The sequence below is a fragment of the Helianthus annuus genome, chromosome 3, assembly GCF_002127325.2.
Source record: "Helianthus annuus cultivar XRQ/B chromosome 3, HanXRQr2.0-SUNRISE, whole genome shotgun sequence".
NCBI lineage: Eukaryota > Viridiplantae > Streptophyta > Magnoliopsida > Asterales > Asteraceae > Helianthus > Helianthus annuus.
Window position 1 is genome coordinate 175,314,908 of NC_035435.2, and position 72,089 is coordinate 175,386,996.

The window sequence follows — 72,089 nt, forward strand, 5'->3', positions numbered from 1 at the left end:
CTATTCGGGAAACTCAGATTTCCTGTAGAACTCGAAAAGCTCTTTAAAAATCTTTAAAATGACCGAAAAACCCCTACGGGGCGATATATTAACTAAAACTCGTTACGGGCATCACGGAAGGTATCCTACTGATACCACAACCTCTTTAAGGCATATTGACTTAGGAAATAAACGTAGGACTCTCATGGTTAACCGTTTCGCCTATTGTGCGCACGGTTCGGCTTATGGAACTAGTTTTCATAAATTAGCCGACATGGGTCAAACCATATTATTTTGACCCCAAAATCCAGAGTGTGAACCTTGAACCCATATAAAACAAGTCTCTGAACTTGTTGGGTCGGAATCACACTCCATTCTCGGTTTTCGCCTTTTCGCGCGATTAAACCATATTTATATTTCGGAACCAACCGGTCTAGGCTACGGCCAATATAAAGACCCGTTAGGATTCTAATAGGTTAATTAAAACCTTCGTTCCAGAATAGGAGCCCCAGTAAAAGCTACCTGTGACGTAATCCATTAAGGAATATACTTGCAAAGGTAAATACTTTTAACTTATTTTCCCTTATACGGGCTTGGGATACGGTATATTAATACCGCTTGATTGAGCATCATATCTTCCATCGCTTAGGTGGTTAATTGAATAATGTGATCGGCTCATTTAAACAGTCTTGTTACTTAAAAGCCTTTGGGGGGTTAATGACCGTTGTCCCGGATATCCTTGGCATCATTTTACGAAATGGCCACGACCTCGACATCCCGGTGTAGGCGTACACCCGGTATATTATGTCGACATTATTATTATTAAAAGACGTAGCCGTTGGTTTTTACACTACGGTTTTACACAATGTGGTGTGTCTATTCATCTTTAACCCGGACAGGATCCGGGCTACTGAAAGCATAAAAGGACATGTAATTCGTTCACAAGATTTTAATAATTTTCCCAAGTTATAAAAGAGTTTGTGCCTCGTGCATTCAAATCAATTTTAATAAACATTTTTCAAATGTGTCAGTTGAACGTATTTACCAGTGTAAACTGACGTATTTTCCCCAAAAGATTAAGTGCAGGTACTACACGAAATTTGGCTGGTAATAGCTTCCTAGCATCACGAATAGTCTCGCAAACTTGATGATGTATCTGACTGAACAATACTTTATTTTATTTATGATCCCCTGTTGATACAATTCAACTTTTGTAATACACTTGATATTACATTCAAAAGGTTGAATTATATTTATCTTTATGCTTCCGCTGTGCATTCATATAATTGTGTGGTTTGACTATATTGTTGCCAACTACGTCACGGTAATCCCCCACCGGGCCCACCGGTGATACACGTGGAAATCGGGGTGTGACAGTTTACACTGGTAAATACAATTTAACTGACTCATTTTGAAAAGAGTTTAAGAAAATTAATTTGAATGCACTTAGGCAAAAATATCTTTTATAACTTGGGACAATTATTTAAAAATAATCTTGTATACAGATTTACTTGTTTGTCGTCCGTTAGGGCCGGTTTGTAGGGCCGGACAAGATTAACTGACACGCCACAGGTATAATGCCCACAAGGTTGATTCCTTTAAGTGGATTACCAGTTTTTTTTACATAATGCAACTGTCAGGTGTACGCCTACATCCCGTGCTTAGGTCGTGGCCATTTCTTTGAATGATGTCAAGGATATCCGGAACATGGTCATTTAACCCCCAAAGTCCATACACCAAATAATACAGATTAAAACAGGTTATGTAAATACATCAATCACAATACGATTTAAATGACTACATACCCGACCAAGCGGTATTATTATAATACCGTATCCCAAGCCTGTATAGGGAAAATAAGTTAAAAGTATTTACCTGAGCAAGTAATATTCAAAATCAGCAAGTGCACGTAGCTTTTACTGGTGCTCCTAATCTGGAACGAAGGTTTTTAATAACCTATTTTGTTGGTTTCAGATTCGGTGGTGTTGATTTCATAAAAAATAAGCCTGTTTTTCACTTTTCTTTTTTATTTAATACAATAGTTTGTGTTGAAATGATTTGCCAGATTACCAAAACTACAATCAAGAGCATACGAATCAAGATTTGGAGTACTTTGTGTTGAAATGATTTAATACAGTAGTTTGTGTTAAAGCAAAAGAATTACCCTCTCTCTATATCTGTCTAGTTCTACACCAAATATGAAAACATCAACTGTAGATTTAAAATAACTATCAATCAATCAAGTAATTAATTAAGATGGAGTGTATGAGAAAGAGACTTATCTTGATTTGGGTTTTTGATTTTGTGTGTGGTTTTGTTTAGATATGAATTGGCTGAGGAGTGTGTAGATAATGATGAAATCGAGATCTGCGTTCAGAGAGAGAGAGATCTGAATTTTTTATAATTTTTTTTGGTATTTAGGGTAAAATGACCAATATACCCTCATGTGAGATTCATTTGGTCAGATTTAACCACAAAAATTAACTGAGTTAAGGCTAAAGGACATAACATGCTAGAGTTTGCAAACATCGAGTACGTTTTCTGTAATTATTAAAGACAAAGGACACAGTTTGCAATAAATGACATACATAAAGGACGATTTTTGTAATTTACTCTTAACTTTAATAAGATTAAACTTTAAAATCGTTAAAATTATATTTCTTATGTAGCATATTATGTTTGTCAAGGTGCGGTGCTTTTGTGGTTGCATCTCAACAACATTTGGTTAATAAAGTGAAAAAAACTGTTCAAACCCGATTATACCATGTGTAGTGGAAGGGGAAAATAATGTCTCCAAGTGTGGGCATTTTACGCCATGTGGCGGTCCAGTCAGCAAAGGGGCATTATTGGGCGTTTTCTAAAATGGGTGTAGTGGGGATGGGGCATTATTGGGGCATTAAATAAAAAAAAGAAAAAAAGAAGAAAAAATCTTATTGGATAGGAGAAGGGGAGATGAAATCTGATTGGACAAAGACAAAGGGTGTTGGGCGTGGTTTATAACACGCCAAAGGGGCTTTTTTTGATTTTTTGCTTAAAAAAACGCCCTATGTAATGATGCATGGGCGTTTTTCGGGCGTTTTTTTGATTTTTTTTTTAAAAAACGCCCCACTACACATGATCTTATTACTAGCGTGGACGATGGTAGATTGGTAGAGTAGAGGTGACACTTTGAAAGGGACCATGTGGTGGTGGTTCACTCTCGTTGGCTAAATTTGGTTCACTCTTTCTTTGTCTCTCTAAGACACGTTCTCCGATATTATTCTATTTATATTGTAAGTACAATATTTTATTGAATACAATATAATAACTATTAAGCCCCTGCGTTGTAGCGGTTATGATAAAACTGTGTTAAGTAGTAGCAATACTATACCATTGTCAACGACCAACAACCCCGGATAAGTTCGTAAAAACAAAATAAATAAAAACGGGTAAAAAATAACGTCGAGCGAAAAGCAGACGTAAAATCTCTGGATCACGCACGCTCGTTGCTGAGAAATTAAACCGAAATGTAAAACATAGAAAAAAATAACTAAGTCCATCCAGGACCCGCGTGTTGTACGAACTTGTCAAATGCAGAAAAATAGATGTGACGCGACGGGCCAGTCAAACAGAAAAAAATATACGAAAAAATGTTGAACCCCACACACACATTGCAGTGCGTTAACTCACAAAATTTAGAACGAAACGAAAAACTTGGGAAAGATGAAAAGTAAGGTGGACCAAAATTGAAAATAAAAAAGGGTTGGGATTAAATTGCAAAAGATGAAAAACTTTGGGTTAAAAGTAAAAAAACAAATGGTCTAAATTGCAAAATTGAAGTTATTTATTAATTTTTGATAAAGATAAGAATAGAAATAAGAGATATTTATATATTGGTAACTAGAATTACCACCCGCCGCAATGCGGCGGGGGATTCATTAGTTATATATCATGTTAGATGAAAGGCAAATGTTTCTCACATAACCACGAGCCGATGTGTAAAACCGAGAAAAAAATAATTAATCGCACGTTGCGACAGACCTATGAAACGGGAAAAATAGACGCGCTGCGACGGACATGTCAAACAGGAAAAAAATAGATGAAAAGCGTTGAACCCCGCACGCACGTTGCGGCATGTTAACTCGGAAATTTAGAATGACACGTTAAACGGAGAACTTATGAAAGATGAAAAGTATATAAGAGATTAAAGTTGAAAGTAAAAGAAGTGTTGAGATTAAACTGCAAAAGATGAAAAGCTTTAGGTTGAAAGTAAAAAAAAATTAAAGGGGTTAAATTGCAAAAGATGAAAACTTTTGAATTAGAAGTGAAAAATTAAATTAATCAAAGGGGTTAAAATACCAAAGATTGAAAATTTAGACTTAAATTGCCAAAGATTAAAACTTTAGAGTTAAAAAAGAAATCAATTTATGATTATGAAAATAAAAGAGATAAATAGATTTAGTTAAATTGATATTTAATATTATTATTATTATTATTTAATAACAGAGATAAATAAAAAAATAAGGGTGAGAAATTACTAGAGAATGACACGTGTCAAAAAAAGATTTTTATTTATTAGTATTGAAAGATTAATTAATATTAATATTAAAAAAAATTAAATAAATATAAATAAAATTTATGAGCTAGGAGAAAATGCCATGTGACATTATTTGGAATCTTTTATTAGATGTTAGATTAGATGTTCAAACACATAAAATTAAGATGTAGCTGTACAATTACATCGAAGCGTGAACATATGGTTTTAGAATAATACATATAGTTAAATTCAAGTCCTTTTATTATTTTGTTTACTTGTTTTGTTAATATATATACAGGAGTTAGATCAAATACAAACCAAATTATGCATACAAACGGTAAGAACCAAATTTTACAACCAATTATAAAGAAACGATAAAATAATATTCTAAATAATATAAATTATATTGAATTTTCTATAAATATGCTAAGAAACAATTAATTATTTCTTTAGATTTTCCTTTTGTTTTGAATGTGCTGATTAAGAAAAGTGCTAAATATGTGCTAAAATCAATTATCTTGATTAATTTTTTTGTGCTAATATAATTCAAAATTACTACTTTTATGTATGTATTGTTTTGGTATGTGCTAATTTAACTTTTTTTAAGTGCTAGGGTCTGTTCTTACGGTTTATAGGATAAATATGGTTTGTACTGGAACCAACCTCATATATATACCATGCTTAAATTTATTTCGTGGACTTTAATAATTATAAGTTATTTCCACCTTCTATTGACTTTATTCGTTGATTTTCAGCCGAAAAACTTCTCATAGCCTCCAGCTTGCTGTATATGCTAATTTACGTTTAAAGTGTCACCAAAGATTGGCAAAAATCAAGTTTTACGGAAAGATAAAACCTTAAGGTAGCAATTCTACCTTAAATTTCCTTTTTTTTTTCCTAAAGAGATTTCATTAGAACAATTTTTTTGTTTTCGGACAAACTAATTTTTTTTTTAATTTAAAAGGTTAAAATTGAAAAAATAAATAAAAACTGAAGATATAAATAGGGATGAGCATTTAGTACCGATACCGTATCGTACTAATCATTTTCAATACCAATACTAGTACCAATTTGTTTCATTTTCGGGACCGGTACCCCTATTTTAGTTGATCTATCAGTAAATGCCGGTACATGAATCCATTGTTGCCGATTTTAAATTAATGTCGTAAGGTCGGTCAAAAATATATTGAAAAATGTCTTATTCACTTTTACATGTAAAGAGCAAGTAGGGTGTCGAAGTTATGGGTAACTAGTGCGAAAGTTCATTGTTTTCATTACTTATCTAATTCTAAAACTATTCGTTTTTTTTTTTTTTTTTTTTTTTTTTTTTTTTTGCTGATTGAGATGGTTGTTTTTAAAACGAGTTTGCTTATTGTAGTTGTAAACAATTGTGAGAAAATGACCAATCTCTAGGTTTTCAGGTTGTGAAGAAAATCAGGCAACCTAAATATTACCACTTGGAAATCAAATAGAGTTGCATTTGTCTGATAACATGGTCAATTAGAGACGTGAGATTAAGGTTAATGTCTTTTAAGGGAATTACATTTGTGTCTTAACTTTGTCTTTAGGGGTTTAGATTCTTCTACGATTTATGTGAAATTTGAATGTAATTATCTCTCTGTATTTATATCTATATGTTGCGTTACATGTTTGTTTACCTTACCTGCCACTCTATCAACACTTCTTTTGTTGTTTTCTATTTCCATATTGGTAGTGTTGTTACATGTTTGTTTGCCTTACCTGCAATGTGTTTTTGAGTCACGAGTCTTTCTAAAAACAATCTCTTTATCTCTAAGAAGAGAAGTAATGTTTGTGTACATCCTACCCTCATAGATTCCTTAACAATAGGTTTGTTCTCTTATAGAATTTGTTGGAAATGGTTGTCTTATATATAACTAATAAACCAATTTAAATAATACGTGTAATTATTATTATCTTTAATTGTAAATTTATAAAGTTGAGACCGGTTGTGTAGAAAGATCTATATCCAAACGTGTCCCAAAAGTTCTAACAACGTTGAAATATGAAGCGGTTCCAAGGGTTGAGGAGCGGGTCATCTTATATTTGGAGGCCCAAGATTGTGTGACAAAAGGAGCTTCACTAAAATGACTCTAACTTGGGCTACGGAGGTCCGTTTTGGGTGTGCGACTAGGCGAAACGATCGTGAGGACGAGCTCTATCTTGCTGCAAACGCCTATGGTGGTTTGGGTCATCCTTCGGGCCTAAAAACGCCTATTTCTATCAGTTATTTATCTTTTTATGTTTTTTTCGGTATTTTGTGCATTTTGTTTTTTGTGCTTGTGTTTGCCCCATGGCCTTTTTGTGGCCCATTTCGAATTTCTGTCTTTATTTATATGTTTTTCTTGTAAGTTTGATGGTCAGAAATCAGTTTGGAATTTACTCATTTTTCACTTCAAGTTCTCTGCCATTTGGGTTGAATTTTGAGGGTTTAGAGAAGATTATTACGGGTATTCGTAGAATCAATGTGATTTATTCTTCGTTATCATAACACACGCTACATCAAAATACCTTGTATATGCTAACGTTCTAACTCAAGAAGTTTTATAAAGGTAGTTTTTAGAAAACATATTAATTATGTAATTAATAGGTAAAGGTAGTTTTTAGAAAATATATTATGTAATTAAAAGGTTGAAATACCTTCATCTTAATTCTCATGCATGTTGCGCACGTGTTAAGGGCCCTTCCTTTATTTGCTCCATATAATACAATTAGAATATTGTAATTTATATACACACACCACGTACAAACTTATGATTGTGGTCGGATGCGAATCTAGACAAATCTAGCTACTCATATTTAGATACTCCTCCCGTATCTTTCCGTGGTGGTGCCAAAATTAATACTCGTATCTTGGACATGTGTCACATATATAGATGTTGTCATGTTGAATTTCTTAAGAAGTATTAATTTGGAAAAGAAAGAAAAAGCAAAAAAAAAAAAAAAACAAATTACAATTATTGAACTTTTATTTAGTTCAATTAAAAAAAGCTAAAAAATATTAAATTACAATTATTGAATTTTTATTTTTATTTAGTTCAATTAATTTTTGGAAAAGAAAAAAAGCAAAAAAATATAATAAATTAAAATTATTGAATTTTTATTTTGTTCAAGTATTTTTTTTAAGTTTTTATGCACTTTTTATTTTCTTTATAGAGTTGTACCATAAAATTGAATATTTTATATTCTTTTTAATGTATATCAATTTAATAAGTTACATAAATTGTCCCTTAGGTAAGAATGTAAGATGACTGAAATGTTATTTCATTTAACAACACAACATATTTTAGAAATATGATTTAGTTTTTTTTAATGATGAATGTTTTTTTTTAATGATGAATGTTACTCTATTTTTTTCTTAAATTACGTAAAATTTATCATAATCCACCACATGGCTAGAATCGAACCATGGTCTCCTTCAAGAGACAAAAGCTTCTACCACTCGGTCAAAATTGGAACGACAACTATGATTACCCGTAGACATACAACTATACAAGGATGCAGTAACGTTCTTAAATGATTGGAACTTGTAACGTTCTAAAAACTACAAATCCAAATATCATCAGATTCCCAACTTATCCATAAATATCCAAGCTTATTCAGGCTTTTTTCCGGATCGTATTCGAATATAAAACCGATAATAATAAATAATATGTGGTCCTTTTTTTCATTTCTGACATTGTTCTTATCATTTACATATGTCACAATAATAATAATAATAATAAATGCACTTGTGAATGAATTTGTTCCGGAATATGAAATGTGACCCCAGGTAGCCCTAGTCCATATGTGTAAACACCAACAGCCAAAAAAGCCAGCTGTTTGCTTGTGTTTCACCACATATTTTGATCAATCACGACTTTTTTGATTCTGACTTCGAAGCTAGAATGAGTCAGCGTGTACCGAGTTGGGACGTTGAAGATGATCATTATAACTCCAATACTGATCGCCCTCTGAAACCTTTCTTCCCTGCTCCTACTTCTAACTCCATGTCTTCCAATCTTGATGTTCCTATGTACGTTGCGCTCTCTCTCTCTCTCTCTCTCTCTCACACACACACACATACGCACACACTGGTCCTTCTGTATTATGTGAATATTCATGTGTTATGATGACGGATAAAATGAGCTGCAAATATATATATGCAAGTACATGTGAAAAAAAATCATTTTACCGTCATCATAACACATTAACACATAAGTGTTCATTCACATAATACATCAGAAATTTGATATTATGATATCAAATAATATCAAATTTCTAATGGTTTTTTTTTTTTTTTGGATGTTTCAAATTATTTATAAAAACATCTAGGTGGTTTGAGCCATTTTAGGTATGACCTTTAATTATGAATTTGTTTTTGTGTGTTAGTAATATCCAACTTAATTTAATAAGAAATTTCATGTATTTTGAACAAATTGTTGATTTTTTTAATAATGTTTTATTTAGTATATTATTATTGTTTTAATGATTATTACAATGATTTTGTTGCAGACTAGATTACGAAGTGGCGGAATTAACATGGAAAAACGGACAACTAGCCATGCATGGCTTAGGTCCACGGCGCGTGGCTTACAAACCCCATGCCTGGGACAAGCCACGCGCCGCCGAAACCCTGGAGACCATAGTCAACCAAGCCACCTTCCAACCCCACCGCAAACCACAAACTGATCTCTACGCCGACGACCTGGTTCCATGGCTGAACCACCATAACTCCGCCGTTGTAGCCGGTAGCGTTAGCGCGTCTGCCACCATGACGATGGACGCGCTAGTGCCAAGCTCAGGCACTCAGCTGCTCTCTGTGACCAACTGCTCCACGCGCGTGGGGTCATGCAGTAGTGACCGGTCCGGGGTTGGGGACCACGTGGTGGCTCATGGTGGTGGTTTGGCGGCGCGTGAGTGGAGTAGTTGTCGGGAGCAGAGTGCGAGTGGGAGTGAGAGTAGCCGACAGTTGACCGTTGAAACGGGGAAGCGGGAATTGGGTACTTCCATGGGGTCGCCGGACGATACTGTCTCCGGTAAACGTTCTACGAAATCAACGTCTCCGGATGAACACGACTCGGTTTGTCACAGCAGGCCTCAGGTATACATAACCGTTGTAAACGGTATCATATAACTGTCGTGATGTTCATGCGAATGGTTACCCGACCCATAACTAATACCTAATTATTTGTCTAACATAATACTAATACAACATAATATTCGAATAATAAAGTTTCCATTATTTACCAACAATTTTCCGTTGGAAATGCGTAGAAAACAATGTTTTCGGATAGAATTCGGTTGTAATAGAATCACTAGCGATGCCGAAAAATTGGGTCGGGATGAGATGTGGTAAAATAAAAATATGCTTATGTTTTTTTACCATTAACTTCATTAAAAACAACCAACCCGAATTTTTTTTATCTTGTAGCATTGTGATGGGCCACAAGTTGAGATTTTATTTTGAGGTATTTTATAGAAAAAAATAATAGATGAAAGTTATTATAAATAATTTTTTTCTTAACTATTTTTAATAAGTCTATAAATCTGTGTAAACAATAGTCTAAATAAAATTCAGCCTACATTGAGAATTTCTTAAAGACAAAATATATACGGTATTATGATTTTTACGGTCGCATATGAAAATTGTAATAGTGATATATGAAAACTAGTTTTGTCACTCGATTGGTGTAGGTTTGTAATTATATAATCTCTTTGTTTGTGGCGGCCGTTCGGTTTTCGGGTTTGGCGTGTTTTAATGAAATATACGTTTTAAAAAAAAAAGGTTTTGTCACTCAAATTTAGTTTCATTCCAACCTCTTTGATATTTCCACTGTACATGTTTTTTTATATCAATCTACGAAAGAGATGTATCTAGAAAATATAGTTACAATTTACCAAAAAAAAAAGGAGAACCAATTTCTTAATATACAAAAATGTTAAAACTATAGTTCATCACTTGTGGTATTCAGTCAGATATGTCTTCCTCATTCGTACACCTACTTACAGTTATAGTAATTATTTACTACCAAATTTTATATTTGAAATTATGGCCACATAATATATATTGAGGCCATATAACATATATGGATTTCTAAACAAGAAGGGATGCAAACATGCATGAGCTTTTTAATGTTGTGGAGAAAATTATTTATTAAAATAGGTGTTTTATAAAATATTTACTAAAATGTGTATTTAAGGTTAAAATACATTTGTTCTTTTATTTATAATCAATAGATAAACCTTAAGTATAAAAGACTCCAACTTTAAATAACCTATAAAATTCTACTTCCTTATTTATGTGCTCACTTTTTTGGTGGACAAATAGAATCTGCAAAAAGTTTGAGGTTCCTTTGCTTACATTTTTTTTTTTGAAGAAAAAATGATTGTTCATTGATGCCAATAAACCGGATTGAAGTTTTTTCACTTTTTTTATGTTCTATGAGAGACCATGTGTATTTCTATCATATGCCTATTTATAGTTATTCATTTTCGAGATAATTGTAACTTCATATTTAACCCGTCAAAATAATTGTTACCCAAAAGGATTGATAGCAGAGTTTGTTGCTCGTTTGTCTTCTATTTCGATTTAATTTCCCTTTAGAATGTTTTATATAAAAAGTTTATAGAATAATGCGAGCATTAAATTAGCATACGATTAAAGTTTATAGTTTTTTTTTGTGATATTATCTAATACTATTATTTTGGTTATAAGAGCGAACCGGAAGAGAAGAAGAAAGGTAAAGGGAAATCTTCAATTTCGACTAAAAGAAGTAGAGCGGCTGCGATTCATAATCTGTCTGAGCGGGTAACATCAAGTTTTTCTTAGTTTCAGTTTTGATAATAAAAGTGTTTTTGTTAGAACTATTTTTTTACGATTATATATCAATGTGTGACGAGGTTGATAAATTATTCATTTTAGAGACGAAGAGACAAGATCAATCAGAAAATGAAGACACTACAGAAACTTGTTCCGAATGCTAATAAGGTATTTAATCTATTTTGTAATCAATTTCCACAGTTACTTAAACAGTTAAACAATGACTGTTGAATTTTGAGACCATTTTTTTTGAACGGACAATGTTTCCTTACACCAATAATACTAAATTATTCCCGTTTCCCAGGTTTAAACCTGGGACCCCACATTGGCTTTGAGACCATTTTCTATGATTTTTTTTTTTTGCGATCTAATTGACTGAAATTTACATCTCAAAACTTGCGACTAAATCTGGGACCGTACATGTTTGCGACCAATTTTGTGACTGAATCTTTTGTTGACTTGTTTCGACCATTTTCCAACGAACTATTTATTAGTTTTTTTTAGATCAAGAAGTGTTTCTCTGACAAATTTTTTAACGTCGCTAATATTTGACCATTTTGTTGCGGTCGCTAATTTTGTGACTATTTTTATAGGGTTGCTTCGGTCATTTTACCCTTTTTGGTAGTGTTGATGATTTTATTTATTTTTATTGTTTTAGACGGATAAAGCGTCAATGCTCGATGAAGTAATCGAATATCTAAAACAATTACAAGCTCAAATCCATGTGATGAGTAGAATGAGCATGTCGCCTATGATGATGCCATTAGCGATGCAACAACAACAACTACAAATGGCCATGATGAACCCCATGGGAATGGGAATGGGCATGGGAATGGGAATAGGAATGCCAGGAGTGATGGACTTAAACACCATCGGTAGCGGCCGCCCCAACATCCCCGGAATGCCACCCGTCTTCCACCCTTCCACCTTCGTGCCGCCGATGATGGGTTCGTGGGATATGCACGCGGCCATCGGAGATCGTGTTCCGAAGCAAAATGAACCAATGGCTGCCTTCCTTGCATGCCAATCACAGGTAGTTAAGTTAACCAAATACTTTACTTGCATGGCAAGTATTATTTTTCAAAAACAATAATATGTTAAAAATACTAATTACTCGCATATTACCGATGGCTTTTACATCGGTAATCAGTCGGTAAAAAGTCAAACTTTGGCTAGAGAAATTAAAATTTGACCAAAGAAGAAGTGTCAGTAATCTGTCGGTTCAAGCCCAAAAATTTAGGGGTATCTTTTTTTTTTTGGATCAGGAGTATCCTTTGTATAAAACCAAAACAATAAAATAAAAATGAGACACTACATAGACGGAGTTGAGAGATATTTTTACACTGCACAGACGGAGTTGAGGGGTAACCTGTGCTACCCTCTAAACTACCTCCACCACCACGGGCTACCCCTCCTTCTAAACTACTTCCGCCCCTATTTCAATGAAAAATATATCACTCACTGCTAATATACCGGCGGAGCATCATCTACAGATTTTTGTAAGTGATGCCGCGTTTTCTAGTAGTGATATTTAACTGAATTATACATGATGGTTGCAGCCAATGACAATGGAAGGCTACAGTAGAATGGTTACCTTGTTTCAGCAGATGCAGAATCAGCCTTGCTACCCTGGTCTCAAGAATTAAAACTTTTAAGGGTTTTATTTCGTTATATCATTGTAATGTAATTAAATTATGACATAAAATTAAATATATAAGTTAATTTTAGGTTAATGTAGCGTGTGTATGTATTGTTAGGTTTTACATGTGTTATTCAAATGTAATGTATCCTATGAGGTTTATCGGATTATTATCAAGGATAATTATTGTTTGTGTATTTAGTTAAAAACGTGTATATACGCCCAACCAACTAAACCTATTTATTAATTGGATTTCTGAATTTATAATTTTATATACTGAATCTAATCTAATCTAATCTAATCTAATCTAATCTAATCTAATCTAATCTAAATATTAATAAAAGACTACAATTAATGCCACGTGGCAATTTCTCCTTCAACTTCACAATTATATTTTTATTTAAAAATATTTTATTATCCTTATTATTATTATTATTATTATTATTATCTATAAATCTCTTAATTTCAATTTTAATCTACACTATATAATAAAAGAAACCAATAAAAGGACACTTGTCATTATTCTAGATCATCTACTATTACTTAATTGTAGATAATTATTATTTAATTTAAATTATTATTCATTTAAGCTATTTATTTTTATGTTTTCCCGTATCTATCTCCTACTTAATTTTAAATATCTATTTATTTTTAATTAAAGATATCCATTTTTAAGCTTATCTAAATGAATACGTTGATTTAATTTTTATTTTATATGAATAAATCTACATTGAATTTGTGGGATCCAAAGAACTAACCGTGAACTTGTCTTTCCCATTGCTGAAGTTTAAAAAACTGTCAATAACTATCTCAAATAAGTTATAAGATATAAATAGCCAGCAGACCTTTTAGAAGACCCTAGAAAAGGTACAAAATTTTGACATTTACGGTCAAACAAGCTCAAATGAATATTTTTGATAACAAGGCATAGATGTGTAATCAAAGTCGATACATAATCAACAAAAAATGTAATACATATGGATCCATATAAGCTAGACCCCAGAACACTTTGATCAAGTGTAATGCTGCTCACCATCCATATGACAATTAAACAGAAGATAATGCTTGCAAGAAATGTTAACAAACTAAGTAGGAAACATATCAAATTCAAATGACAAAGAAACATATAAGCAGGAAATACATTTTTTATAGTCAAATTCTACCGGTGGTGGCTTTATATTTGATCACCGAACCATGCCGTTTAAAAAGACGTCCTGCCGTTCAAAAAAAGTTAACCAACCGAAAACTTAACCAAACCGACACATGTTGTTTCGAAAGAAAGTTAACCAAACCGACGCCTCTCATTCAGCCATCGTTCCCCATTGTTTGCCATCTTTTCACACCATATATATGTATCCTCACCATCACCATAAATCTCCGACCATGTTATCAACCATTTCACAAAATTATTTCTCGGTCACCCTTTTACACGAAAATTCAAAAAATAATATATATCAATCTATATACTTCCCTTAAAAATAATAAATTAAAATAAACCTAGGGGAAACACATGTCATTCATTAGAACTATCTATTTTTATGTTTTCCGGTCTCTATCTTCTACTTAGTTATAAATGCCATACATAAAATTATCTTCAAATTACATAAATAAAATATTAAATGCATTTGGTTTTTCATTATTCCTGACATATGTTAAACAAAATTTTATTTACATGACATATAATATTCCTGCATACTTTTGTGTGTTCTTTTAGCTTAGACACATATAAATGATCATGTATCTCTTTATTTATGCGTATTAAATTAGATTAGATATTAGTTGGTATAGAACATATTCATATAATAAATATAAATGAATCGTTTTCCTTATATAGTAGAGCCAATATATATTGTTTAGTATAACGGGTTATTTATTAATATTAATTTCAATGATTATTGCTATATAATTATTATTTTTTCCGCTTATCTTTTATTTATTGATTCAACTATGTAGAACACACAAGTTTCTAACATATTAATGAATAAAAAAACAATGTAAAATGTTATAACTTATGTAATACACAAGTTTCTAACCTAATAATAAATTAAAAAAAAAACAAAGTAAATGTTATAAAATTATATAGTATATCAAAGTTCATTTTTCAAAAAACATATATTAACGACTGTGTGTATTAACCGATTACATCATATGTATTTAAACCGTGTAATACACGTATATGTTCAATTAGTGCAATAGACGGTTTTTAAAGATACATTTTTTTATTTACTATATAAAATTATATTTATTCAGCCCGTGTAATACACGGGGTTCTAACCTAGTATTATATATAAAAAATATTTTGTTATCCTTATCCCTATTATTATTATTATTATTATTATTATTATTATTATTAAATCTCTCAATTTTAATTTTAATAACATAGGGAGGAATATTATATTTTTTTTGTCTTTTTGTCTTCTTTTTTTTTTGGCATTATGATTTTTCATTTTGTAACAAAACTTTAGTTTTTATAATTTGTGTCACAGAGGTTAAATAATTTTAGTTTTTGTTTTACGTTTTTCTCGGATTTGTTCGTCGTTCGTTGCTATTTAGCGCAGTGTTTGATAGTCACATTTGGCCAGTCATGGTTTTTTTTTTCATTCGTATTTGGTGGTCACATTTGGTCTTTTAAGTTTGTTTTACCCCCCCTCCACTTTCTAATACGCATCGTTATAAATTCGACTCCTTCTACGTTTTACGTCACGTAAGTCACTTTGTGTTGGAAATTCGTGTTTTTTACGCTTTACCCGGTTTTGGTCTTCGTTCGATGCTACTTAGCATGGTTTTACGTCCCCATCTTCTCAACGTTGGTAGCACGTTGTTATACCCACTCGCCTGCAAAAACAATAAGCATCCATTATTACAGTTTTATCTTCAAAAGTTAACACAACATCTTATTACAATAAAACATTAGATTGCACATGAGAAATTATTCCATTAGACCACCCGTAGTGGGGCGTGATTTTAAAAAAAAAAAAATGAAAAAAAACGCCCCAAAACGCCCCTCCCCCCACTACACCCCAAAACGCCCCGGCGTTATTTTGAAATAAAATGCATAGTGGCGTGATTTTTAAAACGCCGAACACACATTGACTAACTGACATTGACTATGGGATTGTTTGCATGTGATAATGAAGACCAATGGGATTGTGCCAACACACATTGACCAACTGACAACTTTAGCTTTTTTTTTTAATCCTTTTCTCTATAAAAAATAATAATTATTTATTGATTGCTTGGGGGTTATTGGAATAATGCCCCACTACGCCACTTTTTGCTATAATGCCCAAGTGTGACTAGGATGCCACGTGTCGGATAATGCCCCATGGTGGGGGCATTATACCAACTTACCACTACACATGGTCTTATCGAAACGCTATAATAAAATTTTGTTAGATTATCATAAATATAATTTGCTAAATTAGATTGCACAGGAGTAATTATACCATTATTGAAACACTATAGTAAAATTTTATTAGATTATCATAAATATAATTTGCTAAATAAAAAATACAGTAGAATTTAGCTAAACAATGCAACATTTTACCTAACTCTTAACTTTACATATATTTTCAAACTTTAAATTTTAAATGTAAAATATATAACCAAACCATCGGTTTCTAAATTGGTTCGATTATTACGGTGATATATGGTTATTTAGTTTTCCTACTCGCTCTTTTGCCATTCTAACTATCTAACATGAATCTCCTAACTCTTAGACTACACGGTGTGGAAGGGCTTGAATGGAGGGCGTGGAGAGACACGTGACTGCCACTTCAGAGGGCAAACCCAAAAATACACCATAACTACCACCAGCCCGCCCCGCACCACTGCTACTGACCACCAATTTTGTTCATTCGTCTTTTCCCGCCTAACAAACAACATAAAGTAGTGATTCATTTCATTCTCATATGCTAACCAAACAAGACAAAGAATAGTAATGATCCATACCATTATCTCGTCCATTTTATTACACCATACCAAACAAACTCTAAGTGTTATAATGTGATTGATCAGATTTATAGTGCCTAGGAAAATCTAATACACAATATCAATGGATGGTGAAACACCACCAAATTGCAAGCAATCACATCATTCAGTTTCCAAAGATGTCCAATTATCATGGTCCTTGAATGGTTAGTTCTAATTATGCTGATTTCACTTTCCACACCTCTAGGTTTGCTGTTAAAAGCTTTGGCCTATCGTACCTTTCATACCAGGTTGTGTTGTATCGTTTTCCTTGGTTTGGCATGGAGACCTTTGGCTTGTCATCCCTATCTCATCCGCCTGTGTTATATCATATCTCCCTGGTTCGATTTGATGAGCTTTGGCATAGCGTTCTCCCTTATTCGCCTATGTCCATACATCCCTATTCTAGCTTGGAGAGCGTCAACATGTCATAGCATTAACATTCAACTACTTCTGTCATTAGTCAATCCATCTACGCATCAAACATAGTAAGGAAATCCACAAATAACGATAACAATACACGCTTTCGCTTTAACCAAAAGAAAACAAAAACTTCTAACATTGCATATAGAAATAAACAATAACTATCAACAACATCCAGAATATCCGCTAAGAACCATAACTATATACGCTTTCACTTTAATCAAAACAACCAAAAGAAAACAAAAACTTCTAACATTACATATAGAAATAAACAATAGCTATTCACATCATCTATTATTCAATGAATGGTAACTCACAATCTTGTCATGTATATGCCTCAAACTCCATGTTTTTGTAATATAGATGTGAATGGATAGATATGTAAAAGAATCCAATAGTAAAATACCAAAGAAAATATCAAAAGTAAAGCAAATTGTTCCCTTTTTTGTCAACTCCTGCAAGGTGGCTGGCTCCTCCCCCCTCATCAAATCATTTCAAAATTTTCTCATACAAAACCCCTAATTTATCTCCAAATCCCTAATTCCCTCAATCCAAAATTCACTCACAAATCATGCAATCAAAGCGCCAATTGATCGATTCCCTCACTTCCCACATCTCCCTCTACAATTCCCACTTACCAATTTCACCTTCTTCTTCTTCTTCTTCACAATCAAACCCTAACCCTAACCCTAGATCTTCAATTCTCAAATGGTTCGCATCACTCACGCCTCCACAACGCCAATCCCACCTCACAATCGTCGATCAATCCTTCACACAACTGTTAATTCAATTGCAATTCAAGCTCAAACACAACGGCCATGGCTTGTTTATTATTCTTCCTGATATACCCTCATCAAACCCTAATATCCCCAGCTTCTGTTTCCGGAAATCTCACGGGTTATTGACCAGAGTTAGTTTGGCTTCGGACCCAGAGAAGCGGATCCGTGAAAGCTTACAGCTTTTCGATTCGAAAGAAGGTGAGAATTTTGGTCATTTTGGTAATTTGGGTACAGGCTGTTGTGGCTGTTTGGATTCTGTTACAGTTAGTTGTGAGTTTGTTGAAAATGTGGAAGCTTTTGTTGAAATTATGGATGGGGTGTCAAATGGGGAGTTTTTGAGGGGTGAAGAAGGGGTGTTGATGGGGTCAGTGGATTGGGTGGAGTTGAATTGGTTGAAAGTGAAAGGGTATTATTCGGTGGAGGCGTTTGTGGCGAATCGGTTGGAGTTGGCTTTGAGGCTGGCTTGGTTGCAGGTGAATGTTGGGAAGAAGAGAGGGGTGAAGTTGAAGGAGAAGTCGGTTTGTGCGGCGGCGGGTGTGGCGGCGAATGTGTATTGGAGGAAGATTGGGTGTGTCGATTGGTGGATGAAGTTGGATGATCGGTTAAAGAAGAAGTTTTTGAGGATTGTGTTGGGAAAAGCTGCAAGATTGTTGGTACTTTTCTGTTTTAAGTCTTTTGTTGTTAGTAACTGTTTCGCTTGTTTGTTTAGTAACTTCGTTGAAACAATGGTCTATTTGTGACAGAAAAAAAAAACAGTTTTTCATTGTTAAATGATGTGCTCTTGTGCTATGTTCACTTTTTTTTTTTTAAATTTGTGTTGGTACATTTTAAGTAGGTTGGAACTAGGGGTGTAAACGAGACGAGCCGAGCCCGACTAGGCTTGAGCTCGGCTTTTCATGCTTTTATGAAGCTTAGGCTCGGCTCGGTTCGAGCCTACTATTTTGAGACTGAGATTGGCTCGAAAGTAAAACCCAAGAGCTTGAGTTTGGCTCGGCTCGAGGTAATCTAAGAACAACTTTAAACGAGCTAAAAGCTCGGCACAAGCCCGCTTCGATAGCTTAAACGAGCCAAAGCTCGACTAGGCCTCGGCTCACCAATGTTAAATACTAGGAATATTATATATAAAACAAATAAGAGTAAATTACGTTTTTGGCCCCTGTGGTTATATCACTTTTACTATATTAGCCCAAAATAAGAATTTTTAACATATCTGCCCCCATGGTCTTTATAACTAACCGTTTTGGCCCCTAAGTCTAACCATTTTGGCCCCCATGGTCTCTATAACGAACCATTTTGGCCCCTAAGTCTAACCATTTTGGCCCCCATGGTCTCTATAACGAACCATTTTGGCCTCCATGATCTCTGGACTTAGGGGCCAAAATGGTTAGTTATAGAGACCATGGGGGCAGATATGTTAAAAATTCTTATTTTGGGCTAATATAGTAAAAGTGATATAACCACAGGGGCCAAAAACGTAATTTACTCAACAAATAATATAAAATTTGTTTGGGCTCGTTTAGGCTCGTCAGCCAAACGAGCTTTGTATGTAAAGCTCAACAACTAAACGATTCATATTTCAGGCTCAAGCTTGATTACTAGACGAGTCATATTTCAGGCTCAAGCTCGGGCTCAGGCTTGATAACTAGACGAGTCATATTTCAGGCTCGAGCTCAAGCTCATTAAGTCTCGACTCGTTCGAGCTTTTTACCGATCCCATCCCGAGTAGCCCTTGAGACGCTCCGCCTCGTTTACACCCCTAGCTGGAACTTAGGGTAGTCAACTGAAAGTAAATCAAGGATTTAATTTACGCGCTGTGATTTTTTTTATATTTCTTTTATTCTTTGTGCAAGAATGATATACTTATTTGCAATTTTCAGACTCATGACATTTTATATGGACGAAGTAGTGGCGTGGAGGATGAGTTTCCGACCACTTGTGTGAGAGAGAAACCACTTCCGAGATACAACCAAGAAACCGTTGATACCCTTAAAGGAAAAGATTTCGAATCGGGGATGACTCTGTTTATTCCTCCATCCGGTAAATTATCTTCAATAGCACAAACGTTCAATCGTCTATTAGTTGTTTGTGAGATTTCAACAATGTTGCTAGCATTTGACAATGGTCGATTTAGTGAACAAGCACTGTTCTTTAGCTCGTTAGAGGCTGTTGGTACAATTTCTGATCGCATATTAAGGAGATTGCGAGGTTTGTTCATGGTTGTTTCACTTGATTATACAAAACTTGAGCTCCTTGAAGATCTAAACTCAACCAAATCCGTAAAGAAATCAAAATCAAAATCAAAATCGAAGTCTGTTTCCGCTAAGAAAGGGAAATCACGTGATGTGAAAAAACCGATTCCTGTTCAGATTTCTGATAAGAGTAGTTCCACTTCAGACAAGCCTACAAAGGTGAACTTTCTTTAGCTGTATACTTGATTACTTGTATGTGGTTTAAGTATAAATGGTCAATTTGGCTTTTGTTTTATAACTTAACTAGAGTTATGCGCCGCCCGCGATGCGGGGTGCTAAACCAAATATTTCTTGGTTTAATAACATGTACGCATTTATTTCGGTTAATTATACATGCTACTTATAACACGATATAAAAAAAGATGCATCGAGTTAACCAAATAAAGAAAAACACTATCATAGTTATGATAAAAAAAAATAAGTAAAACGATGGCAAGCGTGTAATTTAGAGTTGGGGGCAAAACAATAATTTGTCAGGACCAATTAGCGAGTGCTAGGCAGCTGTTTGGTTGAGTAAACCAAGTAAAATAAAACACTACCATAGTTTTGCCAAAAAAAACTATGGCAACATTGCAATTTTTAGCTTGGGTAAAATCGTAATTTTAAAATGGAGGTAAAATAATATTTTGAACCGAGGGCAAAACCCTTTTTTTATTTGAATTGGGGGCAAAATCGTAATATTTTTACTGAGGGCAAAATCGATATTTTTTAGCAGGGGGCAAAAAGAAAATATTTTATTTTGAACTGGGGGCAAAATTGTAATTTTAAACTGAGAACCAAATTGTAATTTGACATGATTGTAGCTGTGGGCAAAAGTATAATTTTTTTTAACCAAGGCAAAATCGTAAATTTAAGTTGGGGGCAAAGCATAAATATAATTTCTAACCGGGGGCAACATTGTAATTTTAAATAGGGGATAAAATCGTTATTTGGTAGGACCTATAAATAACTATTTAAAAAAAAAAAAACAAAGCTGGCTGGCCGCCACTTTTGGCCAACCACCAATGACAACTATTCCCGCCGACACATAACAATCTTATATTTGTATGTATTGAAAACGGATCAAATTGGTCAAATGGGGATATCATGTCAAATGGGTCAACTGTTAAAGTTGCCCAAAGTGTTTTATTTATATTAGTTGACTATTATTATAGTAATATAGTTGTTCTAATCATATTTAACACATTGATAATTTGTTCTGTTAAATGGACAAAAGTGTTTCGGGTCAACCCAACCCATGAGAAATCTTTCTTTACACATTTTGACCCAACCCACCTGACACGTCTGTTTTGTTTCTAACCTTGAGTGGGTTGTCGGCTTCTAACTTTTCAGGACGAGGTGCATAAATCGGATATTCAAGAAATGGATTGTAAAACAGAGAATGCGTCCACATCGGTAGAAACGGTTGCGCTTTTTGTATGTGAATTACGGTTCTTATGATGAGTTTGAATGGTTTGTAACTCTTGAATTATTATCAACAGGAACATGGTGAAGGAATAACTAACAAAACAGTCCAAAGCACCGCAAAGAAGAATAAGAGAGCAAGAAAGAAACATAAGAAAGACGGCACAAATAACCAACTCAAAAATATCATTACCCAAACGGACCCCGTGAAAGTATCCGGGAATCCCGGCACCGAGATTGTTACCAATGGCGCAAGTGTTGTTGACGACAATCCAGTAGAAGCTAATGTATCACCTGCTGTTATGCCTACTATAAATAATAATAATATTATCGAAAGTCAAGATGTTGACCTGATTGCGCATGAGCACGTAAAGGAAATGGAGACGACGCAGTCTTTAGTTACTGGCAAGGAAAAGATGGAACAAAATCCGGTAGTTGTTCATGATGGTGGGCCCATGACCTTTTCAGGAAACCCGCCAAATGAGCGGCCGATTGCAGCACCTCAATTATCGTTTGTTCACCAGTCAGGCTTTGTACACGCGGTTGGGCTCAGAGAAGATGATTTTGCGGTTTCTGGGTTGGACTATAGTCAATATTTTGGTGGTGGTGTGATGTATTGGGATTCGTACGATCACCCGGTGGCTAGTTTTTCAAGACCACCGTCTTTGAGCTCAGATGACAGCTCGTGGGCGTGGCAGGAAGCTGACATGAATCGAACCGTTGACGATATGGTTGCGTTTTCGTCTTCGTATAGTACGAACGGGCTGACATCACCATCCGCCACGTCGTTCTGCTCTCCGTTTGACCCTCTTGGTTATGTTTTACCCAGTGAGGTATCTGGGAAAGTGCTTCATTCATCTTCCGCAATGAAGGATTTATCCGAAGAAAACGTTTTGGGCTCGTTAGCCAGTTTTCCAGGTGACATCGAAGCGAAAACCGGTGATTTGTTTCCGTATCCGATTTTACGACCTATTATAATTCCAAACATTGATAGATCACGGGATTTTAAACGTAGCTATGAACATAAAAGCCCGTGTGTTCCTCCTAGCAGACGGGAAGAACCGAGAATTAAACGACCACCGTCACCTGTTGTCCTTTGTGTTCCTCCGGTTTCCGATTCAAGAAAACAACGCGGGTTTCCCACCGTTCGATCGGGTAGCTCGAGCCCGCGACACTGGGGTGTAAAAGGGTGGTTTCACGGAGAGAAAAAGAGTCTTTCGGCCCGTCAATTAAGTCAAACGTTACCCGGAGCTTTGTTGCAAGACCGCTTAATTGCTATCTCACAGTTAACCCGTGATCAGGAATCACATCCCGATTTGTCAATCCCGCTTCAGTCACGTGAATTACTCGATTGTTCAACACGGAAATCGTCACTTCCTGTGATGCACAGTTTACTAAACGATGAGATCGACTCGTTTTGTAAACAGGTGGCGGGAGTCAACATGACTCGAAAACCGTATATTAACTGGGCGGTTAAACGTGTTACCCGTTCCCTTCAAGTTTTATGGCCTCGGTCACGAACAAACATTTTCGGTTCAAATGCTACCGGTTTATCACTTCCAACGAGTGATGTGGATCTTGTGGTTTGCCTTCCACCTGTTCGAAACTTAGAACCGATAAAAGAAGCGGGAATCTTGGAGGGTAGAAACGGGATTAAAGAAACGTGTCTACAACACGCTGCTAGATATCTGGCTAATCAAGAATGGGTTAAAAACGATTCGTTAAAAATCGTTGAGAATACTGCTATACCCATTATCATGCTCGTTGTCGAAGTTCCGTGTGATGTTATCGTTTCCGTAGACCAAGAAATTTCTACACATAGTGATGGTGGAAAACACACAGACGTCCAGTCGATTCGAATCGATATTAGTTTTAAATCCTCGTCACACACCGGATTACAAACTACCGAACTCGTTAAACAGCTGACAGAACAATTCCCTGCAGCTACACCACTCGCGTTAGTTTTGAAACAGTTTTTAGCCGATCGAAGTCTCGATCAATCTTATTCTGGTGGGTTGAGTTCTTACTGTTTAATTTTATTAATCACGCGTTTTCTTCAACATGAGCATCATTATGGAAGGTCGATTAGTCAGAACTTTGGAGGTTTATTGATGGATTTCTTTTATTTTTTCGGCAATGTTTTTGATCCACGTCAGATGCGGATATCGGTACAGGGAAGTGGGGTGTATATAGATCGGGAACGAGGGTATAGTATCGATCCGATATATATTGATGATCCTTTATTTCCTGCAAATAATGTTGGTAGGAATTGTTTTCGGATACATCAATGTATTAAGGCGTTTGCGGATGCGTATTCTACTTTGGAAGATCAACTTGATAATTGTGATCCAAGTAATGGATCGTTATCGGTGAAGTTGCTCCCGTTAATCATTCCTAGTATCGCTCCGTTGTAGATACAATCATCATCTTACATGAATTTGATGATAATTCGTAAGAAAAGTTGACCGGCCAGAAGTTTTGGTCAACGGGGGTAGGCCTGATGATAATTCGTAAGAAAAGTTGACCGGCCGGAAGATTTTGGTCAACGAGGGTAGGCCATCGGGCTCTTTGGAAGGAGCTGGTCAATAGTCACACAGGTCTTCTGATGAAAAAACGAAGACAACGGATCAGGCTGGGCCCGTTTACGGGTTTCATGTTTACACTATGGTAAGTAATTTGGTTTTTTAGTGACGGAAGCCCATTGTTGAAACTTATGGTTACTCATGGTTTAGTCATTTTGCAGGTGTGATTCCTTTGCTCCAATGTGATTATATACATAATTGACATGTTACAGCTCACATAAGGTAACGGGCCAAAACGGGCTCAGTTGATTTTTTCAAAGCAGTCAATACGGGCCGGTTGGGTCTTTGGAGTTAATATCGGTGATATTATCGGTCAGAAAATCGGTACCTATATTATCGTTGATATTGACCGATATTTGATCGATATATCACGGATTTTCCCGATGTCTTAATTGTTAATTGTTGGTGTTTTAAGTCTTAATCAGTTCCTACTTTCTACAATTGTTAGTGTTTTGCAAGTTACAAAAGGTTAATATGTTAATGGTAGTGTTAAATTGCTATATATAAATTCTACATGATATTAAAATTACCGATATCCCACCGCGATAACCTATATCTCAAATATCGGTCTTTGACCGATATCCGATTTTTCAGCGCATTAACTGCTTAGGGTTGGGTTGACCCGCTCACACGCCAACATTGTAATGGGTTCATGTTTGAACTTTAATCACTTCATGCCATATGTATAAAGATTTCCTATTTGATGGCTGCAGGCTTTATAAAAGTATAGAAGCTTCAAAGCTTATTGTGGATTGGAGCTTTTTACCAGGCTTTCAGAGTTTTAGTTATACAAAATATAAAATGTCACCCAAATCTCATTATTATGATAGAGAATGTGTATGTTATTTACATAATTTGTATCAATTTTTTTAACCAATTTTGTATACTTTCTTATATCTTACCAGAATGAAATCTACCGTCTTTATATGTTTGTCATTTTCGTTATCTTTTATGTAAACGTCATCTACTTTTTTATATATATGTTATATAACAGAAAACTGTAGGGGTGTTCAAAAAACTCGTGGCTCGCACCTCGCTCGAAACTCGCTCAAAAAAAGCTCGAAGAAAGCTCGGCTCGAAATTGGCTCGGTTGTTAACGAGCCAGCTCGGCTCGGCTCGGTTTGTAAACGAACCGAGCTCGAGCTTGGTCTAGCTCGGCTCGTAAGCTCGCGAGCTGGCTCGATAAGGTTTACATCCTTCATTTTTTTGTCCCACATCGCTTAGAAAACAAAAACTAAGGGAGTATCCCCCTATAAAAGAAGGTTAAGACAATGTACAAAATGAATTAACTATTTATACTTACATATTTAGCCATGTGGTTAAATTAAATGGCAATTAACGCCCTTAGTCTATGAAAAAATTCATTTTAAGAGCTTTTTAAGTAGTAAATTTTGCGGTTTTTTGTTAGTTCGAGCTAGATCGAGCCGAACCGAGCTAGCTCGAATTCTAATCGAGTCGAGCTCGAGCCTCAAATCTCAGCTCGATTTGAAATTCGAGCTTGAGCCGAGCCAGCTCGAATCGAGTTCGAGCCGAGCTTGAGCTGGGTATAGCTCGGTTCGACTCGGCTCATTTACAGCCCTAGAAAACTGGTATACTTTTATTTGTTTTTTTTTGTTTAAACTATTTCCCACGTCCCAGTATTTGGTATTTTCCTATTTTATATCGAAGATCCTTTCGGAGATTCCTAGGAATTATTCCATGCAATAATAATAATAATAATAATATTAATTTTCCAAGTGTAGAGCTAGCTACAATGACAGCTTAAAATACTCACAGCCATGTTACGTGTATAACACCCACCTTCATGATGTGGTTGTCGTCTAAACAATGCGTCACTCTTACTTCAAAGCAATCATTAATTTTAAAGGAACTAGTAATTTTATTCGTTGAGACAGGAGTTTAATTATCAGTATAACAACTTAAAGAGAATATAAAGCAATGGGAAAAGAATATCGAAACGTCAAAACATACATAATATAACTAAAGGAGATAATATAAAGCAATTGGAAAAGAACATCGAAACATCAAAACATACATGTCGGGAAGAAAACACTAAAAGATGAAACGAAGACAGTAAACATAAGAGCACCTCCAAAATTAATGGGGGGGGGGGGGGGGGGGTTTGGACGTTTTTAGAAAAGAGGGTATGATTTGGGAAAACGAGCGTGGCGTAGAGGATGGGTGAGAAAGATGCGTTTTATGGAAGAATGGTTTTATGTTATGCGTGCATAGGAAGAGAGACCCGTTCTTTGATTTGTGAGAGGGACAATTTGAGCGAGAGAGAGAGAGAGATGCTAACGTGGAATCCTTTTTAATTGAATTAGCAATGGCGGACCTGTGAATTATTTTCTGGGGGTGCGCATGAGGGGTTTAACCATGTTTTCAAATGGTGCTATCGGTTTTTTTTTTCCTAAAAAATACACCTAAACTATATTTTTCAAGAGGTGCGCCCACCCACCCAATCATCAACATGGGTCCGCCTCTACATGTTAGGTGTGCTATATGCTCAAATAATACAAGAGGGTTGTGCATTTATCTAACACTCATTTAGACCTTTTGTATAAGTTGGAACTGAATTTAATGAAATAATTCATTTATCAAAAATATACATTACATTACATTTCTTTGTTTGGAAACCAATAATATGAACCAATATTGTTGCATTTTTGTTGGACATTCAATAAAATAGAAACGGCACATACTGAAAAAGAAAGTAAAACATTGGTGTTTGTGAATGTATTATTTTATTACCAAAACTATGATATTGCTTGGTGTTGGTCTAAAGCATGAGTATTACTAATGGAATATGCCAAAAATTCCTTACATCAAAGACCCAATTCCCACCTTTTTCTCTAATTGTGACTTCATTTACGCCAAGCATATGCTCTCTAAATATTCTAACCCTTTCTTGCTATTAAATTTTCACAAATTTCATCTTTTTCATCATAAGTTTTAATGTTTCTGATGTGGGTATTTTAGATTTGGTGCCCCCCATATATCAACTTCTAAGGTTGTGTTTGATCAAGAAACCGGAAAATGAAATTCGGTAAGAGGTTGAAGCAACATGTTCAAGAAACTTTACCAGGGTGGCGTGACATGTACTTAAATTACAAGGGTTTAAAGAAACTTGTGAGGTTGATATCTTCGTCGTCCGAAGATGAGTTTGTATATCTTCTAGACAACGAGCTCGACAAGTTTAACTCGTTTTTCATTGAACAAGAAGAAGATTTCATTATACGTCATAAGGTAAAGGTTTCGTTTTTATTTTTATTTGTCGTATATCTATTATCATAAAATCTAAGTTGATATAGTGCTCTTTCCATATTTGGAGTTACAGGAACTTCAAAAGTATTCATATGTTTTGTCTTATATCAGTGCACTAAGATCATTTTGTTAATTACAATACATTTCCATAAAATAAACGTTATTTGACAGAAAACAGCTTCCTCTTGAAAACTGTTTTGTCTTGTAGTGTTGTCTCATATCGTATCGTACTGTCACTGAGATTTAATTGTCGCGTTTTAATTTGTATACCTATTGAACAACGAGATCGAGAAGTTTAATGCGTTTTAATGGAACATGAACAAGATTTCTTTGTACGTCATAAGGTAAAAGTGTCATAAGGTATTTTTTGTCTTGTACATTAGCATAAAACCTAAGTTAATATAGATTGTTTCCCACTATTTAGAGTAATAAGTACTCTAAAAGAATATTCTGTGTGTTTGTCTTACATCTAGACACGACAATAAGATCATTTTGTTAATTATAATATAGTGTCATACCGTATATAAAAGTTATCCGACAAACATCAACTCTCTTTGTTAATTGCTTTGTCGTGTCCACTATAACCTATTGAAGTGGTTTGTACAAGATTTTTATCCTTGGCTTGATGTTTTATAAACGTTTAAGGTGACTCAACATTGTGTTGACTTAGTCAATGACAATGAAACGTGAATTAAGGATATAACTTTTGCTTTACTTTAATCTTTTCTTGAAATATGTAGGAGTTGCAACAAAGAATAAAAAGGGTGATTGAGAATGACCCGTCATCACAAGAAGAGTATGAAAATGAGATGGCAAGAATTAAGAAAGACATCGTTGACTTCCATGGTGAAATGGTTCTTTTAGTCAACTATAGCAACATCAATTACACGGGTAAAACAAAGAAAAGTCAACCTTTTGATCATTTTACCGTCCAATGAAATTATTATTGTATTTAAAGTTAAAATACAAGTTTTCTAATTTTTTAACGTAGGAATGACAAAAATTCTAAAGAAATATGACAAACGAACCGGAGGATTTTTGCGTTTGCCATTCATCCAAAAGGTCTTGGAGCAACCTTTCTTCACCACCGAGCTCATTTCAAAGCTCGTGAAAGAATGTGAAACGCTCATTGATGAGCTTTTTCCGGCGATGGTGGTGGCAGAGGAGATGGCAAAGGCGGTAGGCACGGAAGCAAGAGAAGGAATTTTTAGAAACATTGTGGTAGCTTTGTTGACGATGAAAGAGATTAGAAAAGGGAGCTCGACTCATAGTCATTTCTCTCTTCCGATTCTAGATTTGCGTGATGCTGAGCTTATACGATCCTTTCAACTCAATTCGACCATACATATCATTTAACTTAATGCCTTTGGTTCGGTTTTGGATATCTATCCTTCCAACTCAGTTTTATTCGTTTCGTTATTAACTATATGTTTTTCCTATTACATTACATGTATTCATGAGGTTTTTTTTCTTCTCCAAAGTGTGGTGGGTCACAACTCACAAACTTCAAGTCATACTATAAGCATATAATGAGGGTATTTTTTATTTAGCATAAAACAACATGAAATAATCTAATTACTAACGAAACAATTATTTGAACTCTTTATTATTGTGGTTTAGTGTTCGTAAACATGCAACATAAAATAAAGGTATAAAGATAAAATTGTCACGTTATTTATTTATAACTTATGAAATTGTCACATTATTTCACTAAGCTTCCCATAAATAACTGATAAGCCTTTTCATCACATAAGCTTTATACAAACACTTTTTTTTATAATTATTATATTTCCATTCCCATTTCCATTTCCATTTCCAACATATACATTTACAAGCTTGAGGGAATAGTAGCTGTCTGGCACTCCTCTATTGGACCAACTCATTTTTAATTTAATTTTATTTCCAGTTTAAAATTATGCTTTCGTCCTTTGTTTAAAATTGTGTTTTTGCCACCTGCTCAAAATAAAATTATATTTTTGCCTCTAGCTAAAAATTACGCTTTTGCCCTCGGTTCAAAAACTTACTTTTAATTTTGTTCCCAGTTTAAAATTACGTTTTCGTCCTCCGTTTAAAATTATGTTTTTGCTCCCAGTTCAAAATAAAATGTTGTTTTTTCCTCTAGCTCAAAATTACGATTCTGCACTCAGCTCAAAATTACGTTTTTGCCCACAGCTCAAAATAAAATTATGTTTTCCCCCCTAGCTCAAAAATTATGATTTTGCTCTCAGTTTAAAATTTTGATTTTGCCTCCAGTTCAAAATATAATTTACGATTTTGCCCTCTGTACAGACATACATATTATGAGAGAGCAATATTCGACTTATTGCCCCACAACACGGGCGGGACAAAAACTAGTTTTGATAACATAACAAACTAACAAGTCCCTCAATAAACATACATGACTTCTATCTCTTGGGTTAACTCAAAGAGTCAAAAGTCCAATTCTTCAACTATTTACAAGTTTATGGTTTATGAAACTTTTTAGATTTTGAATTAAAAGTAATTTTTATACTTTCTACACCCTAACTAACTTTATCATGTGTCAGTTCTATTTCCACTCATTAATCGATCCGCTTTTTAGCGCATCTGTTTGGGTAAATCCTTGTTAGATTCTTTGATTTTTAACCATGGTTAAATTGGAAACCGGTATCCCTTGGACCACTTTAGGTTGAATAGACTCGTAATAGTGGTTGAATGGAGAATCATATAAGATTGAACCTGAATCACTACTCTTGAGCTTCAAGTGTTACAAAAACATGTATCAATCATCAATGTTATGATTTAGAGTAGGATGAGGGGAGGAAAAATAGTCGTGCTTATGGACCACTCATTTCAACATATTGCCTCTTGACTAGTACTTGCAATTCTTTATTGGATTGGATGTATTCCTTGATTGACTAGTACTTTCAATTCTTTATTGGATTGGATGTATTCCTTGAACTAGAAAGTGAGGACTTGTTTTTACTTTTCACCATTATTTATTACTCAAGTTTTTCTTATATTTATGATCGTTGCGATGATTAATGTTAAAAGTTCTCATATTTTTTAGTGTTTTTTTTAATTTTATTACGATGCTATTCAGTTTTTAAAGAGTAAATTGTCATTTTAGTCCCTGAGTTTTTGTCCAAATTGCAGTTTTAGTCCAAATAGTTTTTTTGTTCTCCTTTAGGTCTCTCACTTTTCCTTTTTCTTGTCATTTTGATCACATTGTCAAACTTAGTCTAAAAACCAGGTTATAATCAGGGGTATTTTTGGTATTAAATTATTATAAGGTTTATAAATTATGTTGTAAACTACCCCTGGTTATCACTACACAACAGTTATGCCACAAATACTCCTGGTTATAACCAGATTTTTAGACTGAGTTAGACAATGTGATTAAAATGGCAAGAAAATGGAAAAGTCAGAGACTCAGAGGAGAAAAAAAACTATTTAGACTAAAATAACAATTTGGATCAAACCTCAGGGACTAAAATGAAAATTTACTCATTTTTAAAACTACTCAAGTTAATGAACACTAAACAGTTTACTTTTAAAACATTGATTTTAGCAATATGTAAGGATAATAAAAGATTAAAAGCCCGATAAGAAACCAAAAACTGAAATATTTGAGACGGGTAACAAGAGTAATATTCAAATATGAGTTTAATATTTTATTTACGTTTGGATCGATATGATATTAGGTGATATCCGTTTACTTATTTGTATCAAAAATTGAATGTATTCATATATTATACAATTTTAAAATATATACTAAACAATATGCTGAAATTGTTAAAACTAGTGTTTTCCTTCGCGCTTCGTGGCGGGAGTGATCACTTTTTTCCTACACACAAAGCAGCCAAAATTTGATCTTATTGGTTTAGCATGTCAGAAAACATGAAAACAAACACGGATACTGTTTACACTACCAGTAATTTCACTTAGAAAAATGTATACCAAACTAACTTTTACACTACAAATAATTTTTCTTACAAAAATGTATACAAAACTAACTTTTACAAACCACTTATCATATTTCTTTACTTTTGCTTATATGTTTTTAATCGAGCATCATGTATTTTTTTATTATCATATATTTTTAGTCGTTTTAGCTAACACGTATTTATTTTTTTCAATAAAACCATAAAAGTTTACTTTACAAAAAGCATATAAAAATACAATACAAACTAAATGAATCTGATGGGTTACCTTCAGTGGATTGCTACCTCATTAAAATCAATGTTCTTTTGATGAATTTCAAAAAGTGCATTATATTTAGTTTACCACTTTAGCCTCCTAACCGTTGGAAGTAACCTTATCAACATTTAACAACGTGCATTCACCGATTTGATCACCGGAGTCTTCGCAGGAACGTCAATGGTCACTGGGTTAACTATACTACTAAATCATGGCTCATACTAATCCGATCTAACCGAAAGTGAGACATGCAAACGGCAAACCCGAATCGTGTTACCGGAAACTCGCCGGAACCCTAACCGACTTCGCCAAATCTCTGGTGCTGATTAAAGAAAATCCTATGGCGACATACAGTAATCTCCGGTGCTGTCTTTTTAAATCAATAATCTCTGGTGTAAACATCTAAGTCGTTTAGATTAGAGCATGTCAAGTGGTGGGAGTTTTGAGGATAAGAGGGAATAGGATGGGGTTAATATGCTCATAGGAACATGTGTCAGGAGTGAAAACTCCCGAAGTCACGAAGCAGGATGGGGTTAATATGCTCATAGGAACATGTGTCAGGAGTGAAAACTCCCGAAGTCACGAAGCTATTTTCTAAAAGATTGAAACTTTACTGTTCCGCCGACATTTATGAATTAATACATATATACAATTAGCTAACATGTTCAAAGTGTACTTGAGAAATATTTAAAGCGGTTTAATTTTACAAGTTTAAGATAAAGTTTCAAGTAACAAATACGTCAACAATATCTAGATAAGACCATAAACGAAAATACTTTGCAAACCCATAATAACTAACAAATACCATATGTTGGTAATTTTAGTGATTATCAACATTTGTAGTGGTATTGGATTAACTCGTTGAATAGGCATTCTCGCTATATATTAATCAAGTTAGGTGATGCAGGAATGACGGATTTGGTTATTATAACGAGCTATTGTGTGTAATTAAGTTTGGCTAAGTAATTTAACTGATTTGTTAAATTGTGACTTAATTAGACTTAATTTAAATAATATGTTATCTAAGTAACATTGGGCTTTAGCCATGGGTTACGTGATCTTCATTTAATACAAAAGATCAGATATATATTATTTTAATAAATATTGGGGCTTGTTACCAATATTAACGTATATCTTATTTTAATAAAGATTGGAAGTTGGTTATTTGGTGGATAACGGTTCTGCAAGTTTTTAGGAAATATAGAGATTTCCAAAAACACGGAGACAGACAACCTATTCATCGTCTTGTTCATACGGTATTTTGTATATTCTCAAAAGATACAATCCTGTTCTTGTTACGAATTGAGTTTAATTCGTTCGAACTTTTGAGTACACCAATCAAATAGTTCGTTCTGATAGTTCTCATATGACTCTCAATTCAATCCAAGCAATTTGATTTGATTCACTGTGGTCTCATCAATCCAACCAACACCATATGTTGTTTGTTTAGCTCTTGACTTCTTAATGTAATGGTTCAACACTTAATGATTCAGACTGATTGTTTCGCAAGCAGATGTCTGAATGGTTCAAAAATTTACCTCTGAATGGTTAAACATTATACAAAGTCTGAATGGTCTGAATTAGCCAGACTTGCCTCTGAATAATTAAGCATTATAACAACTCTTACACTGTGTTACAGAGTTTACTAACGGAAGGAAAGGAAAGGAAACAAAAAGAAAGTAAAAATATTTTGTGTTCCAGAGTTTCATTTAAAGAAGGAAAAGAAAGGAAAATAAAACATGTCATGTTTCCGAGTTTCATCTAAGGAAGGAAATGAAAGGAAAACTAGGCTAAATTCTTTAATTTTTCTTTCCTTCTGATTTGGAAGGAAACGGTAAGAAAGACATCTTTTTTTTTTCCTTTCTCATTCTTTCCTTTCTCACTTTTACTTTCTTTTCTTATCATTCGTTAAATTAACTCGAGATCTTAAAACATCTTACCCGTTCTGCACTTTCCCGATATTACATAGGTCTTAATTTAAGAAAAGATTGTGGATGAAGGAACCTTGTAATTTACAATCTTTAGTCGTCTCGAATAGTCGAATGTTTCTATGTATCGAACTGAAGTAAACAGAAATTAACAGATGCGAGTGGTGTTCTTCACAATCAAGTAGAAAGCATACACCCAAATTTGTGAAATTCTTATCAACCCACGAGGTAATTTCATCTATTCAAAACCCTAATTTGCTATTCTGTTTGCCCTTTCTTTTCCATTGTTGCTTAAATTCAAATATAATCCAACTTTGGGGATTGTTTCTGCTTTTAATTTTATTTTCTTCATGTTTGGATGAACCCTAACTGCACAAAAGAGTTTGTGATTTCACTTTTAAGGCTGTGTTCCAGAGATCCACTTAACAGGGGGAGGGGAGGGGAGGGGAGGGAAAATGGTGCTTTTTTTTGCCTGAAAATAGTCTTTCCAATTTGGAAAGACATGGAGGGGAGGGGAGGGATTTTTAACTCGGGAACACACCGTAAGGTTTAACTTCAAAATTAGTATCATTTCTGAAACTATATATATGTTGAATTTTACCATTCCAATTTCAGTATTGTATTTGATAACTATCTTTGCCAAATTGCTGCAACTTGTGCTTCATTGAAATTTGATCATTTTTGCCCTAAATAATTAGAAAATCATGATCACAACCGGCTTATAACTCATTGTATTCAACCAGGCACGAGCTTGTTTCACTTATGAAAGCTCGAGCTTGGCTTGATTCGAGCTTTGTTTCTAAAGCTTGAGCTCGGCTTGTAGGTAATTTTTCAAGCTCGAGCTCGGCTCGTTATCCTATCCTAATTAGTTAATATTAATTATAACTATTAGTTTATATATAGTTTAGTATTTTTTTCATAAATTTTTAAAAGCTAATCATTAGTATTTAAATATATATTTAAAATGTTAATAAAAGAAATATATAAACAGCAGGCTCGTTTAGACTCGCGAGCCGGCTCGAGCTCTATAAGCGAAGCTCGGGCTCGTTTACTAAACGAGCTTGTCTTTTTAGGCTCGGGCTTGGGCTCGAGCTCGTTCAAGCTCGGCTCGTTCGAGTTTTTTTTCTAGCCGATCCCGAGTAGCTCGGTTCGTTTGCACCCCATTTAAACAGTATGTAGCAGATTCTTGATGATTATGCTATGTTTAGTTAGTAAGACATATTGAAAGCTTCAGTTAATGAACAGGACAATCTTTTTATCAAAAAAAGATGATTTTTTTCAGGGTAATCATCAAATTACTGATGATAAAAGCTAATTAGATGAATTTTTCTTGTCCTTTTGCGCTTCGTTGTGTTTCACTGTTGCCACATAGTTTATATTTGTCTCTTATTTTACTTTTCAGGTAAGCTTTTCACATTCAAGTAAACCATAAAATGGCTTCTGTTGTTCGACCTCCATCTACAATGGCGTCAATGGTTCTTTCAAAAGTCCAATCTACAGACCACAAGTTTTGGAAACCTGCAAACTACAGGTTCACCTTTCCTCGGTTAGCCACAAAACATCGCACCATTTGTTGCACAAACGTGACCCCATGGAACCCACCTCCAGTGACATACGCATTAAAAGATGATACCACCAAAGGCGAGTTTTTGCCAAGTTCCACCACTTTATTTGAAACCCTTGATTCCGATCAAGCTCAATCAGCCGAATCTGTAACAACAGATACGAAACCGGTCACAAAAGTCGGGTATATTAGATGGCCTATGTGGCTAATAGGCCCGTTGGTTCTATTAGCCACGGGAATGGTTCCGACTCTTTGGTTACCGATTTCTTCTGTCTTTTTAGGACCGAATATAGCTAGCTTGCTGTCATTGACCGGGCTTGACTGCATTTTCAACCTGGGTGCGTCGTTGTTTCTGCTCATGGCAGATGCGTGCTCACGTCCAAACACGGTGGGTCAAGACCCGTGTCTTAGCCAACCCCCTATGGCCTACAGGTTCTGGAACATGGTTGCAACGGTATCCGGTTTCATCATTCCTTTGATCATGTTGTTTGGTTCGGAAAAGGGTCTTTTTCAACCTCAACTCCCTCCGATCTCTTTTGCGATCCTTTTGGGTCCCTATCTTTTGCTGCTTGCGGTTCAGATGCTGACGGAGATGCTGACGTGGCACTGGGAGTCGCCTGTTTGGCTTGTGACCCCGGTTGTGTATGAAACATACCGTGTGTTACAGTTAATGAGGGGTTTGAAGCTTGGGGCTGAGCTTGGTGCACCGGCTTGGACGGTTCATGTGATTAGGGGTCTGGTGTGTTGGTGGGTTCTGGTTCTCGGTGTGCAGGTCATGAGGGTTGCTTGGTATGTCGGTTTTACAGCTCAACTTCAACCGAACGGTTCATCGAATGCTGCTGAAGTTGAAGTTTCTTCTGGTTGATGGTGAGATGCTTATATTAGTGCATGATTCATATTACCAATGTGGTATTGTTTATAAAGTAAAACAATATAAGATATTAATGTACAAACTTTTCTTAGCATTTTGTAATTACTTGAAAAACAGATGGCAATCACTGTATATACATTGACATAGTAGATGGTTTTTCACATGTTATTATAACTGTCTCATGTCATTATTATTATTATATGATGATTTCATCATAATTTACTGTTTTATTTATAAAATCAGTTTTTAGCGTTGTATATCTTGTTTTTACTGTATAGATAAGGCGGTTATATAACCGTTTTCATTTTCTTTTTAACTTCTATTATATAACTTAGAGTTAAATGCCATTTTAGTCCCTGGGGTTTGCGCCATTTTGCCAGTTTAGTCCAAAGGTTTCATTTTTAACCTGTGGGTCCAAAAAGGTTTCACAGTTGCCATTTTAGTCTACTGGGTTAACTTCATCCATTTTTTCTGTTAACGAGAAGACCAATTCGGTCATTTTATATGGCTGAATTGCCCTTTTAGTTAACAAAATTACATACAAAATGACCGAATTGGCCTTCTCGTTAACAGAAAAAATGGATGAAGTTATCCAAGTGGACTAAAATGGCAATTGTGAAACCTTTTTGGACCCACAGGTTAAAAATGAAACCTTTGGACTAACTGGCAAAATGACCCAAACCACAGGGACTAAAATGGTATTTAACTCTCTATATCTTGAGCATTAATAAGACTATGCGTTTTGGCTAGACGCCACCCTAACGCCCCGGAACACTGCCTCCCCGGCGTTAAAGGGGGACGCCATGGGAGTGGGCGTTAGCACGTTCATGGGCGTGAGGGAGAGGGGGGAGGGGGGGGGGGGGGCATGTGCAAGGCAACCATGATTTTTTTTCCTTTATTTAATTATTAGTTAATCACTACATGATAGTTAAAGCGCGTTGTCTATGTGACATTGACGTAACAGGGCATTATGTTAAACGAAAACGCAAGGCCTAAGTACATTTAAGTATATTCTACTATTTTTTTATATAAAATTAATTTTGTATTGGATGATAGTCAAGATTCAATTATTCATAAATAAAAGGGATCATGAGAAACGCATTTCCCATCGAGTGTTTTTCAAATAAGGCACATGGTACGTTACCAACCACTAATTTATTTAGTGATAGTGGCCATTAAATCCAATAAATTAAAGCAAATTGTCTTTAAAAGTGAATAACTGATACTAAACAGTAAACAGGTCATTTAAAGACGAATAGTTAATTTTACATTAAAATTTAACATTGAAATTTGTTTTTAACATTATGATACAAAACTATTTATTGAGATTTGTTTTTAACATATCATACAAAACTATTTATCAAAAATGCTTATTGATGTCTAAACAAGTAGAGAATAAATTACAATACACAACAAAACACCACAAGTAATCCTTTTGTTTTTATGTATTAAACTATCATTATATGATATAACTTGATTATTAAAAGGTGGAAATCATATATGTTCCTTTTTTTTAAATAAAAAGGTGGACATTTTTTGTTGACTAAAACATTCCACAGCCCACCTAAATGGGAAAAAGAAGGCCACTAAATTAAAGTAGTGAAATATTTTTTTTAGACATATGAATAACAAATAAAACCTAGTAGAATAATCATATCCCAATCCTACTATTATCAACATCAAGTACACCCTATTTTTTTTCGATAATTTATCTTAAATGTTGCAATTTTTATTATTAAATTTAACGAATAAGCATTTTGAACCAGACGATATGTGAATTAGAGGTGCACAAATCAGGTTTAAACTTAAAATGAGTTTGAATTAGTCAATGAAAAGTCAAAACCGAGCTGAGTTTCAAACTAGTTAAGGTTTTGTCAACGAAAAGAAGAGGATTATAGACGGTTAGCGTACTCAAAGCACAAGTCAGAAAACCGAGCTAATCAGCCATCCTCTGCACGCCACCTAATCGTTCATCTTCACTTTTAAAACTATCCAGATGCATACAGTCGATGAAGCCAATCATCCATGCCCTCACATTTCACAGTTGAGTACTATAAACCGAGGGTGCGACAACGGTGTTGCCAAAGTAGCCACATAAACCGATCGCACTACCCGACTAATACACCAAGTATATGTATACCGACAACCGACTTCGGGTTGGGCTCCCAATCCAGTCAAAAAACCAGTGTTTTAAAAACCGGTAAATACCGGCCGGTTATACCGGTATTACCGGTTTCGGATGCAATTCCGGTACGAAACACCCCGGTAAATAAGTGAAACGGCATAAGATTCGTATCGGTGGTAAAATCCGGTATACCGGTTTAAACCGTAATACCGGTACCGGCAAATGGTTAGTTTGGTTTGAGTTTTTAGTATTCTAGAGTTTCATCAGATACATATACCATCGATCGACATTCAAAACCATCATCACTTATGGTTCTTCACTTCATCCACAAGATTCAGCTCCATCTTCATCAGTTCATCACTCCATCTTATCATGCTTCCAGTTCCATCTTCATCGGTAGTTTTACTTATTTCAATAAAATAATCTGAGAGTAAATAGATTCATAAGTGGGTCAAAAAGTGAAAGACTTGAAGCAATTCGATGTATCTCTCTCTCCATATATATGTATATATGTATGTCTATACGGGTAAAGCAATGTAATGTGAAAGATTGTATTTTGAAACTTGAAAAAGAAAGGGGACCTGATAATAGTTATATTATAATTTATTATATTAATGAAAAATATTAAAACTGATAGTTATGTCAAATATAATTCATGTACATATGTATCTCTATGAAATTATAGAGTTAACTAGTTCATCCGGTTGAACCACCCGGTACAATCCGGTTCTACCGGTTGAACCATTTTTAAGGTCATCCCGGTATGATTTAAAAACCGGTTTTTAAAACATTGCAAAAAACCATTCATTTTTGTATTGTGAAAAAAATATAGAACCGAATTAATCAAACCGAATCAAACCGTATACACCCCAAACCAATAAACTGAGAAAAAACAAACAAGACTGCTTTCTCTCTCACACACACAAATACAAAGACAACAAAACGCACACATTTCGCCACAACGAGATCTCTCTCACTCTCGCTAGATTCGCCGACGTCGGTACCGGAGATTCCTTCTACTCTTCACCGCCGGCGAACCTCCTCTTCCTCCCTACTTCACCGGAGCTTTTAAATTTACAAAAAAAGTTCTAAAAAAATGAGTACCGGAGACCTACTCAGCGTTGAGCCTCAGGAGCTTCAATTTCAATGTAAATTACACGATTTCACTACTCTATCACTTACTTTATTCTGTGATTCTGTTATTCGTTTCAGATCTGTTGCGTCTTACTCACACTGAGTTGTGAATTTTGTGTTGCGGTTTTGTCTTTTACAGTTGAATTGAGGAAGCAGATCTCATGCTCCATGCAGTTGACGAACAAGACGAACGATTATGTGGCGTTTAAGGTACTCTTATTGTTGTAATTAGTACTAAATTGTTATGCTTTTGAATTTTTTGATGTGAAGGGTTTTTTTTTTTTTTTTTTTTTTTTTTTTTTTTTTTAATTAAGTATTTGAATAAGTTGTTTAGATGTTAGTGTTGTGGAGTTTTGCAGGTTTTTGTTTGAAAGTTAAAATAAGGTTATATATAAGTAGGATTTAGTAAAGCTAAATTTAGGAGTGTTGTCAAAAGAGTGAAAATAGTGCTAACTATTTAAAGTAAATAATATTATAGGACTCTAATTCTTGAAGTGGTAAACTTGCAATATTTTATTTTTTTGTTTCACAAGTTAGGGGAATTAATTTCTTTTGAGTAAAAGAATTGCAATTGCTGTCGTTTCGATTATTCATACTAGTAGGCGTTCGATAGGTGTAAAAAGACCGAGAACAGGATCATGAACTAGTTCAGGATACAGTAAATTACGATTGTGGTATTCTTAGTTTGATCTGTTTTGCTGGAATATCAGGTGAAAACAACGAATCCGAAGAAGTACTGTGTTCGACCTAACACCGGGGTCGTGTTGCCTCATTCTACTTGTGATGTCACAGGTTTGTGCTTTTCCTTTTACTTTGAATATTTGTCTGTTTTAAATGCTAATTTTCTGGTCCCTGGTACTTGCATTGAGTTTTCAAATAACTTTTATTTTTAATTTATTTTTAAACTGACATTGGTTTTATGCATAGTTATTAAAGGCGCTAAGCGCACTTAAGGTCGCATAGGCCTCGCTTGGGGCCTAGGTGCAAAGCGCAAAAAAAGCGAGGGCTTGAGAAAAATTAAGCGCATAATGAAAAAAAGTTAAACAATATCAATTATATAAAACTATATATCATCTATTTAGAACCAAAAGTTCTAAAAATATTAGTGTATTAGGGTAGAAAAGTAGTTTTCCTTGGATAAAAGTAGAAATCTGGTTAGAATCTTGTCGGAATTTAGAGAATTTGGCCGGAAACTCTCCGGAATCTAGGAATCTCGCCGGAATCTGCGCCTGAACCGTCACCTAGAGAATTAAAGCGCAATTTCCTCGACTTAAAGCGCAACTACCTCGCCTCGCCTGAAAAATGGGCCTAGGCGCAAGAGGCGATGACTTTTAACAACCATGGTTTTATGCATGTATAGTTACAATGCAAGCTCAAAAGGAGGCACCTCTTGATATGCAATGCAAGGACAAGTTTTTGCTTCAGAGTGCAGTTGCGAGTCCTGGAGCCACTACTAAAGATATTACTCCAGAATTGGTATTTTTTAAGTTATGAGATTATGTTCAAAATTTTGATACCACGAATTTAAGGTTTAAACACCTCTTTTTGCAACAGTTCAACAAGGAAACTGGAAACAAAGTGGAGGAATGCAAATTAAAAGTTAATTACGTTGCTCCCCCGCAACCGCCTTCACCAGTAAGAGAAGGATCGGAGGAAGGTTCCTCTCCAAGGGCGTCAATTTCAGAAAACGGGACTATAAACACAACCGACTCTACTGCGGTGAGATTTTTTTTGTGTGTGTGACTGTATTATTCAAAAATCTTGATCATTTTTATGGAACTAACTTACAAAGTTATCGAATTTATTTAAACAGGTTCCAAGAGCACATGCTGAGTCTCACGAGAAATCGTCAGAGGTTATTGGCCGAGCTACTTATAATTATTTTCTGACCTACTGTTAATCAGTGCTCATATATATATATATATATATATTTTATATACTGCACATATTTGCTTGCTCACTCTATACTTTCAACTGTTCGTGTGTTTTTAGGCTAGGGCTCTTATTGCTAAGCTAACTGAGGAGAAGAATTCTGCCGTTCAACAATCTAACAAGCTTCACCAAGAACTGGTACTTAAACCTTTACTTATGCTTTGTTTATGTGTTACCAATAGTTCGTCATCCTAGTAACTGTACTCACAGGCCTAGTTAGTGACCCGTCCACTTCTTTTTACACCATAGAGTGAGTTTTGGACCGTTTTACATGACTTGAGTAACTCAAGTTGAGTTGATGACCTGATGTCCACTAATATTGTTGCTCTGCAAATACACGTGAGTTTGCATTGTCCAATTACAATTTAGAGGTGCCAAAATGGGAGGGTTGGAAAGAATGGATTACAGCCTGCAGGTACTCTTTTATTGGTGTTTAAACTTCAAAACTGGTCAGGTTGGGTTGACCTGCAACTGCAAATGCTTTTATCTATCCTTCTTTAACCCGTTTGTACAGGTATAGATCAAACATAAACCTTATAGTAAGATATAAAATGCCAATTAAGTTCTGTTTAAAGCTCTTTCTTTTTTTAGGCTACGCTAATATGTTGATCAGAACATGGTATTTCTAGGAATAGAAATGAGGTAAGAACAAAGTAACTGTCCAATTCGAGAAGGACTAAACCTCTAAATACAACTGAATAATCATAATAATTGTACCCTAACATAAATGAGTGTAGAGACTTAGGATTGAGATCAGTGACCTAATCCTTTGTTATAGGGAGAGAAGAAATAGGGGAGCTCGCCTTATGAACGCAACATTGATATGTGGGAAACAATTATGGATTTTAGCATGAGAGAAGCTTAAGTTCGTAGGCAACGTGAACCACTTTACGTTACCTACAGCGTAGGACGCTTCCGTACGCTTTAAACCAACCAAGGATTTCATGCGGATTATGCTATCTGTCAGACAAGCTTCAACATGTCATCTCTAGAGAGAGCAATGTGCTGTATGAATATCCAGCCCACGGTAGAAATGCACTATGCAGCTATAGCGGTCCAAAATCAAATATCGGTCAAGGGCTGATATTTGAGATATATAGGTTATCGCGGTGGGATATCGGTAATTTTAATATTATGCAAAATTTATATATAAAACATAAAACATATATAATATTAAATTTTAGTAGTAATATCAAAACTCAAAAGTGCCAACATTTGAAACATGATCCAATCATAAGCCATGAAATCTTCCTCCGCGTCCACATAAACCAAGGCATCCTAAATAACGGTCAAATATCGCTGATAATATCGGAGCAGATATTCCGGACCGACACTTGACACCGATATTTTTTAGAGGGCCGATAACCGATATCCCACCGATATTAACATAGGAAATGCACTCTATTCGGTTGGTTGTTTGTGAGCAAAGCAACGGAGAAGAGTTTGAGGCATCTTTTCATGTGGTGAGCCATACGCTATAGTTCATGCCAGAAAGTACTTAAGAAAATAACATCCCAATCCGAACCAAGGGATCGGGGAAAGTTGTGGAGAACAACACACCTGTATAAGTGAGTAGCCACCCCTTTTGCTGTGAATGGGTGATTAAGAGGATGAAGTGGACATATTTACTTAATCGATTTACCACAAGGATAGTGTTAAACTAAAGTAGTTGGATGAAGGAAATCCAACAATAAAATTGAGGTAAATATCAAATGGTACCAAATCCCGAAACCGAACCGGTACCGAATCATTTTCGGCACCCACCTTTTGGCTTTTTCGGGATCGTTTTTTCAATTGGTACGGTACAAGGTATTTTACCGAGTTTTATCTTCAAATACCGTACCATACCAAGCATATTCGGTACTAGTACCCAATTTTGGCGATTTTTGGGATCGGTACATTCGGTACGAGTACCGGTACCGGTACCGAGCTCATCGCTAATTTCTTGTGGAATGGGCAAGGGTTGGAGAAGTCCGGCTAGTGACAACTATGTTGGCTTTTCAAGCAATTCTTAACATGAGGCTGGACCACCTATTTCCAATTCGACCAAAAAACTGGGCTGCAACACGCTTAAGGGTCTTCGAATATCTCCCTTGACTCAACACAGGAATCGAGTGAGACTCAGAGTATCTTCTCTCTGAGTGTAGATCGGGGACGACCACCCCCATCTAGAGTTAAAACTTGCTTGAGGTCTCTCATGTAAGGATAAATTTGAGACTTTTCTGTCTTGTGAATAATGGAGAAGGTATATGACATCAGTTTCATTAATAGACGTTGTTGCTATTTAGTGGTTGAAACACACTGCTCCAACAAGAATTTAAGTGTAGTGTGGTGTCTTGACAAAAAAATGTCGACCCGTTTTCAAGGCTAACACGAAAGCAATTAATTCCCCGTCTTATGTCGAGAAACCTTTGCTGAAATAAGCAATATAAATGTTAAACTTGTATTAAAATAACTCCTATGCCCTTACAAAATGCTTCATGTTCCATCTTGGACACTAGTTCTAATGCCACGCTCATAGCGTTACACTGATCGAGGTTTGTGAATACGAACATCAACCTTCAACTCACCCTTTAAACCATTTAAGAAAATTCCCAGCAAACAATTACCGGACCAATTAGCAGTGCTCATAACGTTATACTGATCTAGGTTTGTGCAATTTTTTTTCTTCTCCGTTTTATGTATTGGATATCTTTGAGCAAATATTAGGATACCCTTAGGTCCAAAATTTTTTTTGGGATACCCCTGAGTTTTTCTTAAAATCGTATGGTGTTTCTGGTCGACCCGTTTAATGTTCATTTGCTAACATGAGTAATATCTAGTGACTTGGTAACTAATTTAAACAACCAATAACTAGCTTAAGTGAGCTTTCTTTTGTAATTTGCATCTTTTTTGTTGTTATCATTCCTTGTCTCTTATTCCCAATTAACAAAGTTAGGTTTATATATTTAGCTGGAGTTAGAGGAACCATATGGAAAAGATCGGAGAATCGGTAGTTGGGCCGTTTGGGAGTGTTATTGGTGGTGGATGGGGGAAGGTAAGGAGTGTTTTGGGTGGATATGAACGGCGTTTCTGGGAATAGAAATGTAGTAAGATCAAAACAATCGTACCCTAACATAAATCCAAACACATAGTTAGTATTCGTTGCTGAGGGAGATTGTATCACATGTCCTTGACGTTTACACACTTTCATGTGTTCACTGGAACGTGTGTGTTACTTGCATTCGTGTTCCATGGCACACTTGTGTAATAGCATATCATAATCAAACTTCGTTATATACTTATGGGTCCTAGTCGATTGGTCTAGTTTCTAAAACGTTGCGCTAATACATCCTTACATTATATAAACTTTGATTTTTATTTTGTTTTAGGAACTGTTGAGACGTCAAGGCAACAATAGCCGTGGTGGTATCCCGTTCGTATACGTTGTTCTTATCGGTTTGCTCGGGATTCTCTTGGGCTATTTGGTGAAATAAAAATCGAGTTTAAATCCATGGCAGAGACCCTGTTTTAGTAGTGTGATATGAGAAAACTGGTCAGAGTGAAATGCTTTGCTTTTCTTTTCTTTTCTTCTTTTAATTTTATTTTATATGTTGTGTAATTTTGGGTAAACACAAGATCCATTGTTTTGTCCACTGATTTGTTGTTACCATCGTAATCTAAGGTCACACGTTGGGTTTCTTATATTTGTTACACCATCATTTTAGTTCGTGTGACTTTGCCATGATTAAAAGGATTTAGGGGCTGTTTGGCAACATCTGAATGGTTAAGTGCTGAACCAGTAATAAGTATGAATCATTAAGTGCTGAACCAGTAAGAGGTCTGAACCATTAAGAGCTTGTATAATGCTTAACCGTTTAGAGGCAAATGTCTGACCAATTCAGATTAGAGGTCTTAACCATTCAGACTCTGTATAAATCTTAATCATTCAGAGGCAAATGTCTGAACCATTCAGACATATGCTCGTGAAACAAACAGTCTGAATCATTAAGTGCTGAACCAGTAAGAGGCCTTAATCATTAAGAGCCTCATTGAGAGGTAAACAAACAGCCTCTTACTTGATGTATCTTAAACAAACTTAAAATTGAATCCTAAAAGTGTATATATTTTTAAGTACCTTTAATTCAAGAGATTCAAATCCTCTATTGTGTTTGTATTGTTACCAGATCTTCCGTCCATATTTTATTTAAATATTATTTTTAAAAGTTATAATTTACGTACACGTTCAAAAAGTTAACTTTAAATAACAATATGTAAAATGTATATGATGATAGCTTAATGCTTACGTATTTGCTACTAAATTGAAATATATAGTTCATTACTTCATTATTCACTTTCTAACTAAAAATATTATACTTGAATTTCATAAATATTATCGACTCATGTGAAAAATTTTAGATTTGAATTAAAATCCAGTTCATCATCCAACAACTTAAAGCATACAAGGAAAAAAAATTTAAATAACTGATTGCATAACAAATAACCTTCCTCTAATTCTGTCAGTCTTTTATAATTAATTATAATGATATTATTTTTTAGAACGGTGACTTTCTTGTATTACGCTACCGTACTTTTGAAAATGAAGAGCCTCATTGCCCCATCCCGGCCAGACTATGTTGTCTTAACCTGGTCCACGTTAGTTTCAGAGTTTGGCTTGTGCGGTCCTCCGGGAAACCATACTGTCGATTGCCACTTGACAGCCGTTGTGCCACCACAAGATCTGAACACTCTCTGGCATAACACACGGTGGGACGAAAACCCAATTGCGCTCAGTATAGTACTTGACATCTCTGCAAGAAGGCTAGGCTTTATCTATTATTGCATAATCCACCAAATGACACAAGTGGAGATTGAACTTAAGTCTCCATTGGAGAGCTCAATACTCGCTGCAACTAGCCCACAAGTGGTGGATTGATAGTATTTATTTAGGGTATCGAGTAAATATTACAGTTATAAAAACTGACAAAAATATACATAAAATATTAATGAAAAATAAATATAAAGGTATGTATTTTTTTTAAATAACAACGCTTACATTCTCCTAAATTACACAAAACAAATACTAATTTACTTCTTGCTTGTTATTGAACCCAAATTCTCTCACTAAAAGCAAAAGCCTAGGGGGGGGGGGGTTATTGCACGGACCTCCCGGCCGCTGGAGTGATCCCACTCCACAAGCTAGCAACGTCCCAATGCTGCCTGACGGTTAATACCCCATCCCGAGCTGAGTCCGTTTCCCTCTGGGAAGAAGGTGGCAGAATACCCCCTGCCTGGACTCGAACCCGGGTCTCTGTGAAGAGTAGAGGTGGGACTGGCCAACTGGGACACCCCAGTTGGTTCACTAAAGGCAAAAGCCTATATCAAGTGAGATAGCCCGCATTTAATTTAGGAAAAATTACAAGTTTTGTCTTTTACCTTTATACCACTTTTCAGGCGGTGTCCTTTTTAACGTTCTTTACTAGGTATTTTGTTGCAAGTTTAGTCCTTTACACCAAACCTAGTTAAAAAACCCTGTTAATTGTTGGGTGTAAAGAACTAAACTTGCAACAAAATACCTAGGTAAATGACTAAACTTGCAATAAAATACCTAGTAAAGGACACCGCCTGTCAACAATTAACAGGGTTTTTTAACTGGGTTGGGTGTAAAGGACTAAACTTGCAACAAAATACCTAGTACCTGTCAACATTCGTTAAAAAGGACACCGCCTAAAAAGTGGTATAAAGATAAAGGACAAAACTTGTAATTTTTCCTTTAATTTAATATAAAGGAACCTATGATATATTTATTTCTTATTAGTGTGATGTAGTAACTAACCTAAGTTTATGCAATTGAGTTCTTGTCTTTATTCCTCATTTCATAGGTCGAATGATTGTGGGTCCGTTTGTGTTTGTTTCCTACTCAAACAAACATGGATCCGATATTCCGATACATCGTTTTGACTATTCACACGAAAGAACTAATCAACCTCTTTTTTTGTTTGCTAGTAGTAACTAAATATAAATACATAATCTTTTTAATTTTTTATTTTTTGAATGCCAGTCTTTGCTGTGTGTCGTATCAGGAAGATTTGGAATTTCATATATGCACGTAAAAAGTGATCAACTATTGGTTCAAATAAGTTATGATCGGCCATGTGCAAACACATGGCTTTTGTCCCTCTGCTTGTAAACTTTTTGTCTGATTTAATTAATATTTATACATGTTTAAAGCAACAAGAATATTATAAACATGGTCCAGTTTAGGAGTGTTAACGGTTTGGTTTTAACGATTTTAAGAGTCAAATCATTGGTAACCGTTTTTAAATCTTTGTAAATTAAATTGCTAAAAATTGAATTGAAACTAAAGCTATAGGATTTTAACACTATAGGGTTAATAAAGTTTGGTTTCTCAATTTTAACTTATTGGGTCTTCAAGCTTGTAACACTATAGGATTTAATTTAACATCATTGATTTTTTTAAATTAAAACAATAACTTAAACTAAAGAGAACAAAATTTTATGCAAGCAGAAAAATTTTGTTAGACTATGTACCATTGTAAATTTTTTTTTTTGGTTTTGTTGTATTAGTATGATTAAATGAATGTTGTTTGATCATGGTTTTTAAATCAAACAGTGTAGCCAGGTTTGAAGAAAAAAATGTGTATGAAACTAAACAATGATTGGTTTAGTTGGTTTCAACGTTTTAAGAACATGCGTACTGGGCGTGTTTGCCTAGTTTTTTTTGCCCAATCCCGCCCAAACACGCCGGGGAACCACCCCCTGGGCGTGTTTGGCTGATTTTTCTGTTTTGGCATGATTTAAATCACGCTATGGGAGCATTATTTTGGCCAATCGGATTTAATCTTCCTTTTTTAGTCCAATAGTTTTTTTTGTTGGTTTTTTTATTTTTATTTAATTCTTTACACCTCACATCCCCCGTACACTCATTTTAGAAAAACGCCCAATAATGCCCCTTGCTGACTGTACTGCCATATGACGAAAAATACCCAAGGGTAAGAACATTATTTAGCTTACCACTACGCATTGTAAAAGGAACATGAAACCTTTAGAGAGGGTAATGCGAATCCATTGGCTATAAAAGTTCTACATAGAAAAATGTGGTAATTATACCAAAAATGCTAACTTCTCCGATCACGATTTACATTTTCCTTTACTTTCGAATTTCACCTCTTATATTATATAAGTGTGGAGAGAGCGTTATGCGGGTAATGGGTCTAGGGTACTTACCACCTCCTAGGGTAGTTTGTGTGGGTTGGGTCTGAGATTAGTAGTGTAGAACCCGTAAAAAGTTTATGAAAACTATGTGGCTGGTTGGTGGATAGAGTAAATGGGTGAGACCCTTTGTTCTGTGTTAGATGAAAGGAGTGTTACCGGTAGTGATTTAGTGATGTTAGCATAATTTAGGGTAAAAATGACGTGTCAAAACAAGATTGGAGAAGGCTATAGGATACATGAAAGGGGTATCCCTCCATGGTAAATTTTTACACTATTAACCTATTTCAAATTTTAACAATATTTAATAGTCATTTTCCTCTTATACTATAAATATTAAACATCTTTGACACATTTAATTTTTAGTAACATTTCATTTTCGTTAACTATAAAAAATAATCTAAATACATAGTTGTGTATAATTTTTGAGTAAATTACTCTTTTCGTCCATGTGGTTTGTCAAAAATCACTATTTCAGTCAATTAGTTTAAAAATTGCAATTTCAGTCCCTGTGGTTTTACTTTCGTAACCATTTCAGTCCACCTCGTAACCATTTCAGTCCCTGTACTTAACAGAATAAATGGATTGAAATGGTTACGAAAGTGAAACCACATGGACTGAAATGGTTACGAAAGTGAAACCACAGGGACTGAAATCGCAATTTTTAAACTAATGGACTGAAATATTGATTTTTAACAAACCACGGGGACGAAAACAATATATAACTCTATAATTTTTTTTCTCAACATTTTGATTTCAGTTTTATTTAAAAATATACTTTTTTCCTTTCAAAATATATAAAGTGTTTTTGGTATCGTAAACGTAAACCACTTTCGTATGTGCTCTGATTGGTCATACACGTACAATATTCATGCCACATCGCATGGAGCAACTCTAACTGCTTAGGCTACATTACTCACTTATGCCGAATGTTTTTGTCATAACATAAATGTAAGGAGGTACTAAAATAGCATAGAGAGAAACTTGATGGGACTAAATTACAAATGGTGGATATGACAATATGAATGAATGATGATGAAAAGGAGTTCAGTGCATAATGGGGTTGACCTCCAACAAACCCTAAATCCAATGACAAATAGGGTCTCTTTTGAATAATTGTAAGGTGGTTGATGATCAGAAGAAAAGCATATATCATGGGTTTGTGGGCATCACTATCCACCTCCATGCATGGTGGATATTAGTACACATGTGATATGTGATAGATACATCTATATCTATTGTATTGTATTATATTGTATTACGTTACGTAATATTTGAAGTAAATTTGAATTATGTTGAAGAATCTAACATCAGTCAATTTTGGAGTTTCGAAGTAGATGGTGGGTCCCACGAAAGCAACATACTAGATCATATGTGATACGTAAATTGTTGAGTAGAATAAAAAGCATGTGGGCGAGAGGGATGATGGAAGGTGTCTTTGTTGATGTAGATCGATGGGTCTACCATAATGGGCTTTTGGCAAGCATGAATACTTACTTTTTGCCTTTTTTTGGGGTATTTATGTAAAGATAAAAAGTATGTGGGCGATAAAGAAAGCGTTATTTTCAAGCGGACTTAATGAGTCGTTATGTTTTGATTAACTGGTCTATTCAACATCAAAAAAAAAAAAAAAAAGGTGTTAAAACATTAATAAAAATGCAAGTGCAAAAACATTATTTTATATTTCATGTAGTTTGTGTAAATGCTTATTTGGTTCTTGTAGTTTTCTGTATATAACGATTTTTTTATTTAACTTGCGTGTAGATTCAACAAAACAACAAAAGCAAGTTAATAGATAGATTAGTTTTTTTTTTTTTTTTAATTAGTATTGTCCTAAAACTCTTAATATTGTAAAGTCATCTACAACTATAGAATATAACTATGTGGCCACTGATAATCAATAAAAATTAACTTTTAAAATGCATATTTAAAACTATATTCGTGTTTAATTTCTATTAGAATCATTAAATTAGACACTTTAACTCTAATCCTAAATCTACAGATTTGTCACTTCTGCTTCTAAATTCACACATTTGTTCACTTAGGAACTAGTTGAGTAGAAACAACATGATGTATATACCATGATACTACTAGGCTATGAGTCTTTTGGTCATATGTATATATGTATATTGTCCAAGTTAACAGTGTCAGAATATTGTTTGCGTTGTTCCTGATGAGTTGTTCATTCAGAAACTCACGCTTTTGTTTTCATCCGACGAATTACTCGCCCAGACAAAACGTATTCGGGTAGAGAAGCTTTCACACCCTAATAAGGGAGGTTTCGTTCTCCCCCTCAGCCACTGATGTGGGACTTACATCTCCACCCCCTTTTGGAGCTCAACGTCTTCGTTGGCACACCGGGGTAACCTCTGGCTCTGCTCTGATACCATTTGTATATCATGCAAGAATATTGTCCATTTTGTCACCGATGGGTTGCATGTCTAGAAACTTATAATTTTGTTTTCACCCAAAGAACTGCTAGCCCAAGCAAAACGTGCGCGTCTAGATAGAGAAGAGTTACACACCCCTCATCCTATAAGGAAGACTTCGTTTTCTTCTTAAATTATGTGGAACTTACATCTGGTGTATATTTAAGAGTATAATGTTGTATAGTTAAGAGTATTTTACATTGTTATTATAAAAGAAATATATATAACTAATCTCAACTATAGATTTTCAAAGAAAAAACTAGTTTAGAACTAGAGAAAATCATAAGATGCCTCAATTTGACTCACAATTTATCAAAATAGCCTCACTTTTTACGGGTGGCATCGGTTCGTCTTGGATGGAAGGCGAGGTTTTACCGATTATTCCACTATTATGCCTTCGGACGGATGGAGGTCGGATTTCCGCGCATCTGGGAGAGCCAAGGGGCTTGTGGTGGTCGAGTAGTTGACCTTGGCCACAGCGCCCGGTGTCACGAAGGTTGGCACGTCATTCTTTGTCATTCAAAAAAAAACCTACAAACTATATCGGTTTTTCTCACTCTTATTTTTTAATCGAATTATATAAATTAATTATAAATACATCTATTTCAAAAGTTGTATTAATACATCATAACAAGTTCAGATATATATCACTAATACGTCAACCTTTTACGTAATTAAGAGATACTGGATTTTAATAATTACAATTTTGTCATATTTGTCGGGATTAATTCCAAATCAGGAAATGTTTACAGACAGTGTTAACTTTGAACGTATTTTCCTCCACTGATAACGAACTCCATTAGTTTTTTTGATTATGTGGACTGCTTACGTGGCACACAAAAAACTCTTTACAAAAAACCTAATCTTATTTTCATCCAAACACTCTCATTCTTCCACAAACCTTCAACTTAGAGAGAGAAGAGATAGCTATTTCCTAAAAATCATGGGTTGTCGGATTTGTGTTGTCGTTGCTTGAAACCCTAGCCAACGTCATTTTCAAGCTTTCGTACCACCATGAAACCATATCCATAGCCACCAGAGATAGCCTTTGGGTTAAGGGTTCATCGTCGTCCTTGTCCGAACCCTAATTCGGGGCCTGAAATATTTGTCGAAAACGAAGTGGTAGCAACTGAAACTTCCCGGTTCATGAGGTAGCAACTGAAACCTCCCAAGTTCATGGGTTGCCAGATTTGTTAGGGTATTGTCGCCCTTGACCGCCTTACAGGAGATGGCCGCCAGAAAAGTCGTGTTCTCACACACACACACTCTCTCTCTCTCTCTCTCAAACTCTGTCTTCTCTCTTTCTCAAACTTTGTCTTCTCTCTCTCACAAACACACAGTCGCTCACTCTCCGTCTTTCTAAGTTGCAGGTTCGACGAAAAATGGGAGTGTTCGAATGAAAATGTGATTGGGGTTTTTGTAAAGACTTTTTTTTTGCTACATAAGTCAACCACGTAATAAAAAAACTAACGGGGTTAACTTTCCGTTAGTATAGGATTTTCAAAAGAGAATACTTTTAAAGTTAAGACTGTTTGTAAACATTTTCTTGAGTTGGAATTAATCTTGACTAATAGTTAAAAGTTGTAATCATTAAGATTCAATTTACCTATATTAAATATAAATATATATATAGATGATCAATAAAATAACTTCATTAATAAAATAATTTGATAAAAAGGTTATAAAAAAATATTTTCATTGGCTAAAATGGTGCGTTCTGAAAGCTAGAAAATAAAAAAAATCAAAGTAAGAAGAAAGTCATGGAATGGTGCATGAGTATTGCGGCGCGATGGGTTGTCCCGTGTCAAACTGTGATTAGTTGATTAAAATCTTTAAATTAAAAACATGCATATATATAAATACTAGTATTAAGCCCCCGCGTTGCAGCGGTTGTTGTAAAACTGTGTCAAGTAGTACCAATGCTATACCACTATCAGCGATCACCAACATTGGAAAAACTCATAAAAACAAAATAAATAAAAACAGAAAAAATAAAGCCGAGCGAAAAGCAGAAATAAAATCTTTGAATCACGCACACTCGTTGCAGAGAAATTAAACCGAAACGTAAAACATTGAAAAAATAACTAAGTCAATCCAGAACCCGCGTGTTGCGACAAACTTGTCAAATGGAGAAATATTGATGTGTTGCGACGGGCCAATCGGGAAAAATACACGAAAAATGTTGAACCCTACACGCACGTTGCGGTGCGTTGACTTGCAAAATTTAGAACGAAACGAAAAACTTGGGAATGATGAAAGGTATGGTGGACCAAAATTGAAAAATAAAAAGAGTTGGGGTTAAATTGCAAAAGGTGAAAAGCTTTAGATTAAAAGTAAAAAACAAAGGGTCTAAATTGCAAAAGAGTAAAAGTTTGGGTTAGAAATGACAAAAGAAAAAAAACCCTATACATGAGTACAAGTGTACAACACCATAAATTACAAAAAAAGTTAAAAATTTTATTTTTGTAAAACTTGAGTAAACTATTATATTAATAGAGTAAACTCTAGTTAATAGTTAGATACTTATTTATTATCTGGATAATACACGATATGGTTTCAAATTATTTATTATTCTTTAATCAGTTTAATATTTATGAATTAATTATTTTCATATAAGTTCAAGACATATTAATAATTTATTAGATATTAAATTAGATATTTATAATATTATTATTTGAGTTTATTAATAATAAAATAAAGATAAGGATAAAGATAAAGATAAGTGGTATCTATATATTGGTTATTAATATTAAAAGAAATATATTAAACAAATATAGATAAAATTTATAAAGTTGGAGGAGGAAATGACATGTGGCATTATTTGTAGTCTTTTATTAATATTTAGATTTTAATTTAGTATTAATTTTTATAAATTAAAGGGTTCCCAATGAGGTGGTGGTTCATTGGTAAAGACAAAATCTTTAAACACCTTGGAAGAATGAGGTATTGGATTCAAGTTCCACATACGACAAGAATAAAACAAATTTGAAAAAAAAAAAGTAAAGGGTTTTTTTCAAAACTAACGTTCAACATGCCCGATATTATAAACTTTAGCTGTGTTAATTAAATCAAGTAAATGGTGATTGGTGAGCAAGCATCTACAAAAGTGTTGCATGGGTGAAACCTTTTTGCACACTCACAACCATGTCGATATCTAACCCCTTTCTTTTTTCCATTTAACTTTTTAACGCTCTTTTAGTCCCACATATATATATATATGCTTTTGTTAATCACATGCATGGTTTATGGCTTTTATATTCTTTCTTTCTTTAATATTAACACACACATATATGTATGTATGTACGTACGTGATTACGTATGATCCACCATTCCTATGAATCTAAATACCAACTAAATGCTAGATATATTAAAGCAGCAGGGAGAGTAACAGTAGATCATATAAGTTCACAAAGTGTTTAAAAAAGGTCATATCTTCTTTTGTTATCCTAGAACTAGAATAATAACATATCCCATCAAAATTTCTATCAACAAAAAAAAAAACTTTGAGAACTATGAAATTACATTTTTTATTCACATATAATCAAGTTCATTTATATAATGTGAATGTGAATGTGAATATTGTAGGAAGGACAAATGAAACAGAAAAAAAAAGTTAAAAAAACAACAAAAGTATCTTTCTGTTTAGATCACATATAAACTGAACATAATATTACATTTCTATATAATGTGTATATTGTAGGAAGGACAAATGAAACAGGAAAAAAACTTTAAAAAACAACAAAAGTATATTTCAGTTTAAATCATATATAAACAGAAACATAATATTACATTTCTATTTTGCTTTGATCTTCAAATTCATATCTATACATTTACATGTGCATTTACATATACATATACATATGCAAATACATGTACATGTGAATATACATTAATTACCTGAAATCTAGTTCCCATATTAAAATGTCACACAAAGAAATATCTAGACTCACTAGTAATATAACATTTAACGTGCTTAGCTACGGTGTCACGTTCCCTAAACCCCTTCTACTTTTTTAGTTTTGCTATCTCACGTTCTCAAACTTTTAGTATTTACTTTTACATCCCCTCAATTTTCTTCTATAAACATCATTTTAACCGTCTCAAGTTTTTAAAGTTTCACGCTCACAATTTTTTAATTAAAAAAAACTATTTTCTTTGTAACTTTTTTGAAAATAAGTCATGTCAAATATAATACGTTTATATGCTTATGTTTATGTTCGTTTTCAGCTGTTTTACGTTTTGACGTAAATATCTTTTTGAAATGAGTGGGGTCAAATATACTACGTTCTCATTTTGACGGTAAAAATTTGAGTTACTTTACGATCCGACGTCGTCGTAACGCGCAACAGGTAAAAAGACATTATCTTCTTACATGCTTATGCTTATTTTTATGTATATACCGGTATAAATTCAAAATGATTTACATTTCAACAAAAAAAAATTGGAAATCAGTTTGATCAAATATAATACGTTTTTATTTGACGGTATAAATTCGAGTTATTTTATGTTTTAACATCACCGCAACACGCAACGAGTAAAATTACTAGTTCTAATATATATTGGATTGCTTTCAGAATAGTGACACAATTATCAAAAAGAGAATTATACATACATACATACATACATATCTTAAAGAATATGGTTTATTTTGGAGAAACACAGGTTCAAGTGAAAATTGTACAAACATATTAAATTCACTTTGCTTCACACTTAGGCTGACGGGTGGCATGTCAGCATCCCCTTTCACTATCCAAAGATGTGGTTAGTATCACATTTTTTTTAAATTTGTGTATTTAGAAAAGAGCTTGGTTATTCACACATTCTCCTTGGTTATTTGCACATCCTTTGAACCCTATAGGAAGCGTATAGGGCAATACGGTTTTTCTGGGTCCAACCGTATTGAGCAATACACTTCCTATATGTGTACTTGAAGTACAAACTTTTCAGAAAATGTCAGCTAATGATTAGGAAACCAGAGGAAGCGTATAGGGCAATATGGTTCCTCTGGGTCCAAGCGTATTAAGCAATACACTTCCTATATGTGTACCAAACTTTTCAAAAGATGGTCATCTAAAAGGAAGCGTATAGGGCAATACGGTTTCTCTGGGTCCAAGCGTATTAAGCAATACACTTCCCATATGTGTACCAAACTTTTCAAAAGATGGTCAGCTAAAAGGAAGTGTATAAAAACATACGCTCCCTTAATGAATTTTTTTTTTCAAAAGACAAGAGAAATCATATAGGGCCATACGTTCCCTGTAGGATTTTTTTTTTTTTCAAGAACAGCATATTGTTATTAGTAACTTTTTGAACTTTATTTTTTTAAACATTAATTAAGTTGTTTTTTTTTTTGTTATAAAATGATGTTAGTTTTTTTGTTATAAATTTTATAAAAGACGTAGTGAAATTAAGCAATCCAAACAAATTAAACATATCCTATGTAAAAAAAAAAATTAAACAAAATACTCATTACATAACATTAAAATTGTTCGTAGAAAATGAAATAAAACAAAATAACATACCTGCATGGAAAGGTCGGACAGAGGAAAGAGCGGCATGGTCTGGCCGGACCGAGGAAAATGTGGCAAGGAAAGGTCGGGCTGAGTATTGGACGGGTCGTAAGGCTATAAGAATTTAAACAAAATACCCATTACATAACATTAAATTGCTCGTAGATAAATGAAATAAAAATAAGATAATATACCTGCATGGACGGGAGGGGCTGGGTAAAGGATGGCATGGACGGGTCGGGCTGCTGCGTAAAGAACGGGCCCTGGTCCGGATAAACTCGTGGTGGTGGACGGGGTGGAACCGATATACCCGTGTACTTATACATTTCACCCATGCCAGTCATCAGCCACCCTATGTCATCATGCATCTGATCCATCTGGCGACCGTGGGATGTTATCTCCTGACCATGCAGGCGGGACCTCAACATCATCATGCCCGCCATCCTGCTCAGCCATCTGAGGCATCTGAACCTCCTCGGCCTCCAAACGCGGGTGATGTACTAACGGCTGCCATGCCCAAACCTGACGGTTCGTCCCGACAAACCTATAACCAACATTAGGAATGTTTGCCGCCACTTTCATCCCTGTCATCGACCTCATGTCCAAATATTTGCAGGGAACCGGCGGTGGATACCTATCCTCGACCCAACCAAAGTACCGACTAACACTCTGGGCTATCCCGACCGATAAACGATCCTCCATATATACTACCACAACGCTGTTTTTTCCAACGTGTGACAAAATAATCCACCAGGCAGAGATGGAGGGCGCATGGACGACTAGTAAATAAACAATAGAGATAGAAAAGATCGGCCTTCGTTACGTGCTCGCAACTCTTGCCACGGGCCGCGATGCCCGTGCTAAAGCAACGATGCAAGTAACGAACTAACGGGTCGCGAATCTCCGAGGATCGGACCTCCTCCGCCTTGGTGTATGGACCTTCACCGATGGTGGGCCACCAGGCAATCAACTCATCCTCGGGCATACGATCATAGCCGTGGTATACACGTCCTGAACCAACTCCTCGTTTGTGTAAAAACCGGTGGCGACGGCAAATTGACGAAGCGACTTCTTAAATACCTCGCCGACAGACGGAATGTGATATCGGGTGATGGGGTCGGCAAGTTCGGATCATCAAAATCCGAGTTCGGCCGGTCATCCGGTCGAGGTCTATAGCGGAATGTGGAGAGAAACTCCACCATCAACGGCCGCTAAGATGGTGCGGCTCCTATTCGAAATAAACGATCCCACGGGCTATCCTGCCTGATAACCTGTCGAACAGTGTCCGCCACCCCACATGTCTCTAACGAATCCCAATGTATCCCTCTCATGCACCCCACCTTCATCTCCCTAAGTTTATTGAACTGTTTCGCTTCATACGTTTGGGAAGGGTATATCGTATATGGATATCGTGAACAATCGTCACCGGCCCATGGATCGAAATCTCCCGCGTCATCCATCTCATCATCTGACGCCATATCTGCAAATTTAAAATGAAAAGAATTTAAGTTATACAAATAATGTATAAACGTTTTTTTGATACATTTTTATAAAAAGTATTCAGATTAGGGGACCAGAGGAACCATATTGCCCCATACGCTTCCTATACATTGCCTCTAGGGGAACCATATTGCCCCATACGCTTCCTATACTTTGGGTCTAGGGGAACCATATTGCCCCATACGCTTCCTATTATACCAATAGGAATCGTATTGCCCAATACGCTTCCTATTGATTTAATGCGTTCACCAACCCAAGCCCTATGGGAAGTGTATTGCCCTATACGCTTCCTATTAAACTTATGGGAATCGTATTGGGCAATACGCTTCCTATTGGGTCACTTTTTATAGTTTTGAAATAGGAACCGTATTGGCCAATACGCTTCCTATTGGTGTCGCATTTGATGCTTCAAACCCTATGGGAAGCGTATTGGCCTATATGGTTTCTATTGAGGGATGTATAAAAATTTTAGGGGATGTATAGATACCATCACCCTTAAAAAATTAGATAGCAAGGCCATCGCCAAGATTTCCACGATCATGACGCTTCACCGGTGGCCATAATGCAACCCCCCAGCCTTGTTAAGACATATGTGGTTCACGATGCCAATATAAATATATATATATATATAGACTAGCATAAAGTAAAAACAGAAAACTCTTCACGTTTAAATAAAGTACAGTATAATTAGGTATAAGTACACATAGGGGGTATTCATTAACCTATGAAACTGTTAACTAAACTAAGGTAGCGTTTGGTATGAAGGAATGGAAGGTGGAATGGAATAGCTCATTCTAATGGAATGAAAAGAAACATGTTTGGTTATAATGTGGTAATGGAATGGAGCATTCCAAAGGAATGTAACTCCTTCCAAATATAATAATTTCCATTCCTTGGTATGTAGGTGTTTTTTTTCCATTCCTTCAAGGAATGGAAAGAAATATGTTCTTATTATTATTATTATTATTATTATTATTATTATTATTATTATTATATTTATACTTATACTTATACTTTTATTTGTATATATATATATATATATTTATTAATATTCATACTGATATTAATATATATCAAAAATCTATTATTAATTTTTTATCATTAATATATTATTATTATTACTATTATTATTATTATTATTATTATTATTGAGGCAATTATATTTTTGTTGTTTTTAATACAGTTGTGTTTCGTTATTTCATCTTTTTTTGTTTATCAAATTGTACAAAGTAATGACTCATTCTATTCACATATGAGTAACCAAACATCACAATGGAATGGAATGATCCATTTCATTCCGTTGTCCATTCCATTACCTCATCCATTTCATTCTCTCATCTATTCCATTACCCCATACCAAACAGACCCTAAGTTGTTCAAATCATTATCTAATAAAACACATTCAGCTATAAGACTATTATCTATATTAACAGAAACTCTCCATGAACAGTATTTCAATATTTTTGTTTAATATCATTTTTTTAGTTTCCATGAACAGTATTTCAATATTTTTGTTTAATATCATTTTTTTAGTTTTCATTATTTGATTGTTTTATTACATTATTTCATTTTAATTATATTAATAATCATATTTATTCTTATATTACTTTTAAGATACGGTCAAAGTATGTGTATCAAACAAAATACTATAAAAATGGATGCATATCGGTACCTATTTTGTTCGGTTCAGTTCGGTACGATATCGTAACGATAGGGTGTCAGTTTATGAAAATCATTAACAATAAAATTAAATATTGATACCGATTGATACATATGTTGTTTAATCGGTTTCAATTCGGTTTGGTACGACAACGATAGAACGTCTGTTATCAAAAAAAAATTACAATGTTGAAATATAATAAACAAAGAATGCAAACGAACATAACCAATATCAACTGAACAAGATCATTACTGGTATCGATATTCGCTTTTATTGTTTTCGACTGATGTTATGTTTCCTCTTTGGAATGATACTATAGAAAATGCAAGTACAGTAACGAACCGAACTAATACCGACTGATTCCCGCCGTAAAGCGCGGGGTGAATCTCACTAGTTTGTATTAAAAAAAAAGTCATAATCCTCCATAAGCCCCTTTACTCAAACACAATCTCTCGTAACCTTTTCACAATTACGTGTGTAGTGGATAACCTCTCATAACCCTCATTCACTTATAGATAATATGTATGTATATATACGTACGTGTGTGAGAAAAACCAAAACGATAACTCCGTCATCACCATCACGCCCAACCCATAACCCCCCCCCCCCCAACATAATCCCCCATAACGCCCAAAGGTACGGTGTTCTGGGCGCTATGAGGCTTTATAACGCTCCATCACCTCTCAACTACGTATGGCCTAATAATATAATCTATATAAAATAAGTAAATATAAATCATTCATGCGTGTTTGATATAATATAAAGAAGTGTAAAAAACTAACCCTCTGATGACAAGTGACAATAACACAATTAAAACATAGTAACCCATAATAATTATCTCATAGTTAATAAATAAACAAACGTATAATCAAATTGATGTGGATTTAAGGTCTTCATCTCTTCATATTAAATATTATACAAACATTTTTTTTAAATGTTTATAATTTGAGTGTAGTAAGAAAAATATATGATCATAAAAGGGTAATTTTCTTTAGAGCTTATAATAAAGTATCATACTTTTTTTTATGCTTTGGATCCCTCTCCTTCGTCAAAGCAATCTCAATTTCTCTCTTTTTTTGGCATGGTGATGGAGTCAAAGCCACTTTCATATATCAAAGTAATAACAAAAGAAAAGAAAAAAAGGAATGCTATTAAAATATCAAGTTTTTTCGTAGTAAAAGTTGTTGTAGCAACTTACAAGTCTTTTTTAATATGGTAATCATATTTATTAAATTAAATTGCACATATAAAAATTTGCAAAACAAATGGTTTATCTTGCAAATCTTTATATTTGCAATTCAATTTAATAAATTTGTTTACTATATTAAAAAAGACTTGCTAGTTGCTACAACAACTTTAACTACAACATTTATTAGCTTAAGATTATTCTTGTTGTCTTATTGAGAAAGTGACTCTTCGTTCTTGCTTTTCTTAAAGCACGTAGTGAGTTATGAAATTCTCTTTGTTCTTGGACCTTATGTAGCGTGTGTATTGCCTACTTTCTTTCTCGATCAATCATGGCTATGCACCCACTTTATTTTAACTTTGTTCAATTACTTTGGTCCCTATATTCTTACTCTCGCGCTAAATATGAATCCTAGTTAATTAGGGTCAAAACGCCAGTGTCAATTGGTCCGAAGCACAACCTCTTACTAAGAGAAAAGATGCCACACGTACACATAAAAAAAGTTGTTCTAGATTAGCAAAATATACAATATGAAGTAGATGTTTACATGGAAACCCTAATATGCAATATTGATTTTCAAGTTAACAAAAATCGATGAGATCGAAAGACAGCATGCTACATTTTTATGTACCAAGATGATAGTATTTCAAGATTGATTTGACGATAAACTGGCTTATGGGCAATTAACATTAGTAATGTTATTTTACGAGGTAATAAACCTAATACGAAAATGTTGTTTTACCTATAAGTACACATTTCTTAGGCATGGAGATATGACATTGTTAGGTACCAACATTTTAGCGTATGCATGGAGGTAGATATGATGGAGTAAGCATAGGCTTATGGAGTTTAGGCTATTTTTTCAAAAAGAAAACGGCTATCGGAACATTTTTTTTTGAACGGCTGAATTTTATTAGAAGAAAATACAACTAGCAAGACGCTAGTAAAAATTAAACAGAATACAAAAACAAATTACATTATTTAAAACCCCATATTAAGTATGGAGATTGGAATCTCGTATAGCATAGTCAAAACGCAATATTTCTCAACTATAAACAAGTATATATGCATGAGTGTAAAATATAGACCTGAAATCAAGACGTTGCTTACAAGATAACAACAATTAACAAAAGACCCTATAATTATTGAAGGGATAGGAAATAGAGAAACTTTGTTTTTTTTTTTAACGTCGAATTTCACAATAACCCTAATTCTAAATTAGACCAAATTAATCTTAATCTATCCCATACTAGGATTTGAACTTTGGTCTTCGAAAAAGAACAAAAACCAAACTAATCGGGGTAGGGTGAGGATTGGTTTCTGGGTGAGAACCGATATTGATATTAAAGTTAATTTCGACGGGTCTTAATGTAGGCCTGCCTAACTTACCCAAAAATAAAAGAGAAAGCGGTTACTTGATACAAAACCTTTTTGTTGTAATGTGTGTTTGTCTATATATATGAGTATGTGTAATTGTGTATGCAATGTGAAAGTATATTTTTGAGAAACTCATTTGAGATTAGGAAACCCTATATAATTTTTTTTTTATTTGAGTAATGCCCGGATAGTTCTTGTGGTTCGTCTTTTTTTCACCTTTAGTCCCTAACTTTGTAAAATTACAGCTATAGTCCCCAACTTTTCAATTTTCGTTCCCGGATAGTCCCTGTGCCTAACATCAGTTAGTTTTCTCAGTTAAGAGGATGTGAAATTACAAAAATACCCTTTCCTTAAAGAAGAGAAAAGATGAAGTGGGTAGATGGTGGTGGTGGTGGTTGAAGGTGGAGATGGTGGTGGTGGTGGTGGTGGTGTGGAAAAGATGAAGTGGGTAGGGTGGGTGGTGGGTCCCACATAAATTCTAAAGTATTAATTAGAGTTAAATGCCCAGATAGTCCCTATGGTTTTCTCTTTTTTAAGGAAAGAATATTTTTGTCATTTCACGCCCTCTTAACTGAGAAAACTAACTGATGTTACGCACAGGGACTATCCGGGAACGAAAATTGAAAAGTTAGGGACTGTAGCTGTAATTTTAGAAAGTTAGGGACTAAAGGTAAAAAAAGGCAAATCACAAAGACTATCCGGGCATTTAACTCTTTTTATTTTATAGGGTTGCTTTCATGTGTAATTTTATCACTAAAAATAATAAAAAAGCGTCAACAACAGGAAATTTGTGTTACACTTATTATACATCAACTCGTTTTTTATCACGTTAGACGAGTAACACATTTTGGTACATCTATGTAACACCAAATCCCCTCGGCGATTTTTTAGTAATAAAATTACTATCCAAGTAAACTGGTTTGTAATTTGAAAATTTCTGTTGATACAACTAGAAAAACCCAATGAGTAATCAATTCAAAGACATTTTCTGAGCAATGAGCAAATCTTTGTGGGGTTCAGTTCATGTGGGGACCTTACCTTGGTTAGTCAATCAATGGATTGAAGATCAAATTGACATTACCCCATTAACGTCGCAGTCACTGGATTAAAAAATTAATACTCTAAAATTTTCAACTTTTAATGTCAAAATAAATATGATATGCTGTTTTTGACATCACCTTATTATTTATTATATATTTTTGTTTAATAAATACTAGTTTAAAACTCCGTGTATTACACGGGTTGAATAAATATAATTTTATATATTAAATAATAAAAAGTTATATCTTTATGAATCTCGTATATTGTACAGGTTAAATAAATGTAACTTTATATATCAAATAATAAAAAAAATTATATCTTTAAAAACCATGTGTATTAAACGGGTTATATAAATGTAACTTTGTATAGTAAATAATAAAAAAAACATGTATTTTTAAAAACTCCGCGTTTTACACGAGTAGAATAAATATAATTTTATATACCAAATAATAAAAAAAGTTATATTTTTAATAAATTAGGATAACATTTAATATTAGTTTATTATTTATAGGTTTAATATAAGATAAGTAGGAAAGAGAGATTTTTTTTTAAATATATTAAATTAACAATTTAGATTTGAGGATAATATTTGATTAAAGTATGATAAGATTTAATATTAATTTATTATTTATTTAGTTAATATAAGATAAATATAGATTTGAGGATTCCTTCAATGAATGACACGTGTCCAAAATTTGGTTTCTTTTATTATAGTTGATAGATGAGTTCTTCGGTTATAAAATCATAGTTTATAAAAACTATATAACAAGACTTGTTGGATCACCGAGTCACCGTTATCGATAAAATACTTCACGTGCATACCGATGTCTAAATATGTATGTGTTTAGATCGATTATCACTTAGGTGCTGTTTGTTTTTTGGCCAGAAGCACTTCTGGCCACTTATGTCTGTGTCGCGCAGACCTTTGGGTCCTGCAGCTTGTTTGTTTTCCAGAAGCACTTCTCACCTTTTACCTCTTCCCCACGCAGACATAAGCCCACGTCTTCTCACCTCTTCTCTCTTTCAAAACACAGACCACTCTCCACCGCCACATTTCCGACACCACCTCCACCAATACTCGAAACTCCCAAAATTTCCGATCTAAAACTCGAACCTGCGAACCACCTCCACCATCTTCAACATCAACAGCCACAGAATCATCATTTTCATCAACAGTGAGTCACCATCAACATCAATTTTCCAGAAAAAAAAGATGAAAGAGACGGGGGTTTACCGGTGAGACTTGTCGGACCAAACAACTGTTCTACTCCCTCTCTCATTCTCTCCTCGTCTGTTCTACTCCCTCTCTCATTCTTCATACGCCGTATGCCACCACCAAAGGGTGGTGGCCGGTTGTACTCTATTCCGGTGGGGGGGACCAAGGTGAAAGAAGGAGATTAGGGGGTGGGTTCTTGGAGTGGGGGCTAGGGTTTGCGGTGGTGCTTGGCTTCGCGGCAGGAGACAGGGGGCGGTGGTGCTTGACGGTGGTTGTTAGTTGTGGTGGTGACAGGTGGACGGTGGAGGAGGTGGTGGTGGATGGTTGTGGTGGTGGTAGATGAAGGCAGAGAGAGAGAGATGAGTGTTCTGTGTGTGTGTTGTGAAGTGGTTTTTGTGGAAGTAAAAAAACAAACCCTCTTCTCCTTGCAGACTGCAGACCTTTGGTCCACCTCTTCTCCTGCAGATGCCCGCAGATGTGGTTCGCAGAGTGCAGATCTTTTAGGTCTGAAAAAATAACCACCACCTTAGTGTTTAAGGTATGCCTAAAATTCATGCATTAAATAAGAATATTAAAGTGGATACTTAACCATAATTTCACATAACTTTTGATTATTGAGGTAGTTAAACTCTCTTGCATTACAATAGACTTATTGTCATTTATGGATATGATGGCTATGATGGTGCTCGTCATTTGGCATGGCAGTATTTATTGAAGCCATGTTGTGCCGCTGAGCATTAACGGTTTCGGTGTCTAAATAATTTGTTGCTAATTGATTATATATAAATATGTATATTTAAAAACTTGTAAACGAGCAATGATGTTTAAGTTTTGGGTTTTTTTCAATGTAAAAGTTAGAGTTAATTACGTTTTTCGTCATTGTGGTTTGTTAAAAATCACTATTTCAGTCCATTAGTTTAAAACATGCCAAAACAGTCCCTATGGTTTTGACTACCGTAACTATTACAGTCCACCCACACTAACGTCATCCAGTTATTTTGTTAGTTTATTTAAACTAACCATAATGCCCCTATTATAAAATTAAATTATATAAAGAATTACTTACGTTTTTCGTCCTTGTTGTTTGTTGAAAAAATAACCATTACAGTCCATTTGTTGAAAATTATCAAACCAGTACCAGTATCCTTCACTTTACTTTTCACTCTCCCCGTTTCTTCAAATCCTGCTAGAATATGACTTGCGTTGACTCGACAACTTTGTTCCGACGACTTAGTTTCACCACCGTTCCCCTCCGCCATATCACTGTGAACCGGGTCTCCCCTTCACCTCCACCAGCGTTAGATCTGTCTTCGTCAGCCGGTTACACCATAATCGAAATCTTCGACCACCTAACTTCCCCCATCACAATCAAAATCATCAGCCACCTAACTTGCCCTGTGTAATGGTCGGGATTGGTAGAATTCATCTGTAGAAAAGGAGTTGGCCGATGATTTGTTCGAAGAGAATGGCCATGGGGTGTAGGGGTAGGGGTGGGTGGTAGTTTGATGACGGTGGTAGGCATAATGGGTGGTGGAGGTGGTCATCATTCAGGTATGTATGTGTGGTGGCAGGGGATGTTGAAGATGGATGAAGTGGAGAGGGTGTGGAGCCAGAGCAAATGATCTTCTGGCTGAATTTGATGAAACAGAGAGAGTGAAGAGTAGAGTAAAGGATAGTAGATAGATGAAGTTGTTAACCGCCATTGCTGGTGAGTTGAAGGTGGAAGTTGTGAAAGTATTGGTACTGTTTTGACAAATTTTTAACTAATATGGATTGTAATAGTTATTTTTAACAAACCGCAGGGACGAGAAAGGTAACTAACTCTTTATTTATTTATTTTGTAGTTTTAATAATAAGGGCATTATGATCATTTTAAATAAACTAACAGAATAACTAGATGACGTTAGTGAGAGTGAACTGTAATAATTATAAAAGTGAAACTACATAGACTGTTTTGAAAATTTTTAAACTAATAGACTGAAAATGATTTTTGACAAATCACATAAACAAAAAACATAATTAACTCGTAAAAGTTATTATAATCTATATAAACTTCAATAAATAATTATATATTTTCTATTTTTTGCTCAATCTTTAATTTTATCATTAATTTTGAACCCTGGATTGTCGACTCACTTTTACAAAGACAAGGCCCATCAGCGCCGTACACGTGTGGGTCTGGTGATAGAGACAACTCTTTCTTATGTTTCACTCGGGCCCACCTTCCAAACGTTGCCTTCCCATGTTTAAACCCAAGATAAATGGCGATAACATAAAATATACTAGTTTAGTTTTTATTTTTATTATTCAAATGAATTACATAAATTTATCATTATGATGTGCATAAATTATAAAAGCAGGCTTTTAGCCAATGTTTTAAAAACCGGTATTTTAATCGTACTAGGTTAGACTCAGAAATGGTTCAATTGATTGAACTGGGTTATACAGGACGATTCAACTGTGTTGATTAATTAACTCTATAAATCCATAAAATATAATTTCAATCTAAAAAATAATCTAAAACTACATCATTCCATAATAAAAAAATATTTCAAAAGTTAATCCATAATAAAAAAAATTATCCAAAAGTTCATGATTAAATACCCATTATATAGCAATTAGCAAACACTAAAACATTTTACATCATGAATGATTCAACAAAAGTCAAAAAAATGTAAACTTGGATGATCGGTTGAAGAACTTAATGTGAAAACCCAATGATTTTTCTATCTTTGAGTGAGGAAGAAGTTTGATCGATGTGGATTGTCAATTGTGGGCGCTAAGTTTTACACTTTAACTAAGAAGGTAAATAGTTACCCTTTTTAGGTACCCAAAAATTAAAAGTTCAAAATTTTGACCTTTGGCCCGGTATGAACCGGTACCAGTATACCGATTTAAACCGGTATAACCCAATTTACCGGCGGTACAACTTCTTTGCCGTTTTCTTAGTTTACTGGTATGATTCGTGTCGGCCAAGCATCCGTCATCCAGTTTAACCGGTTCAATCGGCCGGTTTAAACTGGTTTTTTAAAACATTGCTTTTACCACTAAAATTACTAAAATAAACTTTATCTGTCCAACACTACCATATCTTTAATCCCTTAAGTTATACATCTTTGAATTGTTTTTCAGTTCTATATTTATTACAATCACATTTATACACCCATAGTCCAAAACACACATTGCATAAATCTTGTCTCCTTTTTTTAGTTTTTTTTTCCTAATAAAAAAACTTTTGTTAGCAATGACAGACAGTACTCATCTCCAACTACTATCATTGGTGACCACCTCCCCCCCCCCTCGATCAGCTTCTCTCGTATATTCTCTTATCGGCACAGAACATCCTACACCCGTATTGATGACAACATAGTTTAATCATATCGATTAATAAATAACAACATAATTCATAGAAGATTTTAATTTCGTATATAGGAATCATGTGATACAGGGAAACTTATGAACAAAGCATCAGGACATGTTTATTATAAAATATTATGTAGTTTTAATTAATATGTTTATAAAAGTATAAAAATATGTTAAGTTAGAAAGTGGGCTACTTAATCATATAAATCATTTGACAATATTGTTATTTAGTATAATAAAAAAATTCTTAATAGTTTATAAATGCCACTAGCAAAAATTTGAATTAAAAAAATGTTGTAAATAAAGTCTCTAGATTTTTTTCTTCTTCTCCTTCCATTGAATTAGAGACACAACATGTCATAAATTATTTGGTATTAAATGATTTGGGCACCACTAAATGAAAAGTTAACTTTGATTTTTTTTTTTATTACATAATTACTACTTCTAAATTATACCAAATTTACCAAACGTCTAAAATTGAACCCTGGTCTCTTTCTAAAAAGCACAAAATCTCTATCACCCTGCCAAAGTAGTGATAACAGAAAGTTAAATAAGATAACATATGTTTGTACAATTTTCGATTTAGGTAAATAATTTATGTGTAATACATATAATTTCTGAATTCTTTCATTTATGCCAGCGTTTATAATAATTCTAATAACATTTATTATTATTATTATTATTATTATTATTATTATTATTATTATAGATTTTTTATTACATTAGAGGAATATAAAATTAATATACATGGAAATTGTCTATAAAGTAAAAGGTTATAAATAAGCTCTTATATAAAAAAAGTATGACATAAAAAAATTATTAATAAAAAAACATAAGCAATTCGTATTAAAAATACCAAGGGGCAAGGGATATTGAAATGCTTATAGGAAACAAAAGGCTTAAAATTGTTTGTGTAGGGTCCAACAGGAGAAAGTCCCATGTGATTTGGGTTATAAAACTCAGTTATAACTACTAAAATAACTAGATAATAATAAAGTATAGTAATCAAATGAATATTTTAATAATAGTTCAAAATAATGCATCACTTTTGGCCCTAACAATGATTAAAATCTTAGTATAATATAAAACGAAAAATGGCTATCAAATTTGTTATGTTATAAAGAAAAATAACGTCTATAGTGATAAAATACGCAACCACAAGATCTAATTTGTCATGGTACTGGTACCGGTACCGGCTCATCACTACTTATATATGTTTGTGTGTTTATGTTATGACGTAAAACATGCTTTGTGTGTTTATGTTATGACGTAAAACATGCAATACCTATACAACCACAATCGACGACATTTTACAGTAACAAATCCGAGTTAGAGCATCTCCAATGAGGTTTACGAACAACTCCCCTTCACGCAAAAAGAAAAAAATGTTGGCATTCGGATTATTCCCCTACATGGTCGCCGACCTCAAACGCACCCCTTTATCTCTCCACTTCGGCTGCAACGAACAGCCAAATGACGCCGCGGCTCGTAAGTGTTTGTGCCAAAAAGGAAAAGAGAGTTTCCAGTCAAGAAATAAACAACAAAATCAAGAAATGAACAACAAAAAGACAAGCTTCAACACAATGCTAAAAACAGCAAAGAAAGAAAACAATAATGCATATTCATATACTAAAGAACACCATCATCCCTAAAATGTCTGGTTCCTTCTGTTTGTTACATAGAAACAAATTAAACATTACAATACAAGTAGCCAAATGACAAAAAAAAGACCTAAAACCAAAGTGTTATTACCCCACAATCCATCTTCCGATCTTTCTTCGGTTTCAACATCTCCAAGCAGAAGCTGAAACGAGTTCCCGATGTTGCCAGCAAAGAACAAGCGCCGATTGTCTCCTTTCAACGTGAAATCCCCGAATCGGAGTCCTCTTAATCACGCACAACGCTTGACTTTCTGCGAAATTGCTAAACGTTAACGGAGAAAACCCGCTTGATACAAACTGTGACCGCCAATGCTGAGTCTTCTCCGGGAAAGAAAACCTTCCGGTTATGATCTTTTCGACGCCTGGCTGGATCAAGAACCGTTCAATCTTTTGTAACGAGTCTGGAGTCATGTTCGCAGCATCAAGAGACTCGAGTAGGTTCGAGACAGACTGAAGAGCGTGAATTAGATGGCTCGGGAAGGGTAAATCCGTCCTTTCACACCCACGATCAACTGAAACCACAATCTTGGGTGAAAGATTCTTAATGAAACGGATAACCAATGGTAACGGGATTTGGTAGTTTGAAACCGTACTGATGGGTAAATTAACAGCAATGGCTTCATTATCGGATGCACGAAAGGGTAAAGACCAAGAAACGGAAGCAAGAACATCAATGTTGACTATCTCAAAGTCAAACCCGATGTTCATTTCGCTAGCGAATTGAATCAAGTTGTCCCTGGTTAGGCCGAGTTCGATGTGGTCGTTTGTGGGTGAGGCAAAAGTTGTGATTTTTAACGATGGGGTTCGATTGTTATTGCTTCTTAGAGCAAGCTCTTGCATAAAACTAGCCCATTGATCACCATACCTAATATCAAAGTCAACTATATGCACCTGGTCAAACCCATCCAAGACTTCAAGCAAGGCTTGATTACAAGTGAAATTGGTGAATTGAACTAACGGCGAAACCTCGGAGAATGATTTATAAGCACCAATTTTGAAAATCAAACTAAACGGTGAAGCAATAGGATTCATATTGTTGACAACTGAATGAATTAGTAATTGAAGAGCTTCCTTGAAATAAAAAGCAGCCCGGTCGAAAGGCTTACCGATCGGAGAAAGCTGATGATTGAGCCGCGCCAATATCGATTGCGCGAGTAACGGATTGTTCCCGGATTGAACCATTTCAGCTGCCTTGAAAAGCTGGTCAATGATCCCTTGATGATGATGATGATGGTCCAACTCATCAATGCCTGACATTTTCTTGATTGATGATGGCAATTGAAGAGGGTTTGGGGGTGAATCAAGAAAAGGGGTTTTGTGCATTTGGAAGTTGGACTGTGTGCTTCCTGAGTTGTACCTTTTTGGGTGTGGGGGATTTAGGGTTTGATGTTCTAATGGCACAAAAAAGCTTGGATTTTGATGGGGTTGAGATTGATTTTGGTTGATTACCAGTTGGGGTTTCACATCCACTAGATGAATTTGTGATGAATTAAACCGGGACACAAAAGGGCTATGAGGGTCTTCAACCTTCTGGTGGTGGTGGCCGGAAAACATGGCGGCCGCCGCCGGCAACGACGGCGGCGGCGGTGGTGTTAAAGATAAGTTAGATAACCCATGTTTTTCATTAAATTTATGAGAAATTTGATTAATATTACCGGAATCAAAACCAAGATAACCTTGATCCACAACACCAAACCCGGTTGACATTCCGCCGCCGTCTTCAGCCGTAGCACCACCGTGAAGCATTTTATTCAAACCCATTGAAGGGTCTTCAACATCCCCCATAATCCACCGGAGAATAGACTGTTCTTGACCGGTTTCCGACAACACACTTTCCCAATCCTCCATTTCACCACATTTTTCTTCACCGGTTACATTCACCACATGTTGTTCCGGTAACCGGTTTTCTTGATTTTCCGGCGACACCCATTTTTCAAGATGGCCGGAAACCGCCGTGAACCCACCACCACCACCACCGCCGCCGCTACCAGACAGGGTTGAAGTGGAAGTGGGTGGGCTTGGACTACTGTTAATATTATCCAGCACAGATTTTGGTTCTTCAAAGTACTTTCTTTTCTTGCTCACAAAATCTTGAAAATGTACAACTTTTTCTGCACAAGGTACAACTCCCTTTCTTTGAAATTCAAAGGGTAAGGGCACCCCTTTCATCTAACTAACAACCACCCACCAGTCACCGTGCTCCGGCCACCGCAATCTGCCGCCGGAATTTCAAGAAACACAATAAAAATCAGATTTTTGCAAAGAATTTGTTCAAGAGCATGAAAGAAAGAAGACCCATTTCAGAAAAATGAAAAAAGAAAAAGAAATGATGTGTGTTTTAGCTTTCCTCCTCTGTGATTGCAAACTGAGTTACTTCCATTTTCTGCCATGGATGCGTGCAACATAAAAAAGTGATAAAGTTAACTCTGTACACAGTGGGGCCCACTCTACTCCCTTGATTTTTTTGAATAATGTTACAACTTGGTCCTTTTATTATTTAAGTTTGTTTATTTTTAGTTCTTTGACTTTAGATTTTGTATCAAAACTCCCTTCAAAATTATTTGATGACTTTTAGTT

The 72,089-nt window shown here is 34.8% G+C and overlaps 6 protein-coding genes across 8 annotated transcripts; 5 read left to right on the plus strand and 1 right to left on the minus strand.

The window, feature by feature from the left end:
- Window positions 1–8,126: 8,126 nt before the first annotated feature.
- Window positions 8,127–13,153, plus strand: LOC110931043 (transcription factor UNE10). Its single transcript, XM_022174442.2, has 6 exons — window positions 8,127–8,528; window positions 9,008–9,596; window positions 11,211–11,303; window positions 11,418–11,483; window positions 11,974–12,348; window positions 12,875–13,153. Exons 1-6 carry the CDS (start codon window positions 8,401–8,403, stop codon window positions 12,959–12,961), a joined length of 1,338 nt encoding a protein of 445 aa, XP_022030134.1. The 5' UTR covers window positions 8,127–8,400; the 3' UTR covers window positions 12,962–13,153.
- A 4,551-nt stretch (window positions 13,154–17,704) lies between these two features.
- Window positions 17,705–25,291, plus strand: LOC110931042. Of its 3 annotated transcripts, none has more exons than XM_022174438.2 (6): window positions 17,705–18,778; window positions 20,003–20,533; window positions 21,707–21,790; window positions 21,856–24,445; window positions 24,522–24,582; window positions 25,074–25,291. In XM_022174438.2, exons 1-4 carry the CDS (start codon window positions 17,918–17,920, stop codon window positions 24,190–24,192), a joined length of 3,813 nt encoding a protein of 1,270 aa, XP_022030130.1. In that variant the 5' UTR covers window positions 17,705–17,917; the 3' UTR covers window positions 24,193–24,445; window positions 24,522–24,582; window positions 25,074–25,291. The 3 variants fall into 3 exon arrangements, with proteins under 3 accessions (XP_022030130.1, XP_022030132.1, XP_022030133.1); XM_022174440.2 differs by having other exon boundaries at window positions 17,706–18,778; window positions 21,707–21,778; XM_022174441.2 differs by having other exon boundaries at window positions 17,706–18,778; window positions 21,707–21,769.
- A 1,989-nt stretch (window positions 25,292–27,280) lies between these two features.
- On the plus strand, window positions 27,281–29,138 carry LOC110931041 (SPX domain-containing protein 3). Its single transcript, XM_022174437.2, has 3 exons — window positions 27,281–27,606; window positions 28,365–28,515; window positions 28,616–29,138. Exons 1-3 carry the CDS (start codon window positions 27,397–27,399, stop codon window positions 28,978–28,980), a joined length of 726 nt encoding a protein of 241 aa, XP_022030129.1. The 5' UTR covers window positions 27,281–27,396; the 3' UTR covers window positions 28,981–29,138.
- Window positions 29,139–33,765: 4,627 nt separating this feature from the next.
- LOC110931040 lies at window positions 33,766–36,337 on the plus strand. Its single transcript, XM_022174436.2, has 2 exons — window positions 33,766–33,959; window positions 35,134–36,337. The coding sequence occupies exon 2, from the start codon at window positions 35,165–35,167 to the stop codon at window positions 36,158–36,160; it is 996 nt and encodes a 331-aa protein (XP_022030128.1). The 5' UTR covers window positions 33,766–33,959; window positions 35,134–35,164; the 3' UTR covers window positions 36,161–36,337.
- A 2,843-nt stretch (window positions 36,338–39,180) lies between these two features.
- LOC110931038 (vesicle-associated protein 1-2) lies at window positions 39,181–45,043 on the plus strand. Its single transcript, XM_022174435.2, has 8 exons — window positions 39,181–39,439; window positions 39,565–39,635; window positions 40,136–40,217; window positions 40,786–40,901; window positions 40,980–41,144; window positions 41,239–41,280; window positions 41,418–41,495; window positions 44,729–45,043. The coding sequence occupies exons 1-8, from the start codon at window positions 39,388–39,390 to the stop codon at window positions 44,831–44,833; spliced, it is 711 nt and encodes a 236-aa protein (XP_022030127.1). The 5' UTR covers window positions 39,181–39,387; the 3' UTR covers window positions 44,834–45,043.
- Window positions 45,044–69,451: 24,408 nt separating this feature from the next.
- On the minus strand, window positions 69,452–71,919 carry LOC110931037 (scarecrow-like protein 6). Its single transcript, XM_022174434.2, has one exon. It carries the CDS (start codon window positions 71,679–71,681, stop codon window positions 69,636–69,638), a length of 2,046 nt encoding a protein of 681 aa, XP_022030126.1. The 5' UTR covers window positions 71,682–71,919; the 3' UTR covers window positions 69,452–69,635.
- Between the last annotated feature and the right edge of the window lie 170 nt (window positions 71,920–72,089).

Excerpts from the sequence above, each read along its gene's own strand:
- LOC110931043 (XM_022174442.2), top strand. The coding sequence starts at position 8,401 with ATGAGTCAGCGTGTACCGAGTTGGGACGTTGAAGATGATCATTATAAC. Across the intron at positions 9,597-11,210 it reads TTTGTCACAGCAGGCCTCAG|AGCGAACCGGAAGAGAAGAA; the intron begins GTATACATAACC and ends TTTGGTTATAAG. Across the intron at positions 11,484-11,973 it reads TTGTTCCGAATGCTAATAAG|ACGGATAAAGCGTCAATGCT; the intron begins GTATTTAATCTA and ends TTATTGTTTTAG.
- LOC110931038 (XM_022174435.2), top strand. The coding sequence starts at position 39,388 with ATGAGTACCGGAGACCTACTCAGCGTTGAGCCTCAGGAGCTTCAATTT. Across the intron at positions 39,440-39,564 it reads TCAGGAGCTTCAATTTCAAT|TTGAATTGAGGAAGCAGATC; the intron begins GTAAATTACACG and ends TGTCTTTTACAG. Across the intron at positions 41,281-41,417 it reads CTCACGAGAAATCGTCAGAG|GCTAGGGCTCTTATTGCTAA; the intron begins GTTATTGGCCGA and ends GTGTGTTTTTAG.
- LOC110931040 (XM_022174436.2), top strand. The coding sequence starts at position 35,165 with ATGGCTTCTGTTGTTCGACCTCCATCTACAATGGCGTCAATGGTTCTT.
- LOC110931041 (XM_022174437.2), top strand. The coding sequence starts at position 27,397 with ATGAAATTCGGTAAGAGGTTGAAGCAACATGTTCAAGAAACTTTACCA. Across the intron at positions 27,607-28,364 it reads ATTTCATTATACGTCATAAG|GAGTTGCAACAAAGAATAAA; the intron begins GTAAAGGTTTCG and ends TGAAATATGTAG. Across the intron at positions 28,516-28,615 it reads TAGCAACATCAATTACACGG|GAATGACAAAAATTCTAAAG; the intron begins GTAAAACAAAGA and ends TTTTTAACGTAG.
- LOC110931037 (XM_022174434.2), bottom strand. The coding sequence starts at position 71,681 with ATGAAAGGGGTGCCCTTACCCTTTGAATTTCAAAGAAAGGGAGTTGTA.
- LOC110931042 (XM_022174438.2), top strand. The coding sequence starts at position 17,918 with ATGCAATCAAAGCGCCAATTGATCGATTCCCTCACTTCCCACATCTCC. Across the intron at positions 18,779-20,002 it reads GAAAAGCTGCAAGATTGTTG|ACTCATGACATTTTATATGG; the intron begins GTACTTTTCTGT and ends TGCAATTTTCAG. Across the intron at positions 20,534-21,706 it reads CTTCAGACAAGCCTACAAAG|GACGAGGTGCATAAATCGGA; the intron begins GTGAACTTTCTT and ends CTAACTTTTCAG.